Source organism: Musca autumnalis, unplaced genomic scaffold (genome assembly GCF_047663935.1).
Source record: "Musca autumnalis isolate F117 unplaced genomic scaffold, ASM4766393v1 scaffold_1, whole genome shotgun sequence".
Lineage (NCBI taxonomy): Eukaryota > Metazoa > Arthropoda > Insecta > Diptera > Muscidae > Musca > Musca autumnalis.
In genome coordinates, this window is record NW_027411644.1 from 101329285 (window position 1) to 101393318 (window position 64034).

Sequence of the window (64034 nt, forward strand, 5' to 3'; positions counted from 1 at the left end):
CAGCTGCAAGAACTTTTTGCAAAAAAATATTCAAAGCGATCCGAGACTAGCTGTTAAAATGAACTTTTTTTCCAAGTCCAAACCTGATTCAAACCTGATCTATGCCTGAACGTAATATTACCTCATGCAAAATTATGACCAATTCGGTTAATTCCTGAGAACATTTTTGCACCTTTGTGAGGATAGCCCATAGCCCATATCGGTCCACATCTTCGGTTAAATTGGCGCGCATGATTTCTCTGGAAGGGAGAAACCGATTTGGTCTAAACTTTGAACACCGCAATATTTCTTCAAGACATAAATCATGCTGCAAAATTGCAGTTTAAGGACTCGAAACATTTTGAATTTTTTGCAGTAGGTTGTCCTGGCCGCCACGTTACAATTTTTCGGGGAAATGTCCACACATTCTAAGACAATCTGCCGACACCAACTCAAGTGACCGCGTGAACAGAAATGGATGTGGGGGATTAGCATCATATCGCACCAGTCTGTTCAATACAGACCTATCTCGCTTAAGACTGGTTCTAATGACCTGTACACGGAATGACTGCTGACTGCTACCCCCAGTCAGGAACTGCCGAGATATAGTCGCACATCCCACCGAATCAAGGCAAGCTGGACTCCAGCTTATAGGCTCAACATTAGCCCGCTTTTGGAAGATCATAACCGTCTGGTCTTGGGGGACTTTATTGCTCATCATAAGTTTTGGCATTCGGTCCTCGGAAGCTACTAGAGGGATACAGCGCTGGCTGAGCAGATTGACGTTTCGTGTGGTCAATGAGGACACCCCTACCAGAATTAGAGGAGAGTGTCACAGTTCGTCAGACATAACCATCACCTGGTCTGACAAATGGCGTTAACCCGTAATTTCACTTGGATCAGACCATCGCCCCATAATTGTCTCGATCAGCAGACCGCCCGATTTCATCACCTCTGAACGCCTCACTTTCATCAATCATGGGAAAGCTAATTGTCGTAGTTATATTGAGTTTTCTAATCACCGCTTCAGAGATCTGCCCAATCCTTCTGATGTTCGGGTAGCAGAAAGGACGTCCCGAGACATCATCACTGCAGCTCGCCATATACCTGCTGGTAGAATACCCGAAGTGAGACCAAACTTCTCAGCAGAGGCGACGAGACCAGCACATGAGCGCGAAGAGCTTCGTTGTGCCAACCCCAGTGACCCCAGCGACATTACGCTGACTGATTTGAAGAGGCGCGCAAGTTATTTCAATCCTCCCAAGACTTGCGCCCTGTGGGAATCTCCATGGTAACGTTGAAATAGCTGGATGCACCGGGAGTGGAGTATATCACTAAAGTTATCAACCTGTCGCTAGCCACCCACATCGTTCCCGAAGTCTGAAAAATTGGCAGTGTGGTCTTGCTACTGAAGGCAAGGATACCAGCAAAGGTAAATCGTACAGACCGATTTCGCTTTTGTCGCCGTACCAAAGACCCTTGAGGCTTTAGTCCTCCCTAGCGTAAGAAATATCTATCCAGTTGCCGAGCATCAGCGTGAGTTCCGTTAGCAGCACAGCATGACAACAGCACTTCAAGCCATGTCCACACATATTAGTCGAGGACTAAACCAGAGCAACCCGTATGATAGAACAGTGATGGTGGCACTTGACTTTTCAAAAGCATTCGATACTGTCGAGCATTCCACGCTGTTTGAGGACATCAAGCAGACAACCCTCCGGCCAAGTTTGAAAGATTGGATAATGAATTATATGTGTGGACGCCAGTCATACGTGAATTGAGGAGCAAGAAATTCAAGCCCCGAAGAGTGAAAAAAGGGTGGATTGATATCTCCGGAACTGTTTAATCTCTACCTCTCCTGTATTACTCCTTTCCTGACGGCATTGACATCGTTACGTATGCGGATGATTGTACGATCTTGTCGTCTGGTACCTTCACTGATGTCATTTGTGAAAGGCTGAACTCCAGTACAGCAACCCAATGACATGCTTTCGTTGCAGTACTTGTTCGGTGTTACCGTGAGAGCCATCCTAACCACCATATGGTGAATAGGAATTCCCCCCCCCCCCCAGGCATGTGAAATTGGATCTCTCTCATCTACAATGGGAGGTCCTACGCTACAAGATATACAGTCGCAGATGCCATAAACAACTATCGTGTGAATGGGGTCCTTGGAGAAAATCCCCCATCTTTTGCAGCTGTGGAGCGTCAGCTGCCGCGACAAACCAGAGTAGTTTTGGCTCAACTACGCTCGGGTTGGTGCTGCCGTCTAAATTCCTATAGGGCAAGGATCGATAACACCGTGCCACCCAGACGGCGGTTCTACATATTAACGCTACCCCTACACACTCCAAGTATAGGTCACGAGAGTCGATCTCAAGCGAGATAATTCCATACTGGACACTGATGCAATAGGACTGCAAGTTCACCACCACCTACTTCTCGTACGATCCAAAAGAAGTACGTTGTATCCATCACCACTTCACATTTACACCAATACACTCTATGTATGAGTCACTAGAGTCGAGCTCAAGCGAGATAAACAGAGACATGGAGCAACCCGATGTCATTGAACACCTCGAAGCTTACGATCAACATATTTGTTTAACGCCCAGTCTTTAGACAAACGAGGGTATATACCTCATCGAAATAATGGTTTTAGACCCGAGGTATGTTTGGACTAAATCCGTTTCAGACAATTTGGAGTCGATTTAGCCATGTCCGTCTGCCTGGCTGGAGCGCACGATAACTCTCGAAAGGGTCAGCCGATTCTGGCATACGGCATTTGACTTTGTCCAAACTTAGTCTAAGTTCGAAGATGGGTCATATCGGTCTACTCCTTCGGGTACCTCCCCTACAAAAGTTCAAAACTGGTGTGCACGATAACTATCGACATGCATCAAGTTCGCATATGGACCATATCGTTCCACACCTTCGGGTACCTACCACACAAAAATTCGGAAAAGAGCAGTTTAAGAACTGCTCTCAAATCGTTTTGATTTTGTTGTAGCAACTTGTATTCGCTGTCACTATTACGACGGTACAAGTTTTTTAGGGGCAGTCCATACTTCCTGAGAAAAGTAGCACACAATAACTTTCGAACAGATCAACTGATTCGATTAAGTTCGCAGATAGGCAATATCGGTCCACACTTCTCACTTTTTTTAAAGTGGTGCGCTCGATAACTCTCGAACCGTTTTGCTCCAAATATTGCACATCGTAATATTTCTACGAGAGATATATCAAGTTAGAATATGGACCATATGCATATTTTTGTTCATGTACAGTGATTGATACTTTTTAACTTGTTTTTAGTTTCAGGTCATATTTTCGAAGATTCTACAAAAATGCGTATTTTTTCTCTCCTGAATATTTAAATTTTTCTATTTAGCTGTTTTTGGTGAAAACCTCTAACAAAATATACCTATACCACTTACCGATGTAAAATATTCTCCGAATGCATATAATTTATTGCACTGCATACCTGTTCGAAAACATTGACGATATAACGTTCGGGGAAATAATCTCTCATTACACGCTCACCGATAATTTGTGCCAGCGTTCCACCATCGGCATATTCCATTTCAATGAGCAACGTATTGTCCTTAATGAAACTACCCAAATAGCTGATAATATTCGGGTGATGTAGTTTCGAGAAAACCTCAACTTCATTCATAGCTAAATCACGTTCGGTTGGTGTTAAATCACTGAGATTGATTTGTTTAAAGACCACATTGTGATTATCAGTTTTGCGACGATATAAAACCGCTATTCCAAAGGATCCTTGGCCAACAACTTTCACTTTTTCATAATTACTCAACTCTGTACCGGCAACACCTAATGACCGTTGGGTATTTTGTGAGTTAACCAATGAACGCGGGGTATTATTAATCACTACATCAGCTTCGGTGGAGTTTAGAGTTCCTTCTTCGTCCAGAGAATGATTTGTGGTGTTGGCAGAAGATATTGAAAAAACACTGGGCTTAGTAAAACCATTGAAAGTGCCGCCGCGTTTTTTGGCTTTGCTGTTGGCCAAAACTATTGACGATGAGGTACTCGATGTGGATGAATCTGAAACACGACCATTAAAAATTGGTAGCGATGAAGCTTTGGCTTTTATTTTTTGCATTTTTTTTTTAATTCAATCGATTTTCTTTTTTTCTGCAACTCATTAATCCAAATTGTCTGTCTATTGCTGTCCGTGTGTATGAAATGTCCTGCAACTATTAAAGGAAAAAGTGTATAATGTTTAACCATTGCTTGTGGTGGTCACTTTAATCGCCACAATTTTTTTATTGGTTGCTGAGCAACAATGCAACTGGTGTAATCAGAGTTGTGAAAGGTGGTGTTGGATTTTAGGGGGAGTTTTACGGGTTTGGAAAATGTTGTTTGTGTCGTAAAATGACTCCCAGAATGTTGTACTGTTTATGACTCTGATATAATTGTTTATGGTGTATGTACTGTACATACATATGTATGTAAGTGTCTACTATAAATACTAATGTTAAATTCAAATCGTTTTTCATATAAGCATACAAATTTCTATATTGACACATATGAGTCATTCCAATAGAAAGTAACTAAAACGTATCAGTCATCAGAGATATACGCTCTGCATGTGTGAATTAAAACAGATTGAATTGGACATATAGAAGATCGGCTACACAACCAAGATTATATTGCCTAAATTTATGTATTCAAGGCATTCCCGAAGGAACGATTATCGCTGGATATTAAGTTTTTTGCCAATTCACACATGCACGACCCGAAAGCAATGAAAGAGCGTCCCTGCGGGACTTTTCTCAACCGTTTGAAAAATAGTTAGTTATAAATGCATTATTCTACAACTAGCTACAAAGTGGTTGAAAAGTCATCTATAGATCAACCAGATTAAAAACTAAAAAATTGAAAACTAACTACCTCTGCATAACTTTTCAGCTAGTTATCAACCAGTTTGAAAATAATCAGTTACAAAGCAATTATTCTACAGCCAACTATAAATTGGTTGAAAAGTCATCTACAGATCAACCAGTTGAAAACGTTGAATGTTCAATAGTGTGTTTTCGACGTAAATAATTCTCATATACACTTTCGTAATTATTTCGATATAAATGCAACATACAATTATAAAGGCTAGTTTGATAGACTCGACATACCAAAAGAGGAACAACAAGGAAACATAACCGAGAAACAACTGCTGTCAAAATAAAAGGTCAAAGATAAAAGCAAAAGAGAGAATTAAAGGAAATAAAAAATAAATAAAATATAATAAATAACGAATATTTTTTTCACTCTCTTTAAGACAAAACAACCTTTCTAAACTGACTATAAAAAGTCAAAAAATAGTTAGATATAAATAAGTTAAAAATAGTTGGTTTATACCTAGTTAAAAGTAATGCAAAGATGGACATTTGTCCTAGCTCATCCCCATGTTAAAATAGTTACCCAGCAAACCAAAATCGGAAGAAAAATCAGAGTTCGGACCGAATTCCGTCCGAAAGTCGGATGAAACGTCCGAGTTCGGATCCGAATTCGGTCCGAACTCTGACCGAAAGTCATATGGCGTGGTTGGCGTGTTCTCTGACCGAATTTTGGATGAAAATCGGATGTTTTAACTGACTTTCGGACCGAATTCTTATGAAATTCGAAAGTGTTTGCCGACTTTCGGCCCGAATTTGGTCCGAAGTCAGATGAACTATCGTATGAACTTCGGATTTATTACCAGCATTCGACCAGAATTTGTTTTTACTATTAAAATATATTGAAAATACACAGTTAGTTCATGAAATATCTAAATCCTATAAAAGTTTATCTACTATAAACATATTAAAGGTTTTAATATCATATTGTGCTGTGTTAAATGCGCTACTTGGTGGAAAAACAAACTGTGGAGAACAACAAATTCGTCAACACGATCTGTGAAATATGTAAAACATTTGTTATTAATATATGAAAAAAAAACATGTCTTCACATACTAAAAAATTTGATACACGTAAAGGTGTTAAGAAACGTAACTTTGGCCATATACAAATATAAAACATATGACTTTTCACGGAATAGTGTTGAAGTTTGACGAAGAAAATCTTTACTTTCATAAACTTCATAAAAATAAAGAAATATGTATGCAACCGATCACTAAGAATAACATTTAAACGCTATCATGCATCAACACGCATAACAAAAATAAACCAAATTTGTTCTCCGATACAGAAATTAAAACCCGAGCACTCAATTTTTCGTTCGTACTGCGTCAACGTCGGCACATCAACAATTACACATTTACAATGTGCGAGCGAAACATGTACAATTCTTTTCTCTCTGCTTATTTACACTTAATTTTGCCAAAGCAGCACAAGGGAAAATAGAAAAATTCCCTTCAGAGAGGGAGAGAGAGGACGGGAAGAAGTTCGTCAGACTAGTCGGACAGAGTTCGGACCGAAGTCGATCAGACGCGTCGGAAAAAACTTCCGACTTTGAGCAGACGCGTCGGACGTCCGACATTGTGTTTGCTGGGTAGTTGGCGTAATGGAAAATAATCGAACTTAAACTAGTTATAAACTATTTATAAACTAATTTATTTCCCCGCAGGGGTACAATAGAGAGCAAATGTTTTGACTTATTTTTATTTTATAGCTTGCGTGCATACAAACTTACCAACACACAGTCATGAATTACCAATGCTTTTAATACATTTACATTTTTGACTGCCCTCTTCTTGGCCCTGATTTAAGTGCGCACACACATTTTAAGAAGTACGATCTTGCCGACAAAATCATGGATTTGGATTAAAGCTCAAAAGTGTTGAGGAGGAGGTACCTGAAGGAATGGACCGACATAGTCCATTTTGGAAGTCTACGTTAAGTATAATTCCTTCTTCTTCTTCTTTATTTGCAAATCCGTATTCGGATATCAGCGATCATACATTTTTTGTTTGTTTTTAAAATAAGTACAATATGTTCTTATTTAGCGCATGTATTATTATAAAATTTATTCTACATTGTTGAGTTGCCTATTTTTTGCAGCATTTAGTAAATTTCGTTCGTCAGAGAAATTTGTCCAGTCTTGTATGTTCCGTAGCCATGTAATTTGTTTGTTTGTTTCCCTTGAGAACTGTTTGTGGAACTTTATATTTGTTGTTTCTCATTATGTGGTCGAGGTATGCTATTTTTCTTTTTCTGATAGTCTTTAGTAGCTGTCTGTCAATGTTCATCCTTCTTAGCATATCTTCGTTTGAGATACGATCAGTCCAAGGAATCTTCAGTATTCTTCGATATAGCCAAATCTCAAAGGTCTCCAGTTTCTTCTCGTCTACAGATTTTATTGTCCATGTTTCAACTGCGTACAGCAACACGGACCATACGTAACATTTAATAAAACGTATTTTTGTTGGAAGACCTATGTCATGACTTGTGAGGACTTTATTATATCTGAAGAAAGCATTTCTGGCCTGTTCAATGCGGCATTTTATTTCTATTGATGTGTTCCATTCTTCATTTAATAGCACTCCAAGGTATTTAAATTTCTTTACACGCTCAATTTCCGAATTATGTATGGTCAGCGATGTGTTTTGGTGGGAGTTTTTCCTACTAACCACCATGTATTTGGTTTTTAGTGTGTTTATCTTCAATCCGTATGTTTCACTGCATTGAGTGAGCTTGTCCATTAATTTTTGTAGGCCAGACATACTGTTAGATAAAAGTGTTGTGTCGTCGGCATAACGTATGTTGTTAATTATTTCTCCGCTAATTTTGACACCTATTCTTTCGTTATTGATCGACTCTCTAAATATCTTTTCTGCGTAGATGTTAAATAATAGTGGCGATAAAATGCAGCCTTGTCGTACTCCTTTTGATATGGGAACGTTATCTGTCGTTTCTTGATCAACTTTTATGTTTGCAACCTGATGCCAATATAAGTTTTGTATACATCTTATTTCCTTTCCATCAATTCCTATAGCTTTAAGAATCTCAATAAGTTTGTCATGTTGGACTGTGTCAAACGCTTTTTCGTAGTCCACGAAGCATAAAAATACGTCCTTTTGCATGTCACTGCATTTTTGAATTAATGTTTGTATACTTAGAAGTGCTTCTCTTGTACCCATTCCTTCTTTAAATCCAAATTGTGTTGTTCCCATATATTTCTCGCATTGCGGATAAATCCTCGTATGTATAATTCGAAGGAAAATTTTTAGTGCATGGGACATTAGGCTTATCAATCTGAAGTCGTTACATCTTCGTGCACTATTTTTTTCGGTATGGCTATAAATGTTGATAAAAGCCAGTCATCGGGATATATGCCTGTGTTATAAATATATATGTAAATATATAATTCCTTGAAGGAGAATAATATCTTAACTGATGATAACACTGCTCAACAAAATTGCAAAAGTTGAATGTTTCAACTGAAGTTGATGTTGCTTCTAAATGAAATCGGCGAGTTATTTTCAAATCTGGTCACGGTTTTTCTCCATCAGCTCTTGTTCTTGAGATACAGCTCAAAATCGGTTTCTACGAGTTTTACCCAGAATTTCGTTATTTTCGGATACAAACAAATATTTTTTTGCGGGTTTTTCGACACTAATATATTAAGAAGATGTTGTACGCTCGATACAAAACGTTTTTTGAAATAATTATGGCGAATATTCATCAAAAAATATAGAAAAGATACGATGAATCTTGTAAAAATTGCATATTTTGAGTACTTTAAGCTGTAATTACGCCATCAGGGGAAGTCATAGAAGCTTCATATGGCATTCCGGATATGCTCAGGGTGTCTACTATATAGTCCTGTATTCAAATATTTAATATAAATTTCATAGCGCCCACGATTCGCCCATAACCTAAAAATCGTCATGAAGACTGCCATTGAAAAGTAAATGGCATATTTGGTAATGATATCACAGGTAAATGATTTCCTTTTAGCAGTCTTCATGACGATTTTTAAGTTATGGGCGAATCGTGGGCGCTATGAACTTTATATTAAATATTTGAATACAGGACTATATAGTAGACACCCTGAGCATATCCGGAATGCCATATGAAGCTTCTATGACTTCCCCTGATGGCGTAATTACAGCTTAAAGTACTCAAAATATGCAATTTTTACAAGATTCATCGTATCTTTTCTATATTTTTTGATGAATATTCGCCATAATTATTTCAAAAAACGTTTTGTATCGAGCGTACAACATCTTCTTAATATATTAGTGTCGAAAAACCCACAAAAAATATTTGTTTGTATCCGAAAATAACGAAATTCTGGGTAAAACTCGTAGAAACCGATTTTGAGCTGTATCTCAAGAACAAGAGCTGATGGAGAAAAACCGTGACCAGATTTGAAAATAACTCGCCGATTTCATTTAGAAACAACAACAACTTCGGTTGAAACAAAAGTCGTGTTGACCAGTGTAATCACATTATACTGAAAGGAAAGAAAATGTTGCAACACTCTTTAAAAAAGCTCATCGTCTTTTGGCTAAACCAGCCCGTTCAAAACGGTGAAATGTTTCACCATCTATTCTCTTTCGGTTTTTGTTGAAACAGAAATAAGTGAATATTTGTGTAGAATATTTTTTTGTTTAAATTGTTAATTGTATAATGAAGGGAATCGTTTTTGAAGATACTGAAGTTTAAAGATGGATGAAACTTCTAAAGAAACTTTCAAAAATCGATCTTTCCTAATTTCTCTTAAATGCTGTTTTATTCTCTTTCGTGAGAAAAAATACCGTTTTGAGCAGCCATGGACTAAACACAATACCAAATTACAGCAATCTCGGTTCGAAAATTTGGCAAAAACCCTTCGAAATACATAAAGTTGGGCAATACCGGTCATGGGGGTTAGACTTAAACCTACCCATATGTATACGGATAGTTTTATGAAAGTATGTTTTCTATCTTCTGGGAACACAAAAAGTGACTAAAATCTTTAAATAAAATTAAATTGGGTGGTACACTTACATGGGATCTTCGGCAAAACGTGGGCGTATGTAGCCTGATTTTTTGCAAGGAATGTTTTGTACCTGTTAAAATGTTTGCACCCCAGGTTATAACTTTCAATTGGAATATTGAGACCACAACCACCTTCACAATGCCGAAAATCGGGAGGCACCGTTCTGCTGTGTCTTGATTTAAACAGGCGGAAGGACATGACTTTGTCGACTTAGAATTTATGCTGATCAAGAATATATAAATATACTTTATAAGGTCTCCAACGAGTATATCGATGTGTTACAAACAGAATGACAAATTTAAGTATACCCTCCATATTACCCTCCATATTAAAAAATCAAAGCGATTTGAGTGTACGTCTTAGACTGCATTTTTCCGAAATGTTGTGTGGGAGGTACATAAAGGGGTGGACTGATATAGTCCAAATTTGAAAATGATCTATGTCTGGTAAAAACATTACAATGTCCAAAATATTGACCAAATCGGTTACTGCCTTTGAGAGGTTATCGTACGCAACATTCTAGCGAACTTTTGTGGGATAGGTAGCCGAAGGAGGGGATCTATATGGCCCATCTTCGAACTTATTCCAATTTTGGACTGAATCGGTTGGTCCATTCGAGAGTTATCCTGCTCTACATCTATTGTTAAGCTTTTATGACACCGGTACAATTGCCTTCCACTATTTAGGATCCGTCTTTGTAATATTTCCTGATTGGACTCACAACCTGAAAGAGGTGGGTGGGCAAATAATTGCTTGTGCGATTATTGTCGCTCGATTTAAGCTGACTATCAATTAAGTTTAAGACCTTCGCATATCCAAACTGTGAAACTCGCCACGTTCCTCTAAAAGCCATCCTCGCCGCTTGAAACTAGATCGGGATATTCTGGGGTTGGAGATCCAGAATAACGTTCAAAGCAGCCTGATGGTTGTTTTCATTGCTCCGGTTATAAGAATTGACGCAGCCCTTCAGACACCTTATGTTTTAAACAGTAGTGTCTTATTCCCCAATGTTTGCCACCACACGAGACCACCATAGGTTAACATGGGCAAAACCGCGCTTGCAAACAACCAGTGTTGAGGTTTGCGTCTCTAACTTTTGCCAATGGAATTATTCGATGCTTCTTTTCCTTGTCCAGGATTATAGCGAGGGATTTGGCTTGAAGTCCTAAAGCAACTCCATCGGAAATCGGAAAGTCTGCACTTTCTTCTGAATAGTACGGGTTCCATATTCTCTGTATTTACTCTGTATTTACCCTAAGATCTCTGTATTTACTCATGGTCCCAGCCTAACAGTTGTTCATAAACCTGTGTTTATACATGACAGGACAGTTGAGTTCATGTATTGATTGTCAAAAACCTAAAACTTGCCTGTGTGACGTAGGCGTCCAGACAGCTGCAAAAACAGTTGTAAAATTATGAATGAAAATCATCGATTCCTTTTTGTTCACCGTTCACATATTTTGTTTTTGTAAATATTCTTTTGTTTTCAACACATTTGAATTATCATCTCACTTCTTTTTCACTAAAATGTCAAAAATTTGTTAACCTGACTGTTTGTGAAAAAATTATGGACAGCTGGAAGACAGCCGACAAATGTATGTATGTGTTAGTAAATCAGAGTTGTATTTGAAGACAAACTGTCTGGTGTAAACGCCTAGTAAGGTCCGACAAGTTTGATACAAATTTACCACTTATCTGTACTACAACATCATCAGCATAAGTCGACGCCGAAGTTTTCAGTTGGTCGAAACACTATCAATATAACCGGAAAAGTGAACCCCTGATATTAGAGCCAAAGTTTCCTGTCCAAAGTTAGTTCAAGAATCGTCGCTTGGCTTAGGATCTTGCGAAACCTGCCCGCTTCATGTACTCCCCTTATAGACCCACTAAAGCTGACCCAAGATTTTCGCTTAGCTTTCTTATACTTAGGGTGCCAATGGTGCAATGGTATGCACATCCGCCTTGCACGCTGAAGGTCGTGGGTTCGATTCCCCGTCCAGTCAACATCAAAATTTTCAACGGTGGCAAAATACCCTCAGTAATGTTGGCGACATTTCCTGAGTATTTCAGCCATGTAAAACTTCTCTACAAAGTGGTGTCTTAAGACACGCCGTTCGGACTCGGCGATAAACAGTAGGTCCCGTATCATTGAGCTAATATGAATCGGGGTGCACTCCATGATATGAGAGAAGTCTCCCTTGTCCCGTTTGTGTAACAATTATTATTTCTTATACTTCTTGAAATTAATTTTATATGCACTCAACTAGTACTGAGTTACGTAGTTTATTGGAAATGACCCATATACAGTATATCTGTGTACAGTTAAATACCCGCTTGTTCCCAGAAGTAAATGTCCACATTTTTATAGTGAATTGGTGCTATTCTGCATTAAAAACATAATAACTATAACTCTAGTAACTCCAAAATAGTTGCATAATAAGAAGTATCCGATTATGCTCAGACAGAATTCTGCAAAGATTTATATTTTATGGAAATTATCTTTAAAATCCGTCGGTAAACCACATTTTTCGAAAATCTTCCGATTTTTTTCCATACCGTATTTATTCAGGTTTGGATGTGACGGGGTCAATTGCAGAAAAATTCGGACACTAGCAGATCATTACAAGTTGAGTTGAAGGTAATTAGTGGTGGTAATAAATGAACAACATGTCGTCATAAGTAGTTTGTAATTAGAATTAGTTACGCGTACAAGCGGGTATATGTATATAGGAAGTTGGCATGTTCACTTCCGACTTGATTTACATGAATGTACGTTGCAAAATTATTTGTAATAGTAACATGTCAACTCTTGTTCTAAAAGTTCGTTGAACTTCCTTCTTGTTGTATATAATTATTGTTATTGTTGTAAAGCACTGGCAATAAGTCAAAGACCATTCCCGCTTGTCACTGTGTGGTTTATTTCATGGCTTCTGTGGATATAACACCTTATGAAGTTAAAATCTATTCATGTTTATAACCTAGGGGAAGGTGTAATGTTTGTGTTCCAGAGCTTGCAATATACCACTATCTAGTACAGTCGAAATCTTAGTGGTCATGGAAACTTCGGCACCTATTTGCACAGGTTTCATATTGAAGGAAGTACCATACATGAATCTAATGCTAGGTTTACATTTTCGGAATCCACTCGATTTCAACTATCAATTCCATTGCTTAAACGTCAAAAGAAATCCAATGTATTTCAAATGAGATTTCAGTTGACGTATACGTAAGGGAATTGACAGTTGAAATCCTCTCGATTTCGTAAATATAAATCTGCTATAACAGAAAAGCGGCATTTACATCTAACATAGAGCAGACAATGAGTCCCACCCCGAAGTAATGTGATAGCGGTCCGGGTTCTGTGTAGGACCTCTGTTGGTAGTGCGCTATCATTACGTCCACAAAAAAGTACAGTCGAAATCGGGCTATGTAGTATTCTCAATTTCTTCGTTGAAATTACCTTCATCTAAAACTTCTAATATTATGTTAACATTAACATACATTTATCAATATCCGTCAGGTGTTGCTAGGGATAAATGTCGTTCCAAGAACCAGTCGTTAAGCCGAAAAAATACATGCTTGAGTAAAGTTGTGCGTTATTTCTGGTAAAAGACAAAGGACAGCATTTACGAATTTGACTTGGCAGTTCTATACGAGTATTCATTTACTAGAAATGATGCAAACCTGACACAAATCCGCTACCAACGGCGAATCGTAGTGCCCGATCTTCTTCCAGGTGACAACCTGTAGCAAAGGCTGTAGAATTCCTGTTGCTTCCATTCCTTAAACTGCTCATAGCACAACCACGGCTTTGCAAGAGATAACCAATCATTTTTCTAATGGTCAAAATCAGCGACGAAAACCCGGACAAACCATTGTGGAAGCACTTGATCTGTTTATGGCTTTCGATACTGTCGAGCATTCAATGCTGACTTCTGACATCATAAATTCCAATCTTCTTACGGATTTCAAAAGTCAGATTTGCTACATAAATTGAAAGCAAGCTTTGATTGAACTCCGAGGCCAAAAATCCAAATTCCACCAGATGAAAATAGGAGTACCGCAAGTCTCCCACTTTTATGATTTCATCAGGTGTAAACATCAACAACGTAAGTGCAAAAAATGTCCAGCCATTTAGCCACCCTTACAATTTTTATCTGGGAGCTCAATCTAAAATTATATCCGCCAAAGTCTATAGCTACATCCGGCAATAAGGGGCACACGTGCCTTTGATGAGAATAACAACAGAACAACCACCACTCAGTCTTCTTTCAGAAGTCAATGAAGAAGGTTCTGTTGTAGCTTATTTCAATGATTTTTAATTTTAGCAATGTATTAACGCACACGCTGTTTGTGGAGAGAGTCGTATGCGTTGGACCGCAAACAATGCATTTGTATTAGTGCCGATACCTGGTCTATAGTGCCCTTATTCACTATCTTGACGAGGGAAGTGAACACACAGCTTGATGCTTTTGCCGATGATATCTCAACTGCCCATAATCCAATGATCCTTGGAGTAGTCTTCGACAATCTCTTTCATTTTTCTTCGCACTCCACCCACTTCAACCGGAAAAAATGAAATCCAGCAACAAAGTCCTAAAAACGTTAGCTGACACAAGAAGACGTTGATTGCCACATATAAGGTCATTGGTCGCTCTGTCTTCAATTATACCGCCCGATCTGGACTTCGGTACTGAACGGCATACAATGTAGAATCGCGCGAACCAGATGGGAGATCCACGACCTAGAAGCATACGTACAGACTTCAGGTGTCATTCCATCGGACGTCAATTGACTGTTAATACCGAAGTCTCTGAACACCGCCCATCAACAGGCAGTCTCCGAAACTATACATGGATACAAATACCACAAAGTTCTATACCAACATTCTCCAGAAATTTCCGAGGTCCGGTTTAGCATTCTCAACTCAAACAAAAAAGCTTTGTTTTCGTTTTTTGTTTTTTTGTTTTTTTTTGTTGTAACAGTATTTATGTGTTTATATGTTTGTTTTTCTGCTTAATTTGGTTCTGGGTCAATCTCCAGTTCTAGGAAGGTGGATGTTTCGATGGGATGTAACCACATATCTACTGGAGTTAATTGAGTAAGTTTCGCAGGTCAGTTGAAAAGGTGCAGTGTGTGGTGTGGCCCTGTGTCGCATGCTGGGCAGATGTTTTACACGGTGTCTTCGATCCTTCCCCTATAGGAATTCAGACGGCTGCACCATCCCGAGCGTAGTTGAGCCAAAACTACTCGGGTTTGGCGCGGCAGCTGACGCTTCTCCTCTGCGAAAGATGGGACCGCATTCACACGATAGTTGTTGATGGCATCTGCGACTGCAACGGTGTGAATGCTATTTAAACCTGTTTGATAGGCTCCCTTTCTAGATCATGAAGATCCCTCATTAGATGCCTGGGGTGGGGAGGTCCTATCCACAACATGGTGATTGTGCATCCTAATCACGGTAACACCCGAGCATGTACTGCAACGAAAGCATGTCATTGTGTTGCTGTACCTGAAGAATCTTTGTCTTCTCATGTAGATGGTCCACTGAAGACATGAGGAGGCACCCTGTTGCAGTTCTCAGGGCGGCTTTCTCACATGTTTGAATATGTTTCCATCATGTTAGACTTATATCAGCGGACATAACTGGCGCCGCATAGCTTACCACAGACCAACATATCGCGTTATATGTGGTCAACAAGATTTCTTTATCTGCACCCCAAGTGCTGCAGGCTAGGGATTTGAGGACTTTGTTCCTACATTTCAGCTTGTCGCAGTTAGCTGTGGCACACGACATGAACATGCTGTAGAATGAGGCACATCGAATTTTGGGTCGGAATTCTGCTAAAATCGACCAGGACATTCAACTCTGTTCTCACCTCTGCCGTCCATGTGGTGAACGGAGTGGCCGTAGATTTAGTGGCAGATATTTGCATACATATTCTTCGCGTGGAAAAAGGTGGTAAGGTCTGTTAAATAGGAGTTCATTCTTTCACAAATGATATCAGGGAAGTTATCTGACGCCAAGATCGTACAATCATCCGCATACATTACGATCTCAATGCCGTCTCAGTCCACCTTGGGGAGCTCCCTGTTTCACTCTACGGGACTTTGACTTTTTGTTCATTTATTTCACGTACGACTAGCGTCCGCACATATAATTGATTATCCAACGTTTCAAACTAGGCCGGGCGGTTGTCTGCTCGTTATCTTCAAACAGCGCGGAGTGCTTGACAGTATCAAAAGCTTTTGATAAGTCAAGTGCCATCAACACTGTTCTATCACACGGGTTGTTCTGTGGAGATGGCGCACAGTGTCACGACCGTGGCCAAAAATGGTAAAAACTAAATACTTCGTTGAACAAATTTATTGATGGGGAGTGATAGAAAACATATTAATTAAGATGAATCTGAATTTTGGTACTGATACGTGAAGTAGTTTTTGCTATATGAGGATTTAAATCTGACAATTTTAGTTAATACGTATTTTTGTGTTTTTTTTTTATAAACTTAATAAATTATATTATGCGTTAATATTTAAAATTTAAAAGTAACGGTCGCTGCAAAAATGGTTCCTAAGTTCTCTTGGGATGTAATAAATTTAGCTACACTTTTGTTTGCATGTAAATATTAATCATATGGTGTTTACATTTACCCAAACATGTATTATTAAGTTTATTAATTTTCTGAAGCAAATTTTAAATTGAGTGGAGTGGAAAAAAAATTGTATAAAAGTGTATATCGATATTTTTTGCTGTATGAGTAGTAAAAAGTGAGTACTTCAAATATATAAAGGTCCCAGCTGCAGAGGTTTGCAGACGAATGTGTCATTTCTCTTTTTCAGCGACCACCTCACTGAGAGGATACCCCTTTTTTAACAAATCGTTTTGCGGTGTTGGCTATAGCGCGAAAACGAATAAACCGATCATCATATATTTTTGTGGGCTTATTAAGTTCCTAATAATCTTGCTTTAAAACGAGAGAATTTTAAAAATATCAACTTTAAAAAAAATTGTGGACAGCGAAATTCGAAATTCAATTTTTTACAAAAAAATTACCGTTTTTTGACCACTAATCGGAAAAACAATTTTTTAAAGGAAATTTCTCATATATAAAGACAAAAGTTTGATATATTCAATATGCTCACAAACAATATGAAGACTAAACACCAAATTTCAGTCATATCGGGTGGATATTGAGGCCACAACCATCAAAATACCGAAAATGAGGAGGCACGGTTCTATGGCGGCTATAGGAAGACGAGGACCTATACCGACATATTTCTGGTGGAAGGTTATAAGTCCCCCAACGGAGACTTAATACCAATTTTCAGCCATTTCAGTGTGATAATCAGGCTAAAATCTCGAAAATACCGAAAATCGGGAGGTACCGTCCTATGGGGGCTATATGAAGGCGTGGACCTATGCAGACAAATTTCAAGGTGAAGGTATAATGCCCCTACGAAGACTAAATACCAAATTTCAGCAATTTCGTTGTAATAATGAGGCTAAAATCTTCAAAATACCGATAATCGGGAGGTACCGTTGTATGGGGGCTATATCAAAATGTGGACCTAAGCCCACAATTCTCTGTTGGAATGTTTGATACCTCTGCCGATCGGTCCGTACGATTCACCTTTGCTGGCATTCTTGCCTGGCTTCAGTAGCGGAACCACCATCCCTATTTTTCAGACTTCGGGAACAATGTGGGTGGCTAGCGACTTTCGGCACATCTAGCTGTTTCAGCAGTGTCATGGTAATTTCATCAGGGCCCAACTCGTTGGATGATTTAGCGTTCTTGATGACATTCGCAACATCATCCATTGTCCTTGGCAGGAAGAGATCTGCGATCTGAGATGCGACGTGCTCGACAAACTTTCGATTGAAATAACTTGGGCACCTCTTTGGATTAGTCAGCGTTACTTCGCCAAACGAGACTGAGGTCCTATTTTCCATATTTCCAGAGTTCGAGAGTGACTTAACCGTTGACATGTTTCCGGTACTTTAAACAGGTGTCACTCCTGAGGCCTTCAACTAGGCATTCGCACCCACGAATCTTACTCCTATTCATTTGTGGTTCTCTTTTTCATTTTTTAACAACTTCCAGAAAAGAAAATATGTATATAACATTTCAACTAAAGAAAAAATCTAACGTAGTATATATAAACTGTGGTAGTATACTATTCCACTCTGGGCATCCTGTGGACGCGTCCGGATATATATAACCATGTCCGTCGGTCTGTTGAAATCAAGATACAGCTCGAAATATTTAAGGCAAAGCTTTTTAATTTGGTACAGAAGTTTCTATTTATCGTAGGATGTTTACTATTGAGAATAGCTGAAATGTAGTATTTAGTCTTCGATGGGAATACAAAACTTTATCGTAGAAATTTGTCGCTATAGGTCCACGCACAGTTTATACAGTTGGCCATTCAGAGTTCTGTTAACAACATTTGACAACAAACATAATAGATTGTTCATTATTGTGATTTGATTTCCTTTGTATTTTATGTATTTGACAGCAAACTAAATAGTCAGGGCTAACTAGTTTGGGCTGAATGGCCAACTGTATAAACTGTGGGTCCACGTTTTGATATAGCCCCCATAGAATGGTACTTCCCGATTTTAGATATTTTCAAGGTTTTAGTCACATTATCACACCGAAACGGCGGAAATTTGGTATTTAGTCTTCGTTATTCCTACAGAAAATTGTCGATATAAGATCCACGATTTAACATAGACCCCATGTAATGGTACCGCCCAATTTTTTGTATTTCGTGGGTTCTTTGTTACATTTTCGGACCGAAATGTGGATACAAACGTTTTTTACTTGTTCTTACCATCCTTATCAATTTTCCATAAAAAAAGTTCTTGCATAATAATATAGAACTGATATACATACATGTCCATAATAGGCGATTTCTGCATATCTTCGTTTTATTTTTGTTTCTTGTTATACATTTTTCTTTATAGAGTTATTAAAAATTTCACTTTTCTTATATTAAAAATGTATGTATGTGATCCGAAATTATAGATTATAGATTTGTTCCTTTTGGTTTGTTTTGTTTTAAATAAGTTAATACAGTGGATACCAAAAGTAAGCTGTCAACAATATCTCAAAGATTCCTTTCATTATATCAGAATATTAAATACATATTATTACAGCAATATTTTACGTGAAGATTTATTTAATACTTAGTCATCTGACAAAAGTAAATCAACATTAAAATATTACGGCGTTAATTTTTGTAAAGATTCGAAAAATATTAGATCTGTTCGATATCTTCGCAAGTAAAAAGTACTTACAAGTTCTTGTGAGGAGTTCACACTTTTTCTCACTCTTTTCCTGAACAAGTATGTTATCAAACAGTTGGTCTGTTCCAGTACTCCAAGCATCTACTAATTTGTACTATTTTTTTCGATAACATAAAGGAAAAAATGTTATCGTAGTAAAAAGTAGTAGCTTCTTGCAAGTTCTGGAACAGAGCAAGTCTTTTGTAAAAGTTTGTTCAAATTTGTACAAATTTTTGGGTTATCGAAAAGACCTATTGTAAGGAATGCTGAAAATAGGTTTGTCCGTTTACTTAATTGTTCCACTGCACATGTTAGTGTAATGTTTCTTTTATATTGTATTAAAAATTTTGTTTAAGTTTAAATTTAAATTAATTGACAATAAAACTAATAATAATATTCAAAATTATATTATATATATTTACATAATTAGGTCATATTGTTGTTATTATTATTTCTATAATTGTTATTAATTAAAAAAAAGACGGAAGTAACATTTAAAAGCAAAATATATTTAAAATATTCATTAAAAATGGTTTATTTTGTTTCTACTATTCGTTGGGTTTGTATCTGTTGAACAAAAAATTTACAATCGAACATGATTGATGGAACGAACTCATATTTTGATTACACCTAATCTTCGTTTTTAGAAGTCATAACTGACTGGTCTTAGGCGACTTTAATGCTCGTCATGAGTTGTGGCATTCGGTCGAAGGTAATGACTAGAGGGGTACCTCACAGGCTGAGCAAATTAATAGCTATAAGTTTTGTACGGTCAATGAGGACGCTCCTACAAAACCATTGTGACAGCTGGTCTTACACCAATCAGGCAACCCAACGCTTCTCTTGTGTCAGCCCATTTCCCTATAATTGACCGCCAGACTTCATCACACTTCAAACATGGGAAAACTAATTGGCCTAATTTCAAAGAGTTCACCAAAATTCGAAGAATTTCAGTTGTAATTTGAATATTTTATTTGAAATTCGAAACATTTCACTTGTAATTTGAGAATTCCAATTGAATTTCGAATTATTTCATTTGTAATTTGAGAATTCCATTTAATATTCGAATTATTTAATTTGTAATTTGAATTATTTTATTTGTAATTCGAATTATTTCATTTGTAATTCGAATTTTTTCATTTGTTATTTGAATTGTTCTATTTTTAAATCGAAGTTTTTCAATCGGAATTTCAAATGGAAAAAGTTTAAAGTACAAGTGAAATGTTTGGAATTACAAATGAAATATTTCGAATTACAAATAAAAAAATTTGAATTACAAATGAAACAATTCGAATATAAAATGGAATTCTCAAAATACAAATGAAATAGTTCGAATTCCAAATGAAATTCTCAAATTACAAATGAAATAATTCGAAATTCAATTGGAATTCTGAAATTACAAGTGAAATGTTTCGAATTACAACTGAAATAATTCGAATTACATGTAAAAATGGTGTAGATTACCCAACTCTAGGAAAAATGGAGGTTCCAGACATCATCACTGTTGCAGCCGTATAACAGCGCTGCACACCATCTCCACGGACTACCATCTGGGCGAGTTTGAAGCGTTAGATACACAGTTATATGTGTGGTTCCAGTCGTACTTGGAATTCAGGAACAAGACGTCGAAGCCTCGTAGTGTGAAATAAGGAGTTCCCCAGCGATATCATCGGATCTGTTTTACCACTACCTTACCTACATTTCACCTAGGCAACATGCAGTGTCGCAAGATGTCATTTGACATTTTTTTTTTGGAAAGTTTGACATTTTTTAGCCTAACGCTGCGTTTACACATGAAAGGACAGTTGAGTTCATGTATTGATTGTCAAAAACCCAAACTTGGCTGTGTGACGTAGGCGTCCAGACAACTGCAAAAACAGTTGTAAAAGTATGAATGAAAATCATCGATGTTTTTCATTTTCCGTTTTCATGTTTTGTTTTTGTACATATTCTTTTGTTTTCAGCACATTTGAATTATCATCTCACTTCTTTTTCACGAAAATGAAGGACAGCTAAAAGACAACCGACAAATGTATGTATGTGTTAGTAAATCAGAGTTGTATTTGAAGACAAACTGTCTGGTGTAAACGCCTAGTAAAAAGTAGTCTTAAAGTAAGCGTACTCAGGACAGTTTGGCATACAACACCTTCAAAACATGATTTTTGAACGCTTTTGCAGTACCTTCTGGCGATTGCTGCTATTTTTTCGGGTTCGTACGCATAGTTCCATGATTCGTCACCTGTATAAACGTCTTTCGAAGCACCGTGATCGTATTTTTTCCAAATTTCTTGAACCTATCAACACGGGATCCAACGAGAAAAACTCTATTTTTACCGCCAAGGGTTCATGCAATATCGAATGTTAGTTGGTGGAATAAATGCCCTATCTCACGGTATTTAAGATGGCGATCATGGATTATTCGTTCACGCACGACCTTCGCTTTAAAGCGAGTGTCCGACACGACTGAATTCATTAAAGCAGTTTTTTATAGTCCTATAGGATTGTCCTTTATCGACATACAAAGATTGCCGTGATTATCCACTCTTGCCGTGATTATCCACGTCAAAAGTTATGAAAAATTATCGGACGAAAATTTTCACAAGTAAATTCAATTTTTTTGCAAAGTGATTTTTTTCAAGTCACTGTAAACAACCCAACTCATGGTCATATGTCAAACTGACCTGAGTACGCTTAGGCTAAAAACTGTCAATCTTTCCAAAAAAAAAAAATCGAAATGGCCAGAAGGTTTTCGAGTGACCCTCGTATCGTCACGTTTGCGAATGATTGCATGATCTTCCTGTCGGTTATCTTCTCTAATGTCTTTTGAGAACGGCTAGACTCCTATTTGATCGATCTTACCACTTTTTGCTCTAGAGGAATATGCAAAAGTCCGCCACTAAATCTACGGCCACTCTGTTCACCACATGGACTACGGAGATGAGCACACAGTTAAATGTCAAATCTCTAGCCGGCAGTACTTTGACCACATACACGCAATAGGTCGGTCTGTGGTAAGCTATGTTGCGTTAGTCTGGTCCGCGAACATACTCAAATAACTCCAGTCTGTCCATCTAAAACTTGTAGGCACGCTACAGGCCTGAATTTTGATCGGATAATAATAATAATAATTGTTCCATAAACATCCCGTACGGGACAATGGAGAACTCTCTCATATCAATGAGTGCACCCCGATTCATATTAGCTCAATGATACCTACTGTTTATTGCCGAGTCCGAACGGCGTGTCCTATGACACCACTTGTAGTTTTACATGGCTAAAATACTCAGGAAATGTCGCCAACATTACTAAGGGGTATTTTGCCACCGTTGAAATTTTTGATGTTGTGCAAGGCGGGTGTGCATACCATTGCACCACGGTGATCGGATAGTCACCAAATTGTTGGTGGAGATAAGGATCCCAGAGAGGAAAAAGCTTATTTTGGTGAGGGTAAAATAATTGTCAGGGATCGGAATAGGCAAGAAAACTTCTGTGGTAGATTCTAACTCATCTTAACGAACCCTGTCAATTACTGATGCTGATTGATCATTGGGCAACAGCAAGTTCCCTTTTCGGAGACCGCAGAGAAATCGGCAAAGATCTCTTTCAGCTAACTATCAATAGTTCGAAGCATATCAGATGGTTGGAACTTGAGTATCCTATGCCCGCCCCGTTCACAAAAATGAAGTAAGAATGTTTGTTACACGGTACTAATCAGTCGCGGGGAATTTTGATACTCTTCTGCTAATCGCTAAAATATTGCGTGAGATACTTAAAATCATGTTCGATTGTATATGATTTCTATATGAGGTTTTGCGCATATGTAGAGTATGTAGATAGGTATGTATGTATATGGAGTATATAATTGATGATTGTTTTTGCTATCGGCATAACGCTATGGTCATTTGCATTATATACACATTAAAAAAGAACATTTTTTGGGGGTTTTGGTTATATAAAATGTATGTATGTGTGTGTTTAATAAGGTTAGGATATAGGGTGTTATTAAAATGGAAATATTTTAGTTTTTTTAATATAATTTTATCATAAAATAATTAAGTCAAGCTCTGTTTTATTGGACTACTGCATTAAAGGCTTTTGATGAATGACATTAAAACATTTTCTTCTTTGTTTTTTTGTTTGTTTTGCATTTCACTAATTCCATATTTTTTCTTTGTATCTAAATGAAAATTTTTATCTACAGAAAAATTTGTATGCGGTGCTGTGCAGTTACTGCTGAGCATTTTTTAGTTATTGTTCAATACGTTGTTTAATAATCCGTTTTTTTTATTATAATCAGCAATCAATGAGAAATGTTTTAAAAGACGGAGGTCCCTTGTTTAATATAAAACAAAAAACCCAGAGACACAGGCGGTTGTACATATAGCACCGATATCCAGATCGACATTTCATTTGATATCGACTAATAGCCTGTTAATATTATAGCTTTTTGCCAGGTTAACATTCTTTATGAGGATTTATTTGACGTATACATAATGGAATTGACATTTGAAACCCAGTGGGTTTATTAAATCTGGTTATATGTAAACGTGGGTGACGTAGGGGATGGAAGATACCAAGGAACGGTCCTGACCGGTTTTAACATGGCAAAGCCCAGGATTTATCTTGGTCCCTCTTTCATCCCAAGTGGACACTGACCTCCCCGTGGTGTCACCTGGGGAACTGCCTTTAACACCCGTTAAAGGTAGTGAGCTAACATGTGCCGCGCGTTCACCCATAAGAACGTTAAAAACTTGGGTTTGGGCGTCGGGTTAGTAACCCTCCCCTAGAAAAAACAGCCTACTATGAAAAAACGAAAGAAAAGAAAAACAAACCCCTCTAAAGTTGACGAACCCCGCAAACGTTTTAAGGACCATGATCTGCGAATCTGCACCTGGAATGTTCGCACTCTTTATAGAGAAGGTGCAGTCTTCGCATTGGCAGACGTACTTGAAAAGTACAAGACCGATATTACTGCCATACAGGAAATACGATGGATTGGGAAAGGCGTCACAACAACACCTAAAGGTGACGCACTGTATTATAGCTGCCATGACGTAAAGCATGAGTTTGGTTGTGGATTCGTAGTTAGTCGGAGACTAAAACATCTTGTATCCAGCTTCACTCCAGTGAATGAAAGACTTGCTGCAATTCGAATAAAAGCTAAATTCTTCAACATCAGCTTTATTTGCGCTCATGCTCTCACTGAAGAAAAGGATGAACAGACCAAAGATATATTTTACGAGCGCTTAGAAGAAACATATGACCGTTGCCCTGCCCATGACATTAAAATCATTCTAGGCGATTTTAATGCCAACAAACGACATCAGTTGTGAAATAAAAAGAAGAATTGTATTGGCCAACAGATGCTACTTTGGATTAAGTAAGCAGTTTAAAAACAAAGCCACATCTCGTCAAACAAAAATAACGCTCTACAAAACACTGATACTACCCGTGCTGATGTATGGCTCCGAAGCCTGGGTACTTGCGCAAGCAGACATGGCAGTGCTTGGTGTGTTTGAGAGAAACGCACTGTATTATAGCTGCCATGACGTAAAGCATGAGTTTGGTTGTGGATTCGTAGTTAGTCGGAGACTAAAACATCTTGTATCCAGCTTCACTCCAGTGAATGAAAGACTTGCTGCAATTCGAATAAAAGCTAAATTCTTCAACATCAGCTTTATTTGCGCTCATGCTCTCACTGAAGAAAAGGATGAACAGACCAAAGATATATTTTACGAGCGCTTAGAAGAAACATATGACCGTTGCCCTGCCCATGACATTAAAATCATTCTAGGCGATTTTAATGCCAAAATTGGAAAGGAGAATATCTTTGGCCCAACAGTCGGGAAATTCAGTCTCCACAGTGAAACATCTGACAATGGTATGAGACTGATAGACTTTGCAGCTGCAAAAAACATGGTAGTTAGCAGTACCAGATTTAATCATCTCGATATTCATAAGGGCACCTGGCTGTCTCCAGATCAGAAAACAAGAAACCAAATTGATCATGTTGTGATAGATGGAAGACATTCATCGAGCGTGTTGGATGTACGATCGTTCCGAGGCGCAAACATTGATTCGGACCACTACCTTGTTGCAGCAAAGGTACGCACCCGCTTAAACGTAGCAAACAAAGTACGAACAGACACAACACGAAAGTTAGACATCGGTAAGCTGCAATCACAACAGATAGCCACAGCATATTCCACTCAACTAGCCCAATTGCTTAATCAAAGCCCTCCTCATCCCGATAACATATCAGCGCAATGGCAAAGCATTGCCCACTCCATGCAAACAGCCGCAAAATCCATACTTGGATACCAGAGACCTCCACCAAGGAATCCATGGTATGATGAGGAGTGTCGTGCTGCCACCGAAGAGAAAAATGCGGCATATAAGGCTACTTTACAATCCGTAGCAACGCGTAGCGCACGAGAGAGATACAGGGAGAAAAGGAGAGAGGAGAAACGTCTTTTCCGCAGGAAAAAGAGAGAGATGGAAAAGCGGGAGTGCGAAAAAATCGAGATGTACAGGAGCCAGAATGAAGTCCGAAAATTCTACCAAAGAGTCAAGCATCAAACTGATGGCTTTGGTACAGGCACATCCTCCTGTAGAGACCAGCAAGGTAATTTGGTAACTGATACAGATAGTGTACTCAGGATATGGAAAGAACATTTTTCAAATCTGTTGGTATCCAATAGCAGCGAAGACGACGAAGATACCACAGTCCCAATCCCAGAAGATGGTATTGAATGTATACCGCCCAGCCAAGACGAGGTAAAGACAGCAATAAATCGGCTGAAGAATAATAAGGCAGCAGGGGCCGATGGCTTACCAGCCGAGCTGTTCAAAACCGGAGGCGACATGCTGATAAGGTGTATTCATCAGCTAGTTAGCACCATCTGGCAGGAAGAACGAGTACCCGACGATTGGAACCTGAGTATCCTGTGCCCCGTCCACAAGAAGGGAGATAAGACTGTATGCTCTAACTATAGGGGCATAAGTCTACTCCCTATTGCCTACAAGATCGTGTCAGGGATATTGTGCGAACGACTAAAGCCAATGGTCAACGAGATTATTGGACCATACCAATGCGGCTTTAGACCTGGCAAGTCCACCATTGACCAGATATTTACCCTGCGGCAAATCCTGGAGAAGACCCAAGAGATGCAGATCGACACCTACCACCTTTTTGTCGATTATAAAGCAGCCTTCGACAGTCCGCTGCGCTCAAAGGTATTCCAAGCCATGTCTGAATTTGGTATTCCCGCAAAGCTCATCCGGCTTTGTAAAATGACTTTAACTGACACGAGGTCCTCAGTTAAAATAGGAAAGAACCTCTCCGAAGAGTTTGGTACCAAAAGAGGTTTCAGACAAGGAGACAGCCTTTCGTGTGACCTCTTCAACATCCTGCTAGAAAAGGTTATACGAGAGGCAAACGTCAAAAGAAGTGGCACAATCTACACCAATAGTCACATGTTACTTGCTTATGCTGATGATATAGACATCATGGGTCGATCAGTAAAAGAAGTAACTGATACCTTTATAAAGGTCGAAGGAGAATCTGCTAAAGTGGGTCTGGCGGTAAACGGTGAGAAGACCAAGTTGATGGTGTCGACGCGCAATGCGTCCATTGAGCTCGGACCGACTGTGGAAGTTGGTTCCTATAATATTGAGGTAGTAAAAGACTTCGTCTACCTCGGCACCTCCGTCAACACAACAAACGACATCAGTTGTGAAATAAAAAGAAGAATTGTATTGGCCAACAGATGCTACTTTGGATTAAGTAAGCAGTTTAAAAACAAAGCCACATCTCGTCAAACAAAAATAACGCTCTACAAAACACTGATACTACCCGTGCTGATGTATGGCTCCGAAGCCTGGGTACTTGCGCAAGCAGACATGGCAGTGCTTGGTGTGTTTGAGAGAAAAATTCTTCGAAAGATCTACGGACCAATCTGCGTTGACGGTGAATATCGACGTCGCATGAACCACGAGCTGTATCTGCTATACAACGACATCAATATTGTTAAACGTATCGAGATGCAGCGATTGCGTTGGCTAGGCCATATCATAAGAATGAGCGATGATGAACCCGCTAAAAAGGCGTATGAATACATGCCACATGGCGGTGCACGCAGAATTGGCAGGCCAAGGAATAGATGGCGCAAACAAGTGGATGATGAGATGACAAGGCGCGGTATTCCAGAGTGCAAAGCAACAAATAGAGAGGAATGGAGATCTCTTCTTAGTTCGGCCTATAGAACAAATGTTCTGTAATGGGCCAGCTAAGTAAGTAAGTAAGTAAGTATATGTAAACGTAATAAAAGTCGTTGACAATATCTGCACGCAGAAAAATATATGTTAGAAATATCTTTGGATCCAAACAAATATATGGTTGCAAACAAATATATGTTTGGGTCCAAACAAATATATGTTTGCAACATTTTTTAGCGTATCTCCATTTCATTTGTTTGGATACCAACATATTTTTTATGTTAGAACATATTTTTTATGGGCGGAGAGAGGATTTTTGTCAAAGAGCGTAACAACAAGGTTCTCGATTATTTCATAATAAAGAGCTGTATGTATGGTGCAATAGAAGACGTAGAAGCGACGACAGCTGGGAGAAAAAGTTTGTTTTTGCTTTGGTGGTGTGTATGCGATATGCGGCCAAACAAGTGTGTTCCGTTCTTTGTTGTTGTTGTTGCGATTTATAAATCCACAAGCAGTCGTTTTTTCTGTAACAGTTAACAAACGTACCAAGCGAAGAGGAAAATAAAAAAATGATATGAATTATTTTTGTTCTTTTTGGGAGAAAGACTGAGAGCATTTTTTCTTCAGTTTCCCAAAGACAGTCGTTGAGTAAAGATGGTAAGGTGAGTGAATAAATCAGTGTTTTGTGTTCTCTTAAAGAAATTGTGCTCTTTAGTAAATTAAATGCCCAATACATTTTATAATTGGAAGTTTTATAATTGAATCTAAAAGGTGAATGGAAATATTTTATTGGACAAGGAAAAATCGCATTTAATATTGGTAATAACATTAATACATTTTTCATATTCATACATGCATATATTTGAAATATGGATGTACCCCATGGTACAAATACACAGGTAGCCGCATCGGCAATTGTTGGTAACATAAGATGTCAAAATTTGACATCAATTCAATGCAATTGACAATTCAATTGTTACCATCAGCTGGCTTTATAATGCTACCTGTATTATTGTACCATGATGTACCCATGACACAATTGCCAAGGTAGTGGTATCGTAAAATTTTGAATATGTTATGTCAAACCTTTCTTTATGTTGTTGGGGAAATTACAACAAAAATATTTTTGATATCAGATTTTTTCCGAGATTTCGTAACCTTTTTTGCCGATTTCCGCACAATCTCGGAAGAGAAATTTTGATTCGTTTTCTTTCCGATTAATTTCCGAGTACTCTGCACATACTCTGAAGGGAAATTTTAATCCAATTTTTTCTGATTAGTTTCCGAGTACTCTGCACATAATCTGAAAGAATTTTTGATCTGTTTCTTTTTCTCGCGAGCAAAAATCCCGAACTCTGGTTGAGAGTTGATTGTATACAAACAACGCCAACGGCAAGCGGGCAGCGGCAATGTATACTATTAAATCCAACTTGTGAAGATGATAAAATCAAGAATAAAAGAAATTCGCATTAAACATCCGAAAATTTTCCGAAATATAAATCACCGGATATTTTCCGATTTTCGGATAAACCCTTTCGAAAATATTCAGAGAATATCGGATAAAATATCCGAATTTTTTCCGAATATCGGATCAAACATCCGATAATCTTCCGATTTTTTCCCGAATATCGGATCAAACATCCGATAATCTTCCGATTTTTTTCGAATATCGGATCAAACATCCGATAATCTTCCGTTTTTTTCCGAATGTTGGATCAAACATCCGATAATCTTCCGATTTTTTCCGAATATCGGATCAAACATCCGATATTCTTCCGATTTTTTCCGAATATCGGATCAAACATCCGACAATCTTTCGATTTTTTCCGATTTTCGGATCAAACATCCGATAATCATCCGAATTTTTTTCGATTTTCGAATATTCCTTCAGAGTTTTTTCCAAAATTGTGCAGATAATCGAAAATTCCCTTAAAATTTCCCTTTTTTATTCGAGTTTTTTTTTACGAATTCGTTCAGAATTCGGAAAGAAGCTCTAATATTCCTTCCGATTTTTTCCGATAAAACTTTCCGAATTCGTGGGCACCTTCACACAATTTTGTTCCGATTTCTGAACGAATTCGGCATCAGAATCGCATACTTGTGCAGAGTTTCGTTCCGAATTCGGAAAAAAATGTTAGCTGGGAAGGGATTTGACACTTCATATTCGAATAGCTGTTGTGATATCACTACCATGGTAATTGTGCCATGGATGTACCTATTTATTACATTTGGTCTGTTACTTTACTTTTTAAAATGGTAAAACCGGCAAAAGTTGAATTGTATGGACTCTGAAGTAAAGGAACAGAACTATTATATAATCATTTGATTTCCCGTTAATTATTTTGAGGAGAATGTGTTTTATTTTACAACTAACGAGAAGCGTTCAACGATGTTTCTATATTTTATAATTAATAGTTATACCCTATACCACAATGTGGAAAAGGGTATAATAAGTTTGTTTTCCCAAAAATTCATGTAACGCCGCGAAATATTCGTCGTAGACCCCTCATGTGGTATACCAAACTTCATATCTCGACGAGATAAAGCGATTTAGCGATGTGTGTCCGTCCGTCCGTCCGTCCGTCCGTCTGTCCGTCCATTAAAAATTGTAATCAAGCTAGAGGCCGCAATTATGGACCGATTGTCACGAAATTTAGTATGGAGGTCGGGTTTGGACCAGAATAGAACTGATTAGTTTTTGGCGATGATCGTGAAATGTTAAAGGGATGAAATGGACCAAAAACAAAATTTTTGCTCGATTTTGTAGCCGCTCTGTAGGTCGCAATAATAGTCCGATCGGCGCGAAATTTTAAACGTAGTTTTGGTTTGAGATGAAGAAGTAGCGTGCAAGTCAACGGTATGATCGGATAATATTTAGCGGGTTAAATTGATCAAAACTTTTGTGTATACATTTAAATAAAAGTTATCATTTATCAAAAGCTAGCCCGGAAAGCTAGTGCACAGGGATAGTGGTATAGGGTATCACATGGTCGGCCCCGTCCGACTATAGTCTGTTCTTACTTGTTTTTATTTGTTTTTCTTTCTAAAAGTGTGACACTATTTCTTGAAATTCTGTATGTATCTACGCGTCTGTTGTAGCTTTTATGTTAGGAATTTCTGTGCATCTCAATAAAAGAATAACCACCACCATTTATAAATATGTGTATGTGTACGTTTTTATGGATTTTGGGTTTGTATTTATATTTCATCTGAACAAATATTTGTTTGCACCCAAACATATATTTGTTTGCAGAACCAAACATATGTTATGTTTGGAACTGTTGTCGGTACTTGCAACGGCTGATATCACGATCAACGGTGTTCAAGGACTCTGAACTGGATAGGCAGAATGATTCGCCGCCACTACTAACAGACAAAATGAAAAGACCCAGTTAACTCATTTAGCGCCGTTTTTAGTACGAAAACTTAAAATTTTATATGGAAATTATATTGTTGAGCCTTTTTGAGATTTTTTTAACAAAATAGCTTTTTTCTAAAACGTATAGTTTTCCTGCAATTGAAGGGTAATATAGGTGTATTCTTACATGCCAATCCATTGGTTTTTGATTGAGAAAATACTCTTACTACATTTCTAACAAATATGTACCTGACTTTATATGAAGGTAACATTTATGATTACATTTTTATCGCATATTTAAATTTGTCGTCAAAAGTGAAAATTACAAATAAGGCAATATCTCGAATTGCTTGCGTTTTAGACCAATTGCGTGGAAATGCATAGGCCATAGGAATTACAGATAATATACAATACTATAGCAAAATGCAAAAAAGAAACACAAAAATTTGCGAAAATATCCGAGTTTTACGTCAATTTTTGCAACCATTTTTTGTGGCGTTTAAACGGCCAGTGGCTTTATGTGGGTTAAAGAACAACAAAATATCACATTACGTCGATGGTCAGACTAGCGATGTTTGACGGCTATTTCGAGTTTATAGGCGAAGGATATGAAGTAATAAAACCCCTGTACATGGTTTTCTGTGTTTGCCATGTTGTTTTGTTTGGTTATTTGTACTATTCTATCCCATACAAAATATTCGTCCCGATCTTTAAATTTCAATTATATTGGCAAGACTTGGGAATGGTACAACAAAAGAGCGTATAGGGACGCGGCCTATATATGCATTCGTTAAGAGCCTGTCGTGGATGTCATAGAAGGACTTCAAACCGACGAGTTTCAAGCAACAACTATAATATTGTATACAAAAACTGAAAATTTACTTATAACCACATTGTATAGTCCACCGAGACATCAAATCCGAACAATACAAACTTCTGTTTCAAAAACATAATACAATATTTATAATTGGAGGTGACTTTAACGCAAAGCACACTAATTGGGGATCTTAAATAACAACTACAAAAGGAAGAAAATTATTAAACAGTTTCAGTTTATCCTGATATTCATTACGAAGAACCATCTACAACATACGAGTTAGAACACGAAGTTGAGAAACTTACAAATATAATTCATTACGCAGCATGGCAGAGTACTCCCTATAGGACTATTACACACATGGAAAATAAATGTCCGGCTTATATATTAGGAAAAACATTTTACAGAAACGTAAAGTACGTAAAAATGGCAACAAACGATGGCATGTTACATCATATAAAACGCTTCTTAACAAGTTATCTAAAGAACTGAGCCCAGATATAAAACAGTTCAAGGATACTTCATTTTATAAACATATTCAAACACTTACATGTGATAAAAATACTGATTATTCCCCTGGAAGGCTACTAAAACCATATCACGCACACAGCGGACCAAAACAAACAATCAAAAATTTTAGCTATTTTCAAACGATTTGCAAAATACATTTACAGATAATTACGATGCTGAATCACAACATATTGAACAGATGAGTGAACCTTTGGATGGAGAATTTGCATCAGTGACAATCGGTGAGGTTCTCAATGAAATAACTAAAACATGAAGCTTAAAAAATGTTTTGACCTTATAACAACCGAAATACTGAGAAAACTTACATACAACTGTCTCACAAAAATTACCCAATTATTTAATGCCTGTCTCAAATTAAGGTATGTTCCAAGACTTTGGGAAACTGCCGAAGTTCTAATGATCCTAAAACCTGGTAAACCTGCAACAGAAGTTATATCTGTTACCAATGATGTCAAAACTACTAGAGAAAATATTTTAAACCGATTGCTATGTCCGACCCCTCCTAGTTTTTAAAATTTGAATGATTTTTATTTATTTTATTTTTCATTTCATAATATAATTTGTAATTGATTTAAACTTTTTAGGAAAATCGAGTTCAAAATAAGTAGTAGCCAATACAAATCGAACTATATTCAAAATTTGCCTTCAAACCTATTTAAAATGAAAAATTCTGCCTGTAGAAAAATATAAAGTAAGAAAATAATTTTTTTTTGTTAAATTTGCAAATACTTTCTGAAAAGCGCAGCAGGCGAAAACATTTTTAAAAAACGTGCGAATTTTACAAAAATATGTTCACTATTTAAGAATATAAAAAGTTTTTGTTATAATTTGCAAACACTTTCCGAAAAACAAAAAGCGCCGTAGGCGAAAATATTTTTGAAAAAATCGCGCGATTTTTTACAAAAATATTTTCACAATTTAAGATAAAAGTTTTTGTAAAACTGTTCACATTTTATTTTTTTTAATTGTACCACAAACATCCCATACGGGACAACGGAGACTTCTCTCATATCAATGAGTGCACCCCGATTCATATTAGCTCAATGATATGGGACATACAGTTTATCGCCGAGTCCGAACGGCGTGTCCTAAGACACCACTTGTAGAGAAGTTTTACATGGCTGAAATATTCAGAAAATGTCGCCAACATTACTGAGGGGTATTTTGCCAACATTGAAAATGTTGGTGTTTGCCTGGCCGGGGAATCGAACCCACGACCTTCAGCGTGTAAGGCGGGTGTGCATACCATTGCACCACGTTGGCACCCTTCGCGGCAGGCGAAAATATTTTTGAAAAAAATCGCGCGATTTTTTACAAAAATATTTTCACAATTTAAGAACATAAAACGTTTTTGTAAAGATATTCAAATACTTCTGGAAAACGAAAAGCGACGCAGGCGAAAATATTTTTGAAAAAATCGCGCGATTTTTTACAAAAATATTTTCACTATTTAAGAAAAAAAAGTTTTTGCAAAAATGAGCAAATACTTTTTGAAAAGAGAATAGCGCCGCAGGCGAAAACATTTTTGAAAACAATCTCGCGATTTTCTTAACAAATATTTTCGCAATTAAAGAAAATACAAACATTTTGAAAAATATGCAAACACTTTGAAAATCGTTCCATTAAAAAAAATAATTTTTGGTTACTACTCCAAATTAAGAAAAAAATTGTATTAACATGTATATATTGAAAAATTTAAATAATTATGATGTATACAAAATGTCTTCGTCGAATAGTAAGTAGTATGGTAAAAATTCTCTGAACTGCTACTGACATAATTTCGTTTTCAAATAATTTTATGAAATCAGGAGGATTTTGTGGATACTTCGGCATTGGTTGACACTCAGACCGTTTCAAGTGTATAATTCCGCGTACATTCTAACTTCTACTCTATCTCTTCTTCTTTATTTGCGAATCCGATATTCGGATGTAAAGCGATCATACAATATTATTGTTTACATGTTTTAAAGTGAATTTCAAATATAGATATTATCTAGTTGTAGGTAAGTTCTCGATTTTTAGCGGCATTTAGTAAGTTGGTTTCATCTCTGTATCCCGTCCAGTCTTGAATGTTTTTTAACCAATATATCTCTCTCCTGCCTCTGCTTCGGCTTCCTTCTATTTTCCTTTTTATAATATGTTGTAGAAATTTGTATTTTGTATTTCTCATAAGGTGACCCAAGTATGAGATTTTTCGGGATTTGACAGTATGTAGGAGTTGTCTTTCCTGGTTCATTCTTCTCAGTACTTCCTGGTTTGTTATGTGAGCAGTGTATGGTATCTTCAAAATTCGTCGATATAACCATATTTCGAACGCTTCGATTTTCTTTTCATCTGCACTTTTAATTGTCCACGTTTCAGCTCCATATAATAACACAGACCAAATGTAACATTTCGTGAATCGTATCTTTGTTGCTAGACTTATCTCGTGATTTGTTAGTACGTTCTTATATTTGAAAAATGTGTCTCTGGCCATCTCCACTCGACGTTTGATTTCGTTTGATGTATTCCATTTGTCGTTTATTAGAACACCAAGGTATTTGAAGTTCTTTACACGTTCGACAGTCTCGTTCTTTATTTGTAGTGTTGTATCAAGAATCAAATCGTTTCTACTGACAACCATATTTTTTGTCTTTTTTATATTTATCCTGAGACCATATATTTCGCTTGTGTGTGTCAGTTTGTGTAGGAGTTTTTTTTAAATCAGATATACTGCTAGCAAGCATGGTGGTATCATCGGCGTATCGTATATTATTTATCATTTTGCCGTACATTTTTATGCCCATGCGTTCTTTTTCAATTGATTCACGAAATATTCGTTGGGAGTATATATTGAAGAGGAGGGGTGATAATATGCATCCTTGTCTAACACCTTTGGATATGAGAACTTCGTCTGTCAATTCGCCGTTTATTTCAAGTCTCGCCGTCTGGTTCCAATATAAACTGCGTATGCATCTAATTTCCTTTTCTTCAATTCCAATATCTCTCAGTATGTCAATCATTTTATCATGTTGGACAGTGTCGAATGCCTTTTCGTAGTCTATGAAGCATATGAACACATCCTTATGAACGTCTCTACATTTTTGAACAAGTACTTGAAGAGATAATAGAGCTTCCCGGGTACCCATACCTTCTTTGAATCCGAATTGGGATTCTCCCATAGCAATTTCACATTTAGAGTATATTCTCGTGTGTATTATTCGAAGAAAGATTTTTAAAATATGACACATGAGACTAATTAATCTGTATTCACAGCATTTTTTGCATTCGACTTTTTTGGTATCGGTATAAAAGTTGATATTAGCCAATCGTTTGGGTATTGACCTGTGTCATATATATAGTTAAACAGGCGGACAATCAATAACACATTGTCTCCATCTATAAGTTTTAAAATTTCAGATGGAATTTCGTCAGGTCCCGTTGATCTCTTATCTTTCAATGATAGAATGGCATATTCCACTTCTGATTTAGTGATTGGGTTTCCAGATAGATTAGCATTTCCGTTGTGTTGGTATATTGAGCGTCTATCGTCGGTAAATAGTTGTTCAATATAGTTTTTCCATGTATTCTTTATATGTACTGTCTCAAAAATTGGTTGATTGTTATTATCCATCAGTAGTGTTGGCGATGTTCTCCTATATATCCCAGCGGCTTCTTTTAACTTTTTATGTAAATTAAAATCGTCACTCCCACGGACATAACTCTCAAAATGATTACATTCTAACTTCTACTCTATAATTTATAACAATTTTTATAATCATTAATTTCAAAATTAAGTCAAAGAAATAATTTTGAAATTAAGAAAAAATCGTTGGGAGTTACGTCCGCATTTTTTTTTTTGTGAGTTATGTCCGCTTTGCTTCAAGGACATAACTCCCAACGAATTTTTCTTAATTTCAAAATTATTTCTTTGCTTAATTTTGAAATTAATGATTATAAAAATTGTTATAAATTATAGAGTAGAAGTTAGAATGTAATCATTTTGAGAGTTATGTCCGTGGGAGTTATGTCCGGGCACCATAATTTTTACATTGAAAGTTAATGCAAAGAAGCTCCTCCTTGATATCCAATCATCACTTCTAACTTTATGTCAACCGGAACGCAATATATCCGTTCGGTAAATCAAAAATATAACAAAAGAATACTCATAATAATGGGGGTTAATGAACTAGTTGCAGTCAAACAATAATAAATAAAAAATAACTTATTCGGATATGTAGGCAACTCCCAGCGATGGCACATTGAGGTTCCATACTAAGAAAACTCCCTTCTCTGCTAATAATTATTGGTCTGTTCCAGTACTGCAAGAATCTACTAATTTTTACTATTTTTTCCGATAACATAAAGGAAAAAAAATTTATCGTAGTAAAAAATAGTAGCTTCCAGCAGGTTCTGGAACAGAGCATATATTATAATATATTGGTCTGTTCCAGAACTACAAAAATGTACCAATTTTTACGATTTTTCCCGATAACATAGAGAAAAAAATGTTATCGTAGTAAAAAATAGTACCTTCTTGCAGGTTCTGGAACATAGTTAACTTAAAACTAACTCGTTTGAATGTCACAATCTTTTAAAACTTTACGAAGATTACTGTTTTTTATACGTTTCTTTCTCTGCTTGTGTGTAGACAAATTGAACAGGACAATTTGAATGTCACAATCTTTTAAAACTTTACGAAGATTACTGTTTTTTATACGTTTCTTTCTCTGCTTGTGTGTAGACAAATTGAACAGGACAATTTTCTATAGCTCCCTTTCCAAACATCACCATCCCAATCACAATAATCTCACAATCCCTAAACACATCTTCCACACGAACCATGTTTGACACACTCCAAGTAAAGGCCAATAGACTGTATAATCTGTTAGGCAAAATAAAATGAGGACACTTTAATGGAATCGTTCCTGAAAGACAATTTTAAACATGGCGCTATGTAGAAACAAATGATCTTCTTCTGAAACCAATGGCGATAGTCTAGGACCTGTAGAACATTTCATAAATATTTATTTAACACACTTCAGTGATTTAATAATGAAATCTATAACACTCACATTAGGGTATCCCATGGAATCCGCGGCTTTATTGCACCCTATCATTTCAACACCGCCTCGCTAATTCTTTAACCATTATTGTTATAAATAAAAACTTCTGAACCCACCACATTACTCTTGTGGATCATAATGGGTGGCGCTTTGTTTTTAACAATTGAAGCGAGTGTTCTTATTTTGGAATATAATTTATCACTTTGGCATTTGTTTTGTTGGTAAAATGTTTGCTAGTTGTTAAATTTTTATTAATATATATTGTTTTGTTTTTGTTATTGGACAAAATTTGTTTGTTTGTGTTTTTTTTTGCTTTTTTTGTTTTGTAGCAATTGTTTTTGTGTTTACAAGAATTAATGTAGTTTTGTTTTAATTTTAATAATAATCATTTTCTTAAAAAGTTAATTTAAAATAATTATAATTTCTTTAATGTGTTTTTTTTTCTGGTGAATGAATATCAATGCTTAACAAGCACAGCGATTAGCCTCCGATAGACTGGCTAAACTAAATGTACCTAAACCATTTGAGCCAGGTGACTTTTTATCTTGTGGTTTGTCATCATTATCAAAGTTTTCACCCTGAAAAGAAAGATGGGAAGAAAATTCTTGTTAGTTATTTTTCTTTTATGTTTTATGTTATGTGCAAAGCATACCCTTCTCTCTCTTTGTTCACGTATTTTTCTAGCTAACGATAGGAATGCTTCTTCAATATTTATATTATTTTTACAAGATACCTCAAAGAATGGCATATCAAAATTCTCAGCAATCTGAAATTGAAACCAAAAAAGCATTTAAAGGAAAGAATTTTATATGATTTTTAGTAAATTTAGCAGCAGTAAGAAGCCCAACATAAATCCATGATGGAAAACGGGGGGAATGTTTTTACAACAGACGGATAAGTAGTTGAAATTCTTTGTGGGCTATATTCATCGCCAACTGCCGAATCATAGTACTCCAGATCTCTACGATGGCGGATGTTCACCCGAAGCGAAAAAGAATGAATCCACGTCTTCGACAACACATAAAAATCTTATCACGACGTGTAAACACCACTTTTATACAAAAATAAGCCTGTTCCTTTACTTTTAAAAATATGTAGTAAAACCGGCAAAAGTTGTAAAACTTGTAAACTGCTACCATATGGATTGTATGGTGTCTGAAGTAAAGGAACGCTTTTCGAGTAAAAAGTGGTAAAACTTGAAGATTCTTGCACGTAAAGGAACAGAGCTAATATTTGTTTGATTTGACGTATTTTCAAAGGAATGAACAATTTCAACAACCCTTATGATATATTTTACCTTTTCTCCCCGTTCTTTATCAACCATTCTTTGTGTTGCTGAGCATTCACATTTGTTTCCCGCCAAGACTTTTACAACATCCGGTGATGCATTCTGAAATTTTAAAATATCACAATTATGGTTTTTCCATTTGTTTTATTTATTTTACATTTACATACCTCTTGTATATTTCTTAACCAGTACGATAAGTTATTGTAACTTTCCAAATTTGTTACATCATACATTAATAGAATTCCCATAGCACCTCTGTAGTAGGCTGTTGTTAAAGTACGGAAGCGTTCTTGACCGGCAGTATCCCAAATTTGTAGTTTTATCGGTACACCATCCAGATTGATAAGTTTTTGTTTGAAATCAATACCTATAATTAAAAAAATATTACATATTTCTATTAAATTAAATATCAATATACTAATATTTCTATTAACATTTACAGTTGCTCCCGAGACACAAAATAAACATTTGTGTTAACAAATATCAGTTTTCAATTAAAGATTTTTATCGAAGATGAACGATCGCCTTGGAATTTCCCGAAAGTTTTGTGATCGGAAATTTCCGGATTTTTTAGGTTCCCGGAAAAGTTTATATCAGGAATTTTCTTCTTTGCAAAGAGAGTATATTAAGGATCATCCTGAGTAGTTTTTGCATTTGCTTTGATGGTATTTATTGGGCGCCACTGATTTATATTGAGGGTTATACAAGTTATTTTAACTTTATTTAACCTATATCCAACACTGATTGGTTTTCAGTAGTAGAACGTACTTCAATGCACATCAATGGCCTGTTTCACGAAGACGATTCGAATTCAAATTCTTCCATCAAATTCAAGTCTGTTCATCTAAACATTGTTATCACGCTACAGGTCGCAATTTTGATGGGAAAATTCAACGTTTTATTCTTATCCTAATATCTCGGCTTCTAATAGGGGTATTCTAAAAGCAAAGCCCGTCAATTTAAGAGCAAAAAATCGCCTTTACAATGATGCAATATAGGATTGCGTACATACCACCTTTCCATTTTGTATACCCTCAGCATTTATGCTAACGAGGGTATATACACTTTCATACGGGCAAAATGTGCCTCATCGAAATAATGGTTTTAGACCCCAAGTATGTTTGGACGAAATGTGTTTCAGACAATTTGGAGTTGATTTAGCCATGTCCGTCCGTCTGTCCGTCTGTCTGGCTGGCTGTAGCGCACGATAACTCTCGAACGGATAAACCGATGCGGTTCAAATGTTGGCTTTCGTAATATTTTACCCAAACTTAGTTTAAGTTCGAAGATGGGCTATATCGGTCCACTCCTTCCGGTACCTCCCCCACAAAAGTTCGAAAATGTTCGGAAAATTTGTGCGCACGATAACGCTTGAAGGGAGTAACCGATTTGGTCCATACTTTGCCCATGGTGAAACGTGTACCAGACTTAAAAAAGGTTTCAATATGGACTCAATCGGTCCACTCCTTCGGGTACCTCCCACACAAAATTTCGGAAAAGTTCAGTTTAGGGTCATCTCTCGAATCGCTTTGATTTTTGTTTTACCAACTTGAATTTACTGCCCTCCATACGACGGTACAAGTTTCATCAGGGGCAAGTCCATACTTCCTGAGGAAATTGCCTGAAAGTTGCAAAAAAACCCCTATGACACCGTGTGAGGTGGTTGGAGCGCAAGATAACTCTCGAACGGATCTGCCGATTCGGTCCAAAATTTGGCCTTAGTAATATTTTGTCCAAACATAGTTTAACTTTGAAGATAAGCCATATCGGTCCACACCTTCAGGTACCTCCCCCACAAAAGTTCAAAACTGTTCGGAAAAATTGTTCCAACGGTAACTCTTGAAGGGGGATGGCCGAATTGGTCCATACTTTACACATCCTAATATATCTACCAGATATAGATTAGATTCAAATATAGACTATATTTGTCCACTCCATCCGGTACCTCCCACACAAAATTTCGGATAAGTTCACTTTAAGACCTGCAATCGAATCACTTTGATTTTTGTTGAAGCAACTTGCATTCGCTGACTCAATTACGATGGTAAAAGTTTTTTAGGGACAAGTCCATAATTCTTGAGCAAACAGCCCGAAGAGTGTAAAAACCCCCTATGGCACCATATGTTGTGGCTGGAGATCCACTTCCATAACGGTCAATGTCGATCCATTCCTTTTAGTATCTCCTCCGCAAAAATTTTGATCTGTAATCCTAATCAATGTTTTTGTCGGTTCAAACGCCCAAAATTTTTAAAACGCCCTAAATACATACGTATTTTTGGGAAAAATTGTTTAAATATACACAGGCTGAGGGTATATCTCTGTCGGCAAAGCCGACTGATACTTTTTTACTTGTTTTTTTTTTTTTGTATTTGAATTTTACTGACGAATATTCCAGCTTTGGTTAGCTCTAAGTCATTTGGTATATAAGCCAGGATAGGTAAAAACTTTAGTATCTCCCTAAAAGAAGTGTTTATCAGCGAAATGCCTATGCACAGGGGTGTAGGGTATCACATAGTCGGCCCCGTCCCGGCTATACTCTTTGCTCACTTGTTTATTAGTACACTAGCAAAGTATCCGCTACTTTGTATGCGGAAATACATGTAAAAACAAATAGACAACATTTAATATGGAAATGGCAAACTCTGATTTTTTTGCAATAATACCAATTTTAATCAATATCAAATTTTATTTAAGTACCACTTAAGTTCGATTTAAAAAAATCAGCCGTATCTCACCTTTACGCATCAACAGCGAGTCACATTTTTGAGGCATTTTAATTAAAAGTGTTTTTGTCATCAGTAGGTAATACATTCTTGTAAACAAATAAACCAAAGACCCATTTTCGTACCTTTAGTAGTGTTTGTAGCTTTATAGTAAGTATTTCAATAACATTTTACCTGGGTATAGCCTTAAAAAAATTAACTTGTTATATGAACCATTTATACCAACCGCAAATCTCATGTCCAGCTTGTAATTTACTCATGTCCAATAATAGTAATTTACTTCCTCAATCCTACACTTCAACAGTAATCTTAATTCATAATTCCAGGGTTGCAGCTCTATAAATTTAGTACCGTTTAGTACGCTCTGTACCCATTCGTACGAATTTCCAAAACATCGTCAATCCTACACTCCCACAGTAATCTTAATTCGAAATTTCAGGATACAAGCTCTGTCCGTACCATTTAGTACTTTTCGTACCCATAAGTACGAATTGTCAAAACTACCTCAATCCTACACCCCAATGGCAAGCTTAATTCCAAATGTCAGGATTCCAGCTCTATTCGATTACCCAAATCCAAATTGTACAAAATTTAGAACTTTCCGTACTCATAAGTACGAGTTTCAAAAATTACCTCAATCCTACAGTCCAACAGTAATTTTAATTCCAAATTTCAGGATTTCAGCTCCATCCGTTCGCTCAAATTCAAATTGTACCAAATTTAGTACCATTTAGTATGCTTCGTACCCATAAGTACGAAGTTCCAAAACGTCCTCAATCCTACATTCCCGCAGCAATGTTAATTCCAAATTTCAGGATTCAAGCTCTATCCGTTCACCCATATCCAAATTGTACCATATTTAGTACAATTTAGTACTTTCCGTACACATAAGTACGAATTTTCAAAACTACCTAAATCCTACACCCTATAGCAATCTTATTTCCAAATTTCAGGATTCCAGATCCCAGATCTATCCGTTCGCCCATATCCAAATTGTAACAAATTTAGTACCATTTAGGGGGCCACCGTGGTGCAATGGTTAGCACGTCCGCCTTGCATTCAGAAGGTCTGCGGTTCGAATCCCAGGCCAAGCAACATCAAATTTTCAACGGTGGCAAAATTCCCCCTCAGTAATGCCGGCGACATTTCCTGAGTATTTAAGCCATGAAAAACTTCTCTACAAGTGGTGTCGTAAGACACGCCGTTCGGACTCGGCAATAAAAAGTAGGTCCCATATCATTGAGCCAATATGAATCGGCGTGCACTCATTGATATGAGAGAAGTCTCCCTTGTCCCTTCAGGGATGTTGTGGGAACATATGTTATGTTATGTTAGTACCATTTAGTACCTTCCGTACCCATAAGTACGAATTTCCAAATCTACCTCAATTCTATACTCAAACATTAATATTAGTTTCATATTTAAGAATTCTAGTTCTACCATTTAGTACTTTTCGCACACGTAAGTACCACTTTCCAAAACTACCTCCATATCTGAATACTACACTGCAACAGGAATCCTGACTCCAAATTTCAGGTTTTCGGCTCTATCCGTTCACCCAAATCCAACTTGTACTAAATTTAGTACTTTTCGTACAGATAAATAAAATTTTCCAAAACCATTTCCTCATATCAGTACCACTTCCCAAGCATGATTCCCATACCAAATATCAAGATTCTACCTATATCCGTTAAAAAACACAATTGATACAAAATTTAGTAACTTTTAGTACTTTTCGTACACTTGTGGTTCGAATTTCCAAAATCCCTTTGGTACATCTTTCTAACTCTCCATTTGTGACTCTCATTCCAAATTACAGAATTCTAGGTCTTCCGGTTTGCCTAATACAAATGGTACCATATTTAGTACCTTTTCGTACCCTTCCTGTTTGAATTTCCAAAACCCAGCCTTATCTCACCCCTGCACACCAACTTCAACCCACACTCAAAATTTCAAGCTTCTAGCTTTAGGCGTACGTCTGGGCGTCACTCACTCACTCGCTTATCACTAAGCACTTTTATTTAAGATATTTTGTATTGTTATCGTTGCAACTCCAATGCGTATGATTCTTTTTAAAATTTTTTCTAATTAACAATAATCATACGTGCTGATGTTCAAATGTATAAAATTATTTTATGAAGTGACCTAAACAAAACAATGGTATTTTCGTCACGGACTTCTGCAAAACCAAATTGGCTCATCAGAACCCCTTCATAATATTGGTGTAGCACATCAATATTTTATAACTTAAGTTGCTTTGTTTAATTTCATGAACCTACTCTTAATAAAAATAAACTTTACCTCCAAGATATTCGTTATTCGTGTTTTATTTGGAACAAAGGGGTAAACTAACCTACATATGAATATAATCAGTTATCAACACCTACACGCAAAAAAAAACGGCCTCTCTAACATATGTCCCAAACATATTTTGCAGCAAACATATATATGTTTGCAACAGTCCCAAACATAATATATGTTTGGGTCTGCAAACAAATATATGTTTGGGTGGAAACAAATATATGTTTGGGTGCAAACATATATATGTTTGGGTGCAAAGATATTTATGTTTGGGTGCAAAGATATATATGTTTGGGTGCAAACATATATATGTTTGAGTGCAAAGATATTTATGTTTGGGTGCAAAGATATATATGTTTGGGTGCAAACAAAGATATGTTTGGGTGGAAACAATTTTATGTTTGTGTGCAAACATTTTATATGTTTGGGTGCAAAAAAATACAAACCCAAAAGGCACAAAAGAAAAACAAACACATGCACCAGTGGGGCTTACTGAGAGCAAGGGAGCGTAAAATTCAATGTAAAACACTTTAAAATGTGTGCTCACTTGCTCTCAGTAAGAACTCACTGGCTATCTCTATAGTATACACACAAATGTTGTGGTTTTTTATTGAACAGAAAAACAAACACATAGGTACATACAAAATTCCATATACCTATAGGTATATTAAAGAAAGTTGGAGTGAGAATAAGCTGTAAATTCAGGCCTTAGTCTTCTCTTAATGTCAAAAATGTTTTGTAGCGCGGAATACACAAAAAAAGAATAAAACTACCAAATGTTATTGGCACAATTCAAATAAAAATGTTGTAGAAGTATTATTTTGGTTGAAGTAAAATATTTGTTATTGTTATTATTTTAAACAAAAATGTATTTTGATAGCTAGAGAAGACATCAGCTGGGCTTATAGGGTGACCTTGTTATTGCATCATGGGCCTACTCATGAAATTTAAAAATCTGAAATTTGCTACCATGGAATACTTCTTTTCATCCCATGGTAGAACAAGAAAAGGTAGCAGCAATACCCAGCTGACTGAACTGGGTTGTAGTGTTAGTGTCAAATTTCATATGACATTTTATACATTTATTTCTATTTCGATGTACATTAGGGACATATATTTTTTGAGAAAAAAATATATCATTCGTAAAAAACCATTTCCCAGAAAGACTTCTTCATATCAATGATATGTAACCTCCTCCAAGTTCGAACGATAAGCTGCGCAGTAAATCACCGCTTGTAGAGGCGATACAACGTTTGTTAATATGTGAGGTATTTTGTTAAAATTTAAAAAAATAAAGCCCTAATAAACATGTGCTTCTTTGATTTCTAAAACAAAACATTGAAACAGCTTCTCCTTTTTCTATGAATTTCCAGCGACCCCAAACTTTTCTGCAAGAATTCTACTTTCTGCGAGAATTTATGCATTTAGTGGAATGATGTGGAAACATAAAAATTGAAAATGTAACTAATTTTCATTCATGTTTTCCAAAATATTCAACCAAATGTGAATAATTATTAGTTTTTTAAATTCCAATAATTTATAGACATTTCCTTATTTTGTTTACAAATACAACTGGCAGTAACGTTACAAACAAAAACAAATTCCTTTGTGGTTGTTGTTCGAGTTGTATTTGTTGTAGTATTAACTTTACCTTATATTTGTTCTACCATGTTTTCATCCTAAAAGTGTAATAAAAAGAACCCTACGACAGTTCTGAATGCTTTTTTAACATTTTGATTCAAATTTGTTCTATTTTATAGGATTTTCAAAATGTATTTATGGTTTTCCTAAGAACATTTTAAGAGCGTCCCTATTATTGAATATTTTCTTTGACATTTTATTTTCAATAACAACAATGTTGTTTTTGTAAAATTGTTAGTTGTTGTACCTTGTATAAATATACCTTGACAATATGATATATTATAACATGACAGAACCTAAAATTCGTATTAGATTTCCCAAATAATAAGAATAGTTCTGGGATAGGCATCCATCTCTCTTGCATCCATGATTTGTTGCAAAAATCAAAGCGATTCGAGAGCAGGTCTTAAACTGCACCTCTCCGAAATTTTTTATCGGAGGTACCCGAAGGGGTGGACCGATATTTTCCATATTCGAAAGTTATCTATGTCTCGTAGAAATATTACGATGTGCAAAGTATGGACGAAATCCTTTACAGCCTTCAAGAGTTATTGTGTGCACCATTTTAGCGAAAAATGTTGAAAGTGTATGTATCCTCGTTAACTTTAAAGTTGATGGTATAAAAAACTGACCGGAAATCGATTATTGTGCTTCAAAATACATTGGGCAAAGTTGTGTTCATGAACTTTTGCTAGAAAATGAATTCTTTACACGGCTTAAGAGTTATTGTATTGTACATGTGTACATACCTTGGATTGGGCGCCAGATTTTCATTTTAAAAGAATTCAAGATTGGTTGCTAGAATTTTATGATGTATACACTCACTATTGCTCAGCATTAGTTCTCTATCACTATTGCTCTATCACTATTGGCCTTCAGAAATTCTTTATGATAAGACCACAATAGGGCACCAAAATTTCATTACACCCAGATACACCCAGAATTACACACAGCGCGCCTTAATTAATTTTAAATGAAAGGTGCTTACACCTCGGAAGTTTTTTTCGGATTCTGAAACTACAATGTTCATAGATGAGAAAAATCAAAAAACAAAAAAATTGCCGGAGGGATTTTCAAATAAATCGCGGTCAAAGTTCAAATTTTTAGGGCTTTATTATGTTTTCACTATTTTGCTTGAAAACCGCAAGCCCTATCAAAAAGGGATTAGAGAAAATGTTGTAGCAGTGAAAATTGATTGACCTTAATGGTATTTTCGTGGGGTTTACCAGTTTCAAATTGGGACAATGCACTAACTGTATTGTCTCGTTATAAAACAATGTCATGAAGGGTGCACCTTAACTAACTTTTAGTGAAAACCGAAACTTTACAGGGGAAGTTTTCGTGGCTTCTGAAACAGCAATGTTCATAGATGCAAAAAATTCAAAACAAGAAAAAATCGCTAAGGGATTTTGAAATAAATCGCGGTCAAAGTTCACATTTTTGGGTTTATTTTAGGTTATCACGATTTTGCTTGGAAATGGCAAGTCCTATCGAAATGGGACTAAATAAAATGTTGTAGAAGTGAAAATCCTCCACTACTTAATAGATACATTGTATGTATTAATACCGATTTATGATTATGCAAAGTGCTCTAAAAACAAAGGGAAATTGGCCAAGAAAAAAAGTCTTACGATATTTAATTGAAAAATAGTAATGAAAATTACTTCATCAGTTATATAAGTATGTCTATAGCAAGGTTCACATAACGAATTTTCGCTAAAATTAACTACCAAAATCTTGGTACAGCTATTTATGTGCGGGATGTATACGTACAGCAACTCTACCTCGACAGTTCCACACCTGACTGCTACCCCCCTACGTTCCATGTACGGGTCATTAGAGCCAGCCTCAAGCGAGATAGGCCTGTATTGATCAGACTGGTGCAATAGGAAAGCTAATCCCCCACCTCTACTTCTGGTGCATTCCTTCCTCAGTATGTTGTAGCCATCACAACGCCGTAAGCTGCAGTTGTTGTTGAGCTTGGTTTCCTGCACCGGCTCTGATTGGCCGAGTTCCATAGAGTTCACTAATCAAAGCTTCAGAGATCGTCGTGGAAGTTAACAGGTTGGTCGTTGAGCATACACGGAACAAGTGGTTAAATCATCTGAAGAGTTGCAATATTGGAGCCAGTATAAGTGAATTGTGGGCGACGGTTAAGCCACACTTGAACCCTGGAAATAAAGAAGATGGGACCTCAGTCACGTTTGGCTACGTTACGTTGACTGACACAAAGAGGTGCGTGAGTTATTTCAATAGACAGTTTGTCGAGCACCCCGGGAGTGACAGGGCGAAGTGAAGTGTATTACGTTGCATCAGATCTCTTCCTGCCGAGGATGGACCACAACAGTTTACAATGGATGATGTTGCGAATGCCATCAGGAACACTAAATTATCCAAAGCGTTGCACAGTGGTCCCACTTGTATGGAAAGGAGTGCCAAAAATAGTTCTAATCGAGCTACCGCCTTGAAATTTTTAACATAGGTTTATAACGAGGCAAATTAGACAAACAAATTTTAGTGGATGTTGGTCCACATATAGGTATTGCCCTCATATAAAGGTACCGCCAGATTTTTGGTATTTTGATGAATTTAGACAAATTTTCCAAACGATTTGGTTGAAATTTTGTATTTTGAGTTCTAAGTGAACAAAATACCTCCTTGGAAAAAAATGTTTAATATAGGTCCACGTATAGGTATAGTCCCCATATAAAGGTACCTCCCGATTTTCGGTATTTTGACGATTTTACAGGTGTGGTATAAGTGTATTAATTACCGGGTGGCGGATGGGGGCAGCTGGAATATTTTTCATCGTAAACTAAAGACTTTCCCCTGTATTTGGAACATATATCGAGACTCAGAAATACTCACAACATTAGTAAAACTCAACATGAAATAATACTATTGATATTAAAATACCAGAAAAAGTCATTTACAAAGAATTTAGTTTAGAAAACGAATTATGCCTGTTCCAGAACCTTCAAGAAGCTACTATCTTTTACTACGATAACAATTTTTACCTTATGACCAATTGTGACTATGTTTTTTCGTAAAAACATTGTCAATACCATCAATTTCCATTCTCATTTTGAAAATTGTACATTTACCTCTTAAATTTTTTTATAATTTTGCTCATAAACCACGACTGCTTTGCGGATGTATTTTACGTTTCGTTGCTATTTTGATTGAAGCCGCCAACGCATCTTTCGAGTAAAGACTAGGCCGGGGCGATTTGTGTGGAAGGAAAAAAGTGTTATCGGGCGCCTGGAGTTTCTGATTCTTGGGATTGTACTGAGCAAAAAAGTCAACTAGACCATATGTCTACGGTGAAAATCGAGCCCCCGGATTTTCACTTGAAGCTTTTTTTCAAGGATTTTCGGATATTTTGGCATATAACAACCAAACCACTGATATTTTCGATCCAACACACAAACAACAATTGTAGCCAAGACAATAATAAAGAACTCTCTAGTACATCGCAAAAGCATTGGAACGCTCCTTCAGGCAGTTATGGCCTCGAGAAGGTGCACATTTTTCGGAAAATATCGACAAATGACACTGTGCTACAAAATGGGACTCAAATTCAGTGGGTGGAAAATCCCTTTCGAAGATGAAAGCCCTTGGTGAGTGTACTAAGAACCCAAAAGGAAATTTTCACCATAGGTCAAGTTTCCGAGATATCGCGTGATTAATGGTTTAATTTTGGCCCCTTAATTTGCGAGAAAATAGCTTTATATCTCTGTTAAGCGTTATTGTAGCTTCATTTTGAGATTACATGTCTGCAGTCAAATCGAGTGGTGAATCTTTTTGTAGAATATTTTATCCCTCTAACTCCATTCCTTTTATGTCCTTTTCGTCCTTTATTTTTTGAACCGTAGTAAAAGTACAACAAGACGAGATTTTACAGCATCCAAATATTCTACAAAAATGTTGTTCAGAAGATTTTAGGTACGGTTCTCATTGATGACCAATCGATATTTCCCCGTTTTCATGGTCCTTTTTGACATTTACCCGTATTTTGTTGAGAAAACTATGTTTTGTTTTTATGTATATTCGTTATTGGTCTGTGGTGCATCTGAAATACTTACCACAAATAGCTCTTGTAATGACGAACACGTTAATAACAAATTTTATTGAAGGATAGATCCGGTTATCTAAATTTTTGAACCGGATATTCTGATATCAAAACCGATTTTGGAACCGGTTCTAAGTAACCGATTAATCGTATATGTATATCATTGGAAAGCTAATAAAATGGTCAATCAAATGACAGCAAGTAGCTGATTACAACTTTCTTGGTTCCGATGCTAGAACAAAAAACCGCTTTCTTAAACCTATTTTGATGTAAAATATCACTGGGTTGAAAAATTTTTTTTTGGCGATGAAAGCCGATTAATGCCCGTAATTTCAACGTCTGGGTAAACGGGTACGTAGCTACCTATTAGTTATCTTTACCTACGCGTTTGGTAATTTCTACATGCCATTTACCGAGGGGTGTAAATTTTGAAATCATGTGGTAATATTGGTGATTTTCATTTATGATTTCGCAAAATCATTGCCACATAGAAGTGTTTTACAACTTTTAACACATTGGAAACGATTAACCAGGTAAAATCCTTGGTGTAAGTAACACGGCCGTTTTTGACTCGGTAACGTTACCTATGCGTTGAAATTATAAAATGTTGCTTACACGGGAGATATCTGTGAACTCATAGATAGCTACGTGTTGAAATTACGGGCATAAGATATTTTATAAATCTGGAAAGACAGTTATGCCATAGGTCAAACTTCTGAGTTATTGTGAGATGAATTTGTGTTATGTTGTTTTGTTATCATGCACTTAATTTCATCAAGAATGAATTAATTTCGCCATAACTCAGAAGTTTGAACCACGTCAATCCAGTGATTGATTTGATTGACCATTTTATTAGCTTTCCAATGATATACATATACGATTAATCGGTTACTTAAAACCGGTTCCAAAATCGGTTTTGATATCAGAATATGCGGTTCAAAAGTTTAGATAACCGGATCTTTCCTTCAATAAAATTTGTTATTAACGTGTTCGTCATTACAAGAGCTATTTGTGGTAAGTATTTCAGATGCACCACAGACCAATAACGAATATACATAAAAACAAAACATAGTTTTCTCAACCAAATACGGGTAAATGTCAAAAAGGACCATGAAAACGGGGAAATATCGATTGGTCATCAATGAGAACCGTACCTAAAATCTTCTGAACAACATTTTTGTAGAATATTTGGATGCTGTAAAATCTCGTCTTGTTGTACTTTTACTACGGTTCAAAAAATAAAGGACGAAAAGGACATAAAAGGAATGGAGTTAGAGGGATAAAATATTCTACAAAAAGATTCACCACTCGATTTGACTGCAGACATGTAATCTCAAAATGAAGCTACAATAACGCTTAACAGAGATATAAAGCTATTTTCTCGCAAATTAAGGGGCCAAAATTAAACCATTAATCACGCGATATCTCGGAAACTTGACCTATGGTGAAAATTTCCTTTTGGGTTCTTAGTACACTCACCAAGGGCTTTCATCTTCGAAAGGGATTTTCCACCCACTGAATTTGAGTCCCATTTTGTAGCACAGTGTCATTTGTCGATATTTTCCGAAAAATGTGCACCTTCTCGAGGCCATAACTGCCTGAAGGAGCGTTCCAATGCTTTTGCGATGTACTAGAGAGTTCTTTATTATTGTCTTGGCTACAATTGTTGTCTGTGTGTTGTATCGAAAATATCAGTGGTTTGGTTGTTATATGCCAAAATATCCGAAAATCCTTGAAAAAAAGCTTCAAGTGAAAATCCGGGGGCTCGATTTTCACCGTAGACATATGGTCTAGTTGACTTTTTTGCTCAGTACAATCCCAAGAATCAGAAACTCCAGGCGCCCGTGATGATGTTCAAATCGCCCCACTCTACTAAAGACTCTTTACTTAGATCATTGTATATAGGTCTAATAGCATCCAAAACATTTGATGGAAGTGGTCTGTAATCGTGTATGAAAGCCTCTTTTCTTGACCGAGCCCGTTGATATGAACACCACGAGTCTTCAACGGTTGGACATCTCTCGGGACGTAGATTTGTATAGCTTGAACTGTAATGATCAAATGTCGCCCATATTGCCTTATGCATATCGTGAATTGAATTCGAATGGCGTCGAATTGCAAGTCCATAGTAGACTGTGAGCTTGTCCTGTCAACATTCCTTTGCCACCAAGCTTTTTGTTACTTTTTACTAAACTTCGAATACGGGAAACCATACGCTTTTGGACGTGTCCGATACATTCCTTCTTTATGACTTCTACCTCGCCATATGGATTAGAATTTAATAGGCCAGTGTACGTCTTCGAGTCTCATTCATAGGTTTCAAGTGAATTCATTTCAGAGAATTCCCAACAGGTAGCCATTGTGAGGTACATTAAAATTATGCAAAAAGAAGTGGTATAATAAACCAATAAAGTACGCATAAACACACAAACCACTACGGGTTCTCCACTTTGAAAGGTCATATCTCATCCAATTTTGCTCCGATCGACTTGAAATTGGAGTATCTCACTAAAGATCTCAACCTGTCGTTAGCCACCCTTATGTTCCCAAAGTCTAGAAAATTGGCAGGTGAATCGTACAGGCCGATTTAGCTTTTGTCGCCCGTAGCAAAGACCCTTGAGGCCTTAGTCCTTCCAAGCGTAAGAAATCGCTATCCAGTTGCCGAACATAAACATTGATTCCGTAAGCAGCACAGCACGACAACAGCGCTGCACGGCATCTCCACACATTTGTGGAGGACTCGACCTAGAAAAGCCGTGTGATAGAACAGTGATGGTGGCGCTTGACTAATCAAACGTTTTTGATACAGTCAAGCACTCCAAGCAGTTTGAGGACATTGAGCAGACAACCCTCCGGCCAAGTCTGAAACGTTGGATAATCAATGATATATGTGGACGCCAGTCGTACGTGAAATTCAGGAAAAAGAAGTCCAAGCCCCGTAGAGGGAAACAGGGAGTTCTCCAATGTGGGGTGATATCTCCGGAACTGTTTAACATCTACCTCTCCTGTATTTCGTCCCGTCCAGACGGCATCGAGATCGTAACGTATGCGGATGATTGTACGATCCTGGTGTCAATTACCTTCCCTGCACAGGGGGTAAATACAGATTTACAAGCTGATCTTTTTATTTATTTATATTTCCTTTGTTTTATTTTATTTTGTATTAGTTTATAAGTTTAATTGAGTTAATAACACTCCAAACAAAATTATTCCCGGGAGCAAAGAATTCTAAACATTACATCCTCACATTATTGTTGTCCACTCTACTTCTGTTAAAGCATGGTGCTGAACACAAACTAATATTGTACATTTCGATGATACATTATAATCTTACGTCTCTCTTTATATTATAAAATCTCTATAAATTTTGTCATGATTGCTTAAATGGCTCAATAAATTTAATCTTAATCTTACCTTCCCTGATGATATTTGTGAAAGACTGAACTCCTATTGGACCGATCTTACCACCTTTTTCCACGCGAGGAATATGCAGATAGAGAATTCCGACCACAAACTACCCAAAAATTCTAGGGGTCAAAGCCGACAGCACGTTCTCGCAGTACGCGCACGCCGCAGCTATCTGCGACAATCTGAAATGTAGAAACAAGGACCTCAAGTCCCTAGCCGGCAGCACTTGGGGTGCTCATTTACTCAAAGAGTGGATTAACTTAAAAAATGCGATTTCTGAGTTAGAATTTCCATTTTTTTTTCTATGACTTCTACTTTATCTTGTGTCAAATTTTCATGCTGATATCTCTAAAATTCGACGAGTTACAACTCATTTACTACGAGTTTCGTATAATACAACACAAAAGTTTTTGAGTTTATGAAGCATTAAAACACTTCAAATCATGGTTGATCTTGCACAGAAATTTAACACTGATATCTGGCTATCTGTTTGCAAAATATGGTTCAAGCATTTATTTTAGTTTTGCTGTAATAATCATTTTAAGTTGGGAAGTCAAATTTCTATCGCCAACTTAAAATGCGTTTTCCCCGAAACTGGATTGTTTGAGATGTGTTACTCTTTGAGTAAATAAGCGATATATGAGTGGGCCACATATAGCGCGATAGGTCAGTCTGTGGTAAACTATGCGACAGCTGTTTGGTCCCCGAGTTTATGTGAATATGCCCCCTTGAAAACAGCAATATGATGCCTCCTCATGTCTTCAGTGGACCATCTACATGAGGAAACAAATATTCTCCCAGTTCAACAACACAATGAGATGCTTTCGTTGCAGCACTTGCTTGGGTGTTACCGTGAGAGTCATCCCAATCACCACATGGTGGATAGGCCCTGCCCAATCAGGCGGATCTGTAGTGCGATTGATTCTCTAACTCATTTATTGTGTTATCGACAAATATCGGTAAAATTACGGGAGTTGCTAAAATTGAAAACCTTTGTTCAATGATTTCCTTGATTTCCTACACCAACACTGTGGTAAGATCTTTGTACATTTGTATGTAACATGCAAAAGGAAGCGAGATAGACCTATAGATATTTTCAACGATGTACATAACATGACTTTCTGAGTCGATTTATGATCTTGAGGCATCTGTGAAAAGTAATTTCCATTCCTTTTTTATGTGTAGAGAAGGATATATCACAAGTTGCTTCTGAGAATAGCCAAACGGTTGAATACTGTCATATTTCGTAAGTTTAGCGTTGAAGTTTACAATATTGGATTTCACTCAATCATAGAAAGTTGAGGGTGTTTTAGGTATTCTTTTGGCTGAAATGATCTTGGAGACGTCTTCATCTATTATGGAGAAGTTGTATGACAATATTTTGGTTAACAACTTATTATACCCTATACCACAATGTGGAAAAGGGTATTATAAGTTTGTTTTGGTAAAAATTCATGTAACACCGCGAAATATTCGTCGGAGACCCCCAATGTGGTATACCAATCTTCATATCTCGACGAGATAAACCGATTTTGAGATGTGTGTCCGTCCGTCCGTCAGTCCGTCCGTCCGTCCGTCTGTCCATTATAAATTGTAAACACGCTCCAGGCCGCAATTATGGACCGATCGTCACGAAATTTTGTATGGAGGTCGGGTTCAGATCAGAATAGATCCCTATTCTTATTGGTGATGATCGTGAAATATTAAGTGGGTGAAATGGACCAAAAACATAATATTTATCCAATTTTCTAGCGGCTCTGTAGGTCTCAATAATAGTCCGATCAACGCGTAATTTTAAATAAGGTAAGAGTATATCACAAAGGAGAAGCTTGCAATTTGAGATGGCGATCGGGTAATATTTAGAGGGTTAAATGGACCAAAACTTTTGTGTGAAAAGTGTGAAAATTTTTAATATACAGCTTATATCTTAATTCCTGGAAGTGACATTCCGGACGAGTGAGATATACTTGAAAGTGGAACGCTTGACCTTTCAATTTGATGCCAATTATGTTGGTGTGCATGATCAGATAGCAGAGTTACAGCCTAATATATTCCGTGATTTGTTTGTAGTGTAATAATAAACTCGCTAGAAGTCGCAATTATACATCAATAGTCACGAAATTTTGCACCGGGTAAGAGTATACGTCGAAAAAGATGCCTACAATTTTGAATGATGATCTGATATTCTTTAGCGGGTGAAATGGACCATTACTTATGCATGAAAAATATAAAAATTTTATTTTTGGTCGATATATTAATTCCTTGAGGACATATATATTTCGCAAAGTAGCCTACATATGGAAAAAAACTACTGACCTTTCCTCTGATGTAAATTGCAATAAAGTGTTTGCTAGATAACGGGCCTACTGCCTAATGTATAATGGGTTCTGTGTAGAGAACCACATTTTTATCCCATGCTACATATTGTCTCTTCAAAAGTAACACCATGAAATATTCGTCCTAGTCCCCTTATTTGGTATACCAAAATTCATATCTCGACGAGATAAAGCGATTTAGCGATGTGTGTCCGTCCATTAGAAATTGTAAACAAGCTTAAGGCCGCAATTATCGACCGATTGTAACGAATTTTTTAAGAAGGTTGGGTTCGGGCCAGAATAGAAATGATTAGTTTTTGCTGGTGATCGTGAAATGTTCAGGGAATGAAATGGACCAAAAACAAAATGTTAACCAATTTTGTAGCGGATCTGTAAGTCAAAATAATAACCCGCAAAATTTTAAACAAAGTTTGAGTTTATGATGAAGAAGAAGCGTACAAACCAACGTGAAGATCAGATAATACTTAGCGGGTTAAATAGACTGAAACTTTTGTGTGAAATTGGTAAAAATTTTAATAACGTAGCGGTTAAACAACGGAAGTAGTAGTACTACATAAGTGTGTTTCATTACATTTTAGTTTGTGTGAACTAAATTTTCCATGCTACAAAAATGTCTTTGTCATGCTAAATAACTTTTTGGTTTTGGTCATAAGTATTATACATTACATCTCGGATATTTTATAATTAAATTTTCACAAACATTGAAAAGAAGTTCCGTGGAGAGCGATTGTCCAGGGATAGTGGTATAGGGTATCCCATAGTCGGCTCCGTCCGACTATAGACTTTTCTTACTTGTTTTTGATTTCAATTACTCTGTCTTCCAGCGATGGAAGCCCGGTCTCGATAAGAAGAACTTTTATTGGGGTAGTCCCATATATATTTCCGCCCGGTTTGAGGTATTTAATACACCAACCTCGCTATGATGAAATTTGAAATGTGTGGCGGAATTTGATCTAGAACACCAAACAAGCAAATTCAGTCCAATGTTGATGCAATGTGAAAAATACCACCAAATACGAACTACAAATAAGTTCGCCAAATTAAATTTGGAATATGCGACTCAATTTGGTGTAGAAAAATTTTGGCAAATTATATTGAAATCGTGGTGGTGTAAAGTATCATATAGTCGTCCCTTCTGACTTTGATCCTTTCCTTACTTGTTTGGATTGTTGAAATGAGCTCATGTGCATGTACACATTACTACAATTGGAATTAATGGCATACTTAAATGTCCGAATAAATCTTCCTTACAAGTAAGGGGGGGAGAGAGAACAGATATTGAACACTAATTAAATGGCAATTCATTACAAGCTCAAACATCTTTAGTGCCATAAAGAGAGTGAGAGAGAAACCAATTCAGTATTAGGTCTAAGCATATTCTGAACGAGATTCATCATAAAAACGTACATACCTCAGTATCAACTAACAAGATGTAGCAATTAATTATTTATTTGTGTCATAGACGATAGGCGTTGAAGGAAAGTTAATGATTCTCTTATGTAAAGAAAGAAGAAACAAACAACGTCACTTACCAATTGTGGAGATGTATGTGTCGTAATATTTCTCATCACAGTATCTGTGGACAATACATGTCTTGCCAACATTGGAATCGCCCAAAACCAAAACTTTATAGGTCGCCACAAAATCTAAAGCCATGTTTGATGAAAATCTGTGTTTTTTGTAGTTTTTTTTTTGCCACAAAGAAGAGTTCAGCAAGTAATTTAAAATTAACAAGGATTGTAGATGTGTGTATGTATGTGTGTGTGTGTGGGGGATATGTTGTGGGCAAGGAAAATGGTAACTAAGTATTTATAATAGTTAGATTTTTATTTGTTTTTTCTTCACAATATTGTTTCAATAATGATTACTTTTCCAACAAAGTATTTAGTTTCACGTATCTTTTATCACTTGTTAGGCCTTTTCTTGCAACTTGTTCCTCTTCTTCGTTTTTGTAAGACATCCAAAGGATATGGATTTTGTTAGTGTTTGGTCATTTTTTTTCACTTTGTATTAAGAAAACTCAATATTTTTTATGGAATTTCATTCCATTGCACTCTTTTAAGCTTTTATTGGATTCGATTTTTGTATAATTATTAATTTTTTGTATTTTTCACTAGAGTTTGCATTTTTCCAGTCTCCTGGCTTATGTTTGCTGGTTTTTGCGCGAGCGAAAAAGTATGATTCAACTTTGATTTGATGGTTTCTAAAATCCGTTCGTTGGTATACGTCGTCGTCGTAGTAGTCACTCGTTGGAAAATCAATATCCTTTATTTTTTGTTTTGGAGTCTATGACAGCATGACTGTTAAGTGTTGTTAAAGGTGGTGGTTGGTGGCGACCGACAATGGTGTTGGTTGTCAATATTTATGAAATGTAACTTCAACTCGCCACTCGTAGCAGTTTTGTGTGCACGCAAGCAACATAGATAAGGGTAGAAATAGCCAGCCAACGCAGAACAGATGGTTGTTGGGTGTTTTTGCCACTTGTTTTCTCCCTTATTTTATTTCGTATTCTTTTTATTGGTTTTGTCGTCTGTTAGGGGTTTGTTTACGTCTGATATATCGGTTAGAGCGGATGTATAATAACAGTAGTATTTGAAAATAGCGGTAACTAAACATATGGTGAATATTTGTTTTGACAAGGTATTCACAGTGAAATGCTAACAGCTACTTATTTGTTACACCCATACGTTGATTTGCGGCATTGAGCATTGGACTGACGTTGCTTTGATTTCCCAGCAAAATTTGAAGGGATTCCAGACGATGACGTGATTTCATGACATCTTTTACATGTAACATGCTCAGAGCGTGGTTGAGTTACATTATGGTATGCTGAGGTGTCGTTGGCATGCCTCTATATTTATTTATCCCGGCTTTGCTCATTCGGCCTTGCCCTGACATGTACAAACTCCCAAGTCACTCGTTCAATAAGCAAGAAAGCTGCAATCACCATACTTAATTATGCATTCTGTAATCTCTAGTATCCCATAGGTGTTTCGGATACTATGTAGCCCTCCCTCTGGATTCCATTATGAAATCCCCTGTCGGGCCTCATATCGTATGAGAGCCCCCTTAACTGTTGTTGGCTTAACCGAGCTTTACATTACCTTATTAATTGATTACCAATTCATCATATTTAAATCCAGGATTATTTCAGAATTCATTATAATAAATTTATTATAGGACTAAATAGTCCAACAACTATATATAACTTATCAGATAAGTGTTAATTCTATAGGGATCATATAATTAGTTAATAATTGTGATTGACTATTCTCTAGTATACTACGGGGTATACAAAATAGGGGGAAAACAAAAGAAATTATACAAGTACCTGAAGACTGCTTCGCAGGGGTCGGCATGTCCTCTTGTGACTTAAGTATAACAATTTAAAAGAGTTGTGTATATTTTTTTTATTTTCTGATTTCTTTTGTTTTGTTATTTCTTTCTTTCTTTCTTTTTGTTTTATTTCATTAAATCATTTGGTTTTTTTTTTTTGTTTTTTTTTTTTTGTGGTAATTATACTCTAAAAAAAAAGAAATCCTGCCTATCGAGCTCGATGAGAAGGTGCAAAATTTCCATCCTAAAGATATTTGGGACAAGAAATTGTGGGGCTAAATAACCCTCAGTTAACCAAAGAGATTTAACGATCAATAATTCAAATATTTCTTAAAAATTATTTAGAAAACACATAAAAATTCATTACGTTAAGTTTTAACGACAGATCAATTCTTTGATTTAGTTTATGGAAGCAGAAAAAAAAGTATTAAAAACAATGTCGAAATAATATTGGGTATAAGCGTGTGCCTCCGAATGATTATAATTGATGGAATCTCAAATTAGTTTAAGGAAATATTGGGTAAAAATACCCAAAAACAACTATTTTGAATTATATTGTATAAATCAAGAGTCGCAGCAATAATTTAACCTCGTACGTATAAACGTGTGTTAATAAAACACCTGATTAATCTTAATAATCAGTTCGGATCAAATCTAAAAATCGCAATGGCAAATTAACTTCGTAGGTATAAACGTGGTTTAACATAACGCGTGATCAATAAAGATTAAATCGGTAATCACAAAAAAATTAACCTTGTAAATATAAACGTGTTGTAATATATCACGTGGTTAATCTAGGTTAAATCTAGAATTGCATAAAATTAAATTATTTAACCTTATAGGTATAAACGCGGTATGATAAAACACGTGATTAGACCTAACCCGTTCCATGCGGAGGAACACCTTTACACGTACATCTGATTATTACATATACCACTATCAAAATATGTTTTTTTTTTTTGCGCGTCTACATAAATATGTACCCAACATGGTACATGGCTGGCAAAATATGTTATGGAATTGTTTATAAAATTGGCTGACCGTCAATAAAATTTGCAAAAATGTGGACCGCAATATTCCCCGCCTGTGGCGAAGAACAAAGGGTAACCAAAAAAAAATCACTGTCACACAAACTGCACAAGTACACTCTACTTACAGGAATGATGATTTTTGTTTTCCTTCACAGTGTGTACTTATCTGGCGTTCAACTTGAATTCTGGAACTTTCTGCGCTGCTACAAATTGACTGCTACTGACTATGGTAGTGGTGGAGGGGGGTAGCACTTCAAATCAATTATCAGCTGCGACAAAATATTGAGACGGTGCAATGATGGTTATATCACTGGAGGCTCGTAACGTGATGTGGTCTGGTGATACAATGATGTTTCATGGAATTGAGTATGATCAGTATCCACCGCTGCTGGTGTTACGGCAGGGTACTTGGATTCTTATTGGCATTCTAACAAGAGAAATGCGTGTCGCACAAAACGCAAAAGGAAATCAAACGTCTGTTGGTGGGGAATTGTTCTGCCTTATGACGTCACGGCAAAAGGCTGAGCAAGACGAGCACAATTTTTGCAAGCAATTGTTAATTTGGATTTGCGTCAAAATTGTAAAAGGACACCAACGAAATATTTTCGTCCACTGGGGAATGTTTGGAAATTGGTGGTTTAAGGCAGAAACAATTCCAATTATTCCCAACTTGTGGTCTATGAAGATGTGCCAGGTAACGGTACCGTGATATGTGCACCACGAGGTTTTGTGTCGTCACTGGTTATTTCTGTAAACCACAAAAAAAATTGCAAAATCATTTCATTAATTTTTCTGTCTTTCCCACATCGTGGACAAAAGAAACTCACCTACCCCTTTTGGGTAATTTTATTTGTGTTCGCAAGCCAGGAATACAATTATAATTTCCCGGCACCATTAATTTTGCACTTGCAAATATTTGCAAATTAGAATTTGCAACTTTGCTTTAGGTTGTGTTACCTTTTGTTTGAGCACGTCTTGCTCCTTATTAGTGTCGTTCGATAAATGATTGCAATATTTTAATGGCGCCTTCTTCGTGTTATTTTTGATGGTCGTGATCGTCTTTTGTGCATGTGCGGTATTGCCACATTGCGCGAAAAACGAAAATGGACCCTTGCCTAAATGGCAGTGAAATGCGCTCCTTACGCCGTGCCTTGCGTAACGTAAGTTAAGGTAGGTTAACATAACATACATTGGTTCAAACAAAGTCGTGAAAGATCCTATCTTTTCATTAGCATTTGAACCAATGCAAAGGAAGTCGTGAAAGATCCGATCTTTTCATCAGCATTTGAATCCATGCAGAGGAAGTCGTGAAAGATCCGATATTTTCATCAGCATTTGAACCTATTCATCGATCCAACAGAGATGAATTTTGTGCTTTTATTATGCACATTTTTCTAAATGTATATGATTAATTATTTACAATAGGCTTGATGTTGTCGGAGACTTGAAATCACAACCAACGTTGTTAAAACTCTTGTCGTAATGATAATGTCATTGCGAAAGGTTGGTGAAAATGACATGCCAAAGAATTGGTCAAAATGACATGTCAAAGCATTGGTGTAAATGACATGCTTTGGATCCAAAAATTAATAGCATCTTTTTTGGGGTCCACGCTCATATAAAATTCATCGATGAAGATGCTAAAAAGATGACATGCCAGATCACTTGCACCCATGATTGAATGGCATCTTTAGCAGATTTTCAATTTTAGCGTTTCCACTAAATTTCTTCTTAACAAGGAGTTGTTAGCGGTATGTATTTCTCTAAATAAAATATTTACAGTCAATAATTGATTATTTTTCAGATTATATCAATAATTATGAAGAAAGAGGACGAGGATAACAAAACCTATTGCATTGAAAGATGTCGACGGTCTTTTCTGCACCTTGCTTGAAAAATGAAGATGGTTCCATGTTGTGTGACACATTCATAAGGGACGCCAAGAGCCATCATATTATGATGTGGTCAACAATCCAATTGATTTGTTGAAAACACAACAAAAACTTAAAGCTGATGCTAAGTTTACATTTACGAAATCCACTCGATTTCAACTGTCAATTCCATACCTCAAACGTCAAATGAAATCTCATCTGAAATCCATTGGATTTCATTTGACGTTTAACCTATGGATTTGACAGTTGAAATCGAGTGGATTTCGTAAATGTAAACCAAGCATGAGTTATTGGTTAACAACGCCAAAGCTTTCTATAAACCCGACACAACAGAGCATCAAGATGCTGTGGCATTGTGGCAATATGTTACAGCTCACAAACAAAAACTACTGGAATAGATTCGCCGAAGATGAACCGAAGAAAAGAGGCTTCAGACGTTTGACTTGTACAGCCGATGAAGATGGTACCGGTAATAAGAAAGATAACTTGAATTTATATGAAGAACTGTTTGCATCTGTAATGACATCGGTGGATAGCACCATGAATGACCGGCCATTGCATAGAATGTTTTTGCTACTGCCCTCCAAGAAAATGTATCCTGGTTACTATGATGTTATTGAACATCCCATTTATTTGAGATTAATTGCCCCGAAGATACAATGCTTATTCAAATTTGCAAGAAATGGAAAAAGATGTATGTACTGCAGATGACAAAGAATGCCTGTCAATTCAATGAACCGGGTTCACAAGTTTACAAAGATGCTAAAACATTGAAGAAAATATTTACCCAATGAATTGGAAACGGGTAAAGTGAAACTTATAAAGAGGCCAAATCATTGATGAGTGCTGCCATTGCGGCTCTCAAAGAGGAACTGAGCTATCTACTTCAGATGATGAGGAGACCAGTAAAAAAGGATAAGGACAAATCCCAGCAAAATGTTCGATGCCAAAGATGCCATTTAATCATGGATGAAAGTTATTTGGCATGTCATCTTTTTAGCATCTTCATCGATGAATTTTATATGAGCGTGGACCCAAAAAGATGCTATTCATTTTTGGATCCAAAGCATGTCATTTACACCAATGCTTTACATGTCATTTTCACCAATGCTTTGGCATGTTATTTTCACCAATGCTTTGGCATGTCATTTTCACCAACCCTTTGCAATGACATTGTCATTACGACAAGAGTTTTAAAAACGTTGGTTGTGATTACGAGTCTCCGACAACATCAAGCCTATTGTAAATAATTAATCTGATATATTTAGTAAAATGTGTATTAATAAAAACACAAAATTCATCTCTATTGGATCGATGGAATGGGTGCAAATGCTGATGAAAAGACCGGATCTTTCACGACTTCCTTGGCATGGGTTCAAATGCTAATGAAAAGATTCGATCTTTCACTACTACCTTTGCATTGGTTCAAATGCTAATGAAAATATCGGATCTTTCACGACTTCTTTTAAACCAATGCAAAAGATGCCATGAAATCACGTCATCGCATGGAAACCCTTCCTTCAAATTTTGCTGGGATTATTCGATCATCTCTACAATGCACCAGGTTTCTCAGAACATCCAGGAGCCACAGGACCTCCATTGGGTACATAATTATGAAAACTATCCCATAACATATAAAACGCCCCACTTCCATGTGTCAAATACACGCGAAGATAAATAAAGGAGAGTATATTTCAGAAAGAACGACTCGTTCTTTTTTAATTGTTAAAGTAGCGGAATAGTAATAAAACATTTTATTAATTTTATGTACATATTTTTAGATTGTACACGAATTGTTTTGGTGTTGGGTGGTCATTTAAACCGCCCTTGGCTCGAACGGCACTAAAAAATTTTCCACGATGTCTTGATTTAGACGGCTTGTTAATATATATTCAAAATTGTATTGTATAATTAGGGAATTATTCGACATTAAAATACCCTTTTGAAAAAATTCCAATGATTTCTTGTTTGGAATAATTGGAATCGACATTGCTTCATTCATTTTTGTAACGTTTCTTGTTGTGTGGGCAGGGTAACTCCAAAAGGTTGCTGAAAACATTACATTTTTATGGAATGAATAGTTTGAAAATAAGGATATACATATGTACCTTGAGCTTCCATTTTTTTCCTACTCTTCTCGTAACCTCCGGTAAAAAGTGATCCCGGTAAAAAGTGAAATCCTTTCCACAAATTTTAGCCCAGTCACGCCTTCTATGTGGATCTAATGGAATGTTGAAATAAGGTATTTTGTCCTTCGTTTCTATTTTATCGCACAATACGCACTTTCTCATTTCACTTTCTCTTCCCACTATGAGATAATACCCATTATTTATAAAAATATATGTATGTATTTCTTTGTACTTACCAATGTATATGCTAATATCAAATTCAATTTTTTATATTTTTAGTTTCCAATGTGTTTGTTTGTGGATGATTTATTTTTAAATTATCAATACAACGGTTGTCAAAAAAGTATACACAATGAAAAACAATGACAAAACGTCATATACATTCGACACTAGTATTACGGGTGAGTCTAATCAGCTGGGACTTGCTTTTACCTGTATTATTGAACCATGCATAAAACCAATGAAATGAATACCCAGTAAAATGTTCGATGCCAAAGATGCCATTCAATCATGGGTGAAAGTGATCTGGCATGTCATCTTTTTAGCGTCTTCATCGATGAATTCAAATATGTTAATCCAAAATATGTTAACGAAAAAATTATGGACAGCTGGGAGACAACCGGCAAATGTATGTACGCAGCAAACCAATCGTAACGAAATCGGAACAAAATTCGGAGGTTACTCAGATC

General features: G+C 36.6%; 2 protein-coding genes and 1 long non-coding RNA gene across 4 annotated transcripts in view; all 3 read right to left on the reverse strand.

Annotated features, from left to right (window-relative positions):
• The window catches only part of niki (nimA-like kinase), a 17938-nt gene extending 13509 nt beyond the window's left edge, over positions 1-4429 (reverse strand). The window contains exon 1 of the mRNA XM_073986344.1: positions 3417-4429. Coding sequence (XP_073842445.1) covers positions 3417-4108 — 692 coding nt within the window. The 5' untranslated portion in view covers positions 4109-4429. The remainder of the gene's footprint in view (positions 1-3416) is intronic.
• A 32968-nt stretch (positions 4430-37397) lies between these two features.
• On the reverse strand, positions 37398-57541 carry RabX4 (RAS oncogene family member RabX4). Of its 2 annotated transcripts, XM_073986358.1 has the most exons (5): positions 56490-57541; positions 38644-38843; positions 38486-38578; positions 37841-37954; positions 37398-37766 (listed from the first exon to the last, which is right to left on the reverse strand). In XM_073986358.1, exons 1-5 carry the CDS (start codon positions 56611-56613, stop codon positions 37653-37655), a joined length of 645 nt encoding a protein of 214 aa, XP_073842459.1. In that variant the 5' UTR covers positions 56614-57541; the 3' UTR covers positions 37398-37652. The 2 variants fall into 2 exon arrangements, with proteins under 2 accessions (XP_073842459.1, XP_073842468.1); XM_073986367.1 differs by lacking the exon at positions 37398-37766 and having other exon boundaries at positions 37841-38258; positions 38456-38578; positions 56490-57379.
• A 564-nt stretch (positions 57542-58105) lies between these two features.
• LOC141403642 (uncharacterized) lies at positions 58106-60407 on the reverse strand. Its single transcript, XR_012412868.1, has 2 exons — positions 60152-60407; positions 58106-60072 (listed from the first exon to the last, which is right to left on the reverse strand). It is a non-coding gene; the product is annotated as an uncharacterized lncRNA (long non-coding RNA).
• Between the last annotated feature and the right edge of the window lie 3627 nt (positions 60408-64034).

Bases quoted from the DNA above. Each gene is read 5' to 3' on its own strand.
- RabX4 (XM_073986358.1), bottom strand. From the start codon at position 56,613: ATGGCTTTAGATTTTGTGGCGACCTATAAAGTTTTGGTTTTGGGCGAT. The intron at 38,844-56,489 runs GTAAGTGACGTT...TTTTAATTATAG, and splicing joins CACATACATCTCCACAATTG to GTATTGATTTCAAACAAAAA. The intron at 38,579-38,643 runs GTATGTAAATGT...TTAAAATTTCAG, and splicing joins GGTTAAGAAATATACAAGAG to AATGCATCACCGGATGTTGT.